Source organism: Mixophyes fleayi, chromosome 2, assembly GCF_038048845.1.
Source record: "Mixophyes fleayi isolate aMixFle1 chromosome 2, aMixFle1.hap1, whole genome shotgun sequence".
NCBI classification, from domain to species: Eukaryota; Metazoa; Chordata; class Amphibia; order Anura; family Limnodynastidae; genus Mixophyes; species Mixophyes fleayi.
Genome location: NC_134403.1, coordinates 114,829,613 through 114,901,701, shown reverse-complemented (window position 1 = coordinate 114,901,701; position 72,089 = coordinate 114,829,613). Strand labels below are relative to the sequence as shown.

At 38.4% G+C, this 72,089-nt stretch overlaps 1 protein-coding gene across 2 annotated transcripts; it reads left to right on the top strand.

Annotated features, from left to right (window-relative positions):
- The first annotated feature begins 36,414 nt into the window (after positions 1 to 36,414).
- Positions 36,415 to 62,147, top strand: EDNRB (endothelin receptor type B). 2 transcript variants are annotated; one of them, XM_075199873.1, is made up of 8 exons: positions 36,415 to 36,618; positions 37,158 to 37,673; positions 54,494 to 54,606; positions 54,876 to 55,080; positions 55,381 to 55,500; positions 57,382 to 57,515; positions 57,865 to 57,973; positions 59,483 to 62,147. In XM_075199873.1, the coding sequence occupies exons 2-8, from the start codon at positions 37,218 to 37,220 to the stop codon at positions 59,633 to 59,635; spliced, it is 1,290 nt and encodes a 429-aa protein (XP_075055974.1). In that variant the 5' UTR covers positions 36,415 to 36,618; positions 37,158 to 37,217; the 3' UTR covers positions 59,636 to 62,147. The 2 variants fall into 2 exon arrangements, with proteins under 2 accessions (XP_075055974.1, XP_075055973.1); XM_075199872.1 differs by having other exon boundaries at positions 55,381 to 55,530.
- The last annotated feature ends 9,942 nt before the right edge of the window (positions 62,148 to 72,089 follow it).

The following is a 72,089-nucleotide window of genomic DNA, read 5'->3' as shown; positions in this document are numbered from 1 at the left end:
CATTGGAGCTTACAGTCTAAATTCCCTAACACACACACACACACACACACACAGAGACAGAGATACTAGGGTCAATTTTGATAGCAGCCAATTAGACTACTAGTATGTATTTGAGTGTGGGTGGAAACCGGAGCACCCGGAGGAAACTCACGCAAACACAGGGAGAGCATACAAACTCCACACAGATAAGACCATGGTTGGGTATCGAACTCAAGACAACCATGCTGCCCATTCATATTAGTACCTGACAATATTCAAAGCAAATCAACATCTGACTACTCTGACTCACAACATCTGATTGTTGTGTGACAACAATTGTAATACTTAAATTGAAATTTACCACCCCTGAGCACAGTAGGAGGTAGAAATGACATAATAGCCATGGGCATAACAAAGGGACAGTTATCAACCGTAATATTATTTATTACACTATGTGTGTCTTTTCCTGCATTCAAATATCAATATGTCCATGAATATGATGCAGCAAAGTAAGGAAGGGGTGCAATCTTATTGCACTCAGGACTGCTAAAACAGAGAAGCCCCTTTCTGCATCTAGACAACCTAGTCAAAGCTCCAGAGATTTGATTAGCCCTCCTTGCTTGTTAGTGAACTACATTAGCCCTGATACAGTAACCTCGTTTTCCACCTTTTTACAGGACATTAGGAGCCTTTTGTAGCATAAATTGCATCCAGTAGTTAACACTGTATTCAGGCTACACATATCTTAAGATACATGCGACTTGGATTAGTAAGCAAAATATGTACATTTTCTTTACATGCATATTCTACTTTAAAAGTGTACAATACACTTTAAAATGTTTTGGGTTTTTTTACATGCGGCCCAAAAAACATAACCAGCCCTAGTACTGCTATCTTAGGCTGTTGCTGGCAAATTTGTGGGAGGCAAAAAGCATTGGGTTCCCCCAAATTTACCAGTACCAAACATAGGCTATGGTGACACAATAGAAGAGATTCTTGCAGCGTGGAATTCCCCTGCCATAGTGCCAAACCATGGGGCCAGTCAGCATGGGGCTTGATTCCTTAGGGTCCCCTAAAATAATGCAGCCAATACTCTAGGCTGTAAAGCACTTGGGCTATACCCACAGCCCTGGAGTGGATGTGGGTTAATATGTAAAAATAAACAGATTGAATTAACCATTTTGTCCATGGTGCACTACAGGTCCCAGCATACTCAGGCTTCTATTAAGTGTTTGGGCATACTGGTGCTTTTAGTGCTATAAGTGCCATCATACCCATGGTGGCCAGGACATGCTGGCACTTGGTGAACAACAAGCATGACCTGGCACCCAGGGCTTGCTGTGACCTGTAATGCACTAGGGAAAACTGTAAATAATACAAAGACACTGTTTAAAAAAACAACAATATTTATTTGAAATAAAAACACCCCAACACTGCTCTCTTTTCAGCTTTCTTTTAAGGTCATTATATCAGATGTACTACAACATGCATTCATTTTTAGTTCATCATTTTAGTTTAGTTCGTTAAATCAACCATCCTAGAGAACTTCTAGATAATTTTTGATTAGATAATTATGGAGTAAGAGAGCTTTTTTTAGTAACATATTTTAGGCTGGCATAGCCTTGTTGTATCATATCACGCATACAGCATATTGGACTTCACGCACTGTAATTTCTATTTCTATCTTTTGTTACCTGTCGTCTACAATTAGTTCCACTATCATACATTTCAATTTTTTTATTGCATTGGTTGAAGTGTCTTGAAAATGTTTGTTCCTATATAAATTGCGCCTGGTAGGTGCATCCTAGTGAACATATAGAAATAATCCCATCCGATAAAAAGAACATTTGTTTGTAAATGTGGGTGTAAAAGGAGGCACTTTTATGAGTCTAGCTCACAGTCAGCAAGGAACATCCCTGATCTACTGTCCCTTTAATCAGAAGATGGAGAAACATGTATACATGCAGGTGATGCTATCTTGCTCCAAAAAACCTTCTGCTTCTCTGTAAAATGGGTGAACTTAGACAAGAATAGGCTCGTTATATCACAACTCAGCATTGGAAAAAAATTGTGTAGGTTAAGTTTCCATGAAACTTAACCCGATCACAACTCTTGCAAGAAGTTCTTTTTATGCTATTCACAATATCATAATAGTTAATTTCAGTTTGACAGAGGTAATCACCTTTATTTGCAGTACACGCAAGATGAATCAACAAACTGTTATATGTCTACCCTAGAAAATACAGATTGTCTTTCAACTTGCTATTAACGCTGTCCACATTAAATAATATCTAATAAAGTCAGGGGTTCCCAAACCCAGTCCTCAGGGTTCCCTACCAGTGCAGGTTTTCCATATCTCCTTGCTGGAGCACAGGTGTATTCATTACTGACTGACACATTGTAACAGATCCACAGGTGGTCCTAATTATGTCACATGTGATCCAAGTCTAAGTTATTTATTTTTGATCTCATATATCAGTACCATGGACAGAGAACAGGTCATGTAAAACAACTTACACTTACTATACATCACTTGTAGATGCTCACATAAAGTTATGTATTTATAGATTCATATTTTTCAATTTGATGAATTAGAGGTGATTTGGAGGTCTTAAAATAATCATGAGGCTGAAATGCAGAACTTGCTAGTTGTACTAATTTCACGGGTTTCAGACTCTGCTTATTACTGTGCCTGCAGCTACTTTTATCTTAAGCATGGGGGATGTAATTGTGGAGAAAACATGAGCAGGTTTGCCATCCCTGAAATTTTGCACCCTAGCTCCAGGCCGCCTTTCACATACATAACGTGAAAAATGAAGTCACATACCCAAAGACATCCGGGAAAAACTTCATTGGTTTGATGATTACAACTAAAATAAACAATTCAAGTGTATGATTAGACAAAAAACAGAATTAATAGGTCAATGCTCAAATTATTTATATTCATGATGTTAGATTATCTCTATCAGTATTGAAAAAGTATTTGCATTATTTTATTTAATTGCATTATCATTTTTATATTATAAGAATGAATGTAGTACAAACAAATGATCTGGTATGATAGTGTATAGTCCATTGACACTGCAAGCACAGTAATCTGATTTGAACATTGTTACTTGTAATTTATTTTACATTTGGACATTAATATACTTTTAACCCCATATCAAATTGGACACAAATTGCTGTTCTGTGGGGGAGATATTTGTATGAAATAAAATATAATATGCAAACCAGTCTTCAAAATAGATATATTTATGTTTAAAGGTAAAACTGATTGGTATATAGTAAGAAGCATAGCAGGATTATAACATTGACCCAATGACATGAGTTCAGTCTACTGTATATTACATAATAAACCTCTTAGAAATATATTTAGCAACACAATTACACAACAATCAACAAAAGTTCTCCAAATTAAGTTAATCTTTCAAAGTACTGTGAATCTTCTGTTTCAGAACATATTTAGGTGTAACTGTGTTACGTGTGTTTATAAGTATTTATTTTCAACTTATATATCTTTAATTATTGTGGGGTATACGTCTGCACTTCAGGCAGATCAGTCAAGGATATCACACCAGTCAATTGTTTTGGTATGACTACCCGCAGCTAGTTTTATTTTCCACTCATAATAAACAGAAATAAAATTCTTGCCTGTCTGGCACTAACTAAACATTCAGGAACACTCTTCTCAAGTGAGGGACCTTGTGTCCCAGACACATACAAAAATACAAGTCTTACTGGTTGCAGTGTCTCTCAGGAGGCGTCCAACCTCCTCCCCAGACTGTGAGAGACAGAGGAAACTGCCTAGCATCTTTTTGTCAGAACCTTGCAGGTGTAACTCCTGATTAGTCTGCTGTGCAACTGGGAGATCAGAAGACCTGGTTCGGGTCTTATGTATGCAGCCCACCCTTCTCTCTGCCTACATAACCCCATGGACCCTTATCAGTTATTCCTACAGCTGAGAAACACACTTTAGGAAGCTTTTCCCAAACACATAAACAATCTGCTTGGGGTTTTAATGTACACAAGGCAGAATGCCTGGGACATATACCTCTGTTATTCAGAACTTTCTCTGTGCTTCTGTCCAATTATATATTTATTTTTTTGGGCATCGGTTCTTTATAAAGAAACTAGGGAGGATTTACAATTATGCGGAGTAAAATATACATCTGCTATCATGTTAGTGCTGCTGTTTCCCTTATATGTCTGTGTGCATGCCCACAACACGCCAACAAGCATATATTTGCATGACAGAAAGAGATGGTATGGCAGATCTATTGACAGCCCACGTTCTAAGGACTACCAAAGAATACTGTTTGGATTCAGCACCCTTTTTACACCACCATTACTTTAGTACTTAATGTTTTGCTTCTTATTTAAAACACATCTATATTAAATAACTCAGGGGGGATTCATGTTTTATATATATGATATGTAATCTTTTATTTATTTAGTAGTACACAACAGTACAGGCCCATACACAAGCTCAAGCTTGAGGTTACATGTGCCCATTCTAAACTAGACTTAATTGAAAAATAGAGAGAAACAGTTACACAACCATTTTTAGTACTGTAAAAGCACTGATTCTTTTTCCAGAGCAGTGTGATTTGTAAATGTTTTCAGAGTAGAATGTATACATAATGATTGTTGTATACGCAATGTTGTATTTGCAGAGTATGTACACAGAATATCAATACATTGATTTCATAATTCTGCACTTATGTCTAGAATCTAGTAACAATGGGGCTGATGTTAAGTTCGATGGATATGTATAAAAAAAAACTAAAAAAATTGCGTGTAAATATAGCGTATGCTTAGTTGGGTCTCAAGATTTGTCCAGCTCCACCAGTGGCATATGTGCCAGGTTTAGGTCAGGCGTACAACAGGTGCACTAATACCCAGCTCAACCCACGTGTGCATCGTGAATTAACATAAACAGAATGGAAGCATTGTGAGAAGAAGCCTTGCTATAAGCACAAGAAAGATTTTTTAACATTCGTTTATATAGCAAAATTCATATTCTCTTTTAGGTTTGACAGCAGGTATGTTGTTCCTTTTTGCATATCCCATTGTAACAGGTGTTGACAAGGCCTTTTTACCCAACAAAGTGACTTTTTTTTCCACAGGGAATGTGTCTCCTTATTAGACCTAATTTGAGAAAAAGTTTTTACATCTGCACAATTATTATTATTATTATTTTTATTATTATTATTATTATTATTATTATTATTATTATTATTATTATTATTATTATTATCATATACTTATAAGGCACCACATAATTCCACAATGTGTGGTAATAAAGTATAGTAGAAAGACAAAGAGGACCAACAGTCATATGCAGAAAGGACTCTTGAGGCATTAATGCAAGATTAGCATGACATTATGAATATTACTGTATATAGTAAACAAAAGTTATAAGGAACATTCAAAAGTCATATATAAAGGCACATAGGTGGATGAGGGGTTAGCAAATAAGGAGTATATAAGAATACAAATCCTCATCAAGCAAAGAAATACAAATATAGCAACAGTACTTCATTTACATTTTTGTGCTGTAAAGCTAGACAGCATAGCATTACAGGACATCTACTTTGGTTCTGGGGAAGCAAGTATGAAACCCCAGCATGCTAATTGGTAAACTTACAACAATGTACCTATAATTTATAATTTGTGCTGGCAATTACATAAGTCTTGCAGTAAGCACAAGTCATTCTTCTAATTTTTTAACATGATACTAAATTTTATTAATTTTAATCATTTTAATTAATTTTAATTTTAACAAAATTATTTTTTTAATATTTTGCAATGCTTGAGCAGTACATCCTTGAATTTGATCACTCTACTCCACTGTTTGCGTGATACCAGCAAACACCCGTTCAGTCAACCAGGATAAGATAGTCCTCCTCTATGATGCTTATAAGAAAGAAATCTAAGCTTCCCATGCCTCAAGTAATGCACCCACTTCTCTGCCTCAATACAGACCGCAAACAGAAACAGGGACAAAGGAATAGAGGATGCTATATCTCTTCTCTGAGCCATTTTTACAGACCACATTGTTGAACTATGACTTGCATGATAGGAGTCACCTTTAAGCTCTCCCGGTCATTGTTATTTAATTGACTGATATAATGTATTCTTTGTACAGCGCTGCGTACTTGGCGGTGCTATATAAATAAATGCTGATGATGATTATGATAGTGTGAACACATTCCTGCACAAGGTAACAATGCACCAGAATATTAGCTATACTGAAATATTGATCATATAGTATTTCTTAATTAAGCATAGCAAAGTACAGCAAGCCCTTATGAAGTAAGAACAAAAATAAATGGGTACATAAAATTGCACAACTAGAATAAAAATAGAAGGAATAAAAACACATGAGGAAAAGAGGTCTAAGTTCTGAAGATCTTGAACTGTAACCAGATATTGGAAGGCATGTACAAGAGGATGGGAATCCAGTGACATACAAAGGCATTATGGAATCTTTTTTAAAAATAAGTTCTGTGAATTCCTGAAGTACAGTGTGATGAATTCCTCCTGTTGTGTATTTATGCGGAAAGCCAGAAGCAGTTATTTTATACGGTTATAATATGTCTATCAACTCTTCTTTATCTATGCTTCTATTTCTAGAATATGAAAGAGAGGTTATTCTAGTATTTATGATCTTCCCAGAATTTATGTTATCTGTTTAGAACATAACTTCAACATCCTTCTTGCCCTTTGTGACATTATTAATGACAAAGACCTGATAGTGTGAGGTAATTGCCTCTGGGCTGCTAAGCTATTGCTACTGGGTACTGTGCAGCAATTGTTTCATTCCTGCCACCAGGTGGTGCTGCTTACTGAAGTGTTTTCATTTAACTTTATTGTGTGTAATATTATTCGGAAACTTTACATTTAATATGTTAATTCAAAATCTAACACTAATTCATTTTCATTAAATTTTTTTATAACATTGATTTTATAAAGACATGACAGTAAAACGCATACCCTGTTTCTTTTCAAAGTACTCTCCAAACACATAGCTGAAAACCCCCAGCCAGACAACAGCACTCTTATGACTGATCTTTGACCTTTTTGAACCAGAAATCTGTTGTCTTACTGTGCAACAAGTCAAATTAGTGCTTAATTACACTGACCACAAAGCCATTCAATTAAGCTTCTATGACATTACATTTTCTGGAGACAGACATGCCAAACAACTTCAAGACTCTTTGTGGAATACCGCACATTAAAGGAGACTATAGCACTGACCCTGTGAATGGTGGGAAGTTGAGTAAAGTTCCCAACATTAAACGATATTTTAGATATGTATAGTTGCCAACATTTCCAAACATTTTCCAGTGACACTTCTCTGGTGACTGTGTAGGTAGGCAAACTACTCACAGTGCAGTCCACGCGGACTCCATACATAACATGTTCACTGAAGTTAGCTATGTCGTACTTTTGCATTTGAAATGCTCTTATTTAAAAATGAATTTTATGCAGCTAGAGATTACATTCAGAACAACAGAAATGGCACTATGCAGTGACTTTATATAAATCTTCAATACCTGGGACTGTTCCCAGAATTTAGGGATAATTAGCAACTATATGGTCTGTGCAATAGATGACATAAACAAGACATGATAAACTATCCCTAGAATTAAATTAAATCACCAGAATGATAAGTGTAAGTGTTACATTTATTAAGATTAACCATTCTGTTCTTACAATAAAGCTAAATCTTTCAAAATACAAGACGCAAGAAACTTAAAAAAGTGATAATTGTATCCTGCAACAAAACAAAGTGAGTGCATTCACTTTCTTTTCACACTGTACATAAGAGAGTTATGAAGCATGTGGCAATAGTAATATATTTTTTGTATGAACCCTTTAAAGTTAGGTTCACCTGTACCACACATGAAACTGGCCTGATGATGACACAGGTGTCCACAAAATGCCAAGCATGGAAATTAATACTTCAAAAGCTGATCAACAAATGACTGCTGTCAGCCTGCCAAACACAACTCATAGTTCTTAACCGTCATGAATCCAGTGGACAGAACCAACAAATTAACACTTCCTAAAACCCTGAATGTAGAAATCTGACCCTAAACATCACAGCCTCTAAAACTATATTTCATCGATCAGTATAAAGCTTACTAATGACTGGTATAAAAGTCTAGAATGTAATTACTTCTCAGTATGGGCTAATCCTGTGTTTCTTAAACGTGGTCCTCAGGACCCCTAACAGTGCATATTTTCCATATCTCCTTGCTTTAGCACAGGTGTATTCAGTAGACTGATACATTGTAACAGATTCACAGGTGGTATAATTATTTCCCATGAACTGTTATTGGTCCTCAGGACTGGGCTTGAGAAACACTGGACTAATCTACCACAATGGCTAAACTTGAGCTGATTAGGACAACTTAACATAAATATAAAAAGAATGTAACTAGTTCACACAATCCCATTACACATTCCCGAATATTTGCTGAAAGTATTCCAAAAAATATTGGTGTCCTCTTGTTACTGTCAGCACATTTCACCACAGATCGCTCCTCTTTGCTGGTTATCGTAGGAGTAATGATATTAAACAAATGGCAGTCATGCAATAAATGTCAAAGAGCAGCAACAAGCAGCACATTTAATGAAAACCAAACAAAGCTAAAATCTTACTAGGCTGTGAAGTGTAAACTAGACAGCGTTGTGGAAAAAAATATATTTAATAATGATAAAGCCTAGTGCTGAGAGCCCTACTCCTGGCTCTGAGGAGTGTCTCATCATCCCAAACTTTTGCACACAGAGAGGGTTATTTTTCTAGAGGTTTTTTTTTATTGTTTGTTTGTACCTTATCTGTGTGGATTATGACAGATCAAAGAAAAAAAAGTGAAGAAAAGATTTTCTAGTGAGTATTTCTTTCTATTATCAATTCAACAATGCTAGTTCAAAACTAGAAAATTATGTATGGAACCAGTGCAGAAAATTCCTTTGAGTATTAAGACATCTTTGTAACTAGAGGATTTTAACTATATAGTTTTTACCCTGTTTGATAATAATTTATTTTGAGAGGCTTCTTTCATTCATATATAGGCTGTTGCGTTTTCTTTATTGAAAATAACTTTTCTTTCCAAAAATGTTTTAACACAAATACATAATTATAAAAACAACAAGCATAATATATTACAAGTTCAGTCATATCATCATGTTTTCAGCACCAACATTAATTGACTAGTACTGCCTGACAGCAGCTTTTATAGCTCTAATCTCCCAGCATGACACATATTTAATAAAGCATATACATTAAATGCTCGCAAATATTCACACATATACATTTTTCTGTAAATCCTATTGCTAAACAAATGCCCAATATCCATGCTGTGAGCCAACAAGAAGATGTCGTTTAACAGCAAAGCTAGTCACAAATAAAATAATCAAGCAATCTACATTCCCCTCCCTCTACCTCTGTAATGGTGAGGACTCCAGGACAGAGAAGCAGCCTGTAACAAGATTAGCTTCTTTACTATAACAAATTGACTTTATGTTTATACTATTTGAAAGCAAGATTACTATTTTGCATTCCTGCTAATGCATGACATACATTAAGAACAAGCCATGACCAGTGGCAGAACTATCATGGCTGCCGCTACAGTTCCAGGAGGTGAGGAGAGCTCCAACATAAGATTCTGATTTTACTAGCAATCTGACGGGGCTCTGTCAGCTGAGAGCTGGCAGGTGCATCTCAAAAGGCAGTGACGGCTAAAATACTGATATTATATTTGTTCTACTACAGAAAGAGACAAGTGAATTGAGTCCTATTAACAGAAGTGTCCAGTGACCACTTAGAGACTGGAGGTACAAAGAACTGCCTTAGTGCTTCATCAGAGGAAAACTAGGGACCATACCATCAGGGGCAGGTTGGGCTGGGGGACAGGGCCGGTCCCATGGTGGGCTACCTGTGGCTGGTTCACTGGGCCACCTGCATTTTTTTTTCCTTTAAAATGTTCCAAATAGGCTGCTGAGTGGAGTCTTTCCCTCTGGGCTAAAATTTGCCAGCCCTCCCCTGCCTACCATTTACCATATATACTTAAGAAAAAATGTTCAATCATTTAAAAAGAGCTGGTGATCCTTTACTTGCACACCATGGGTTTGCCAAATAGTCATCACTATATCCTTAGATTGCTGCTTGACAGGACATAAGCATCCAACACCTGGTGTATTCTCTCCCCCATTAATTACCTCTGATGGTGGGTTCAATATATAGTCCTGGTAAACCTGGTTCTTCAGCAAGTATTACTATATGTCACTAATTAACCCATAAGTATGATATATTTGCATTGAAGAATAGATGCAACCAGCTTCCATTCTCCTAACCTCTAAAAACAAACATATACAGATACTGCAATCAACTCACATGCAAACCACCCCTTTCAATAAATAAAACCTTTCTGATTTTCTTCTACAAACCAATCATTAGTGAGGAGTTATTGATGCTGTCTTTACTACATGTGACACTTTTGTGTGTTTAAAGATTTGTTTTACATTTGTTAATGTGCTTGTCCACAAAAGTGCAACATGGAGGCACAAAATGGGTCGTATTAAAATATAAGACGAGACCCAAAAATTACCAGCTCTAATTTGGTGGAAATTTCTGCATAGCTAGATGTATCCATGTGCCTGATCTTTGGGAGAACCCTAACTCCACCCGATTCCGCCACGTGGCCAGTGCCAACTTCTGTTCCTCTGCAAATGCTGCCAAATTGCTCCACAAATCTATGGTGAAAGACTAGACACACAGAAATTGAGGCTCAGATGGGGACTGAAGACGATTTTGCACTGCACATAAAATGTTATGCTTTGTAAATGACCACTTATATTTTAATAAATGAACACTATGGGTATATATATATATATATATATATATATATATATATATATATATATAGATATAGATATATAGATACCGTATTTCCCCATGTATAAGACGCACCTTTTTCCCAAAAATTTTGGGTCCAAAACCTGGGTGCGTCTTATACAGGGGTAGCGTTACAGGGGCAGTGGGGGGGGGGGGTGTGATCCAGGAGGAGGGGGACAGGCAGCGTGTCAGTGGGGATGCAGCAGGCAGAGTGTCAGCGGGGATCCAGCAGGCGGGGACAGGCAGCATGTCAGCGGGGATGCAGTAGCCAGCAGGCAGAGTGTCAGCGGGGATCCAGCAGGCGGAGACAGGCAGCGTGTCTGTGGGGATGCAGTAGCCAGCAGGCAGAGTGTCAGTGGGGATCCAGCAGGCGAGGACAGGCAGAGATTGTCAGCGGGGATCCAGGAGGAGGGGGACAGAGGCACAGTGGCAGCGATTGCAGGAAGAGTGTGCTGCCCGGCTGCTCTGATCACTATCAGAGCAGCCGGCCATTACATACTCCCTGCCTTTTTTTGACAGCTACCGTAATATTTTTTTTCCAAATTTCGGGGCCAAAAGTAAGGTGCGTCTTATACATGGAAGCGCCTTATACATGGGGAAATACGGTATATAGAGACTCCAGGTGCTTCATCTAAGGAAAACAACAGAGGTCCTTAAGCAGATTTACTGATGAATGATGAAAAAAGGGTCACTTTATTTTAGCTTTTGCACAGGGTCCAGCAATACATTCCACTGCAGAGTACTGCCATGTTGGTGCTATTGTGTCTATGTAGCATTTGATCATCTATTGCTGTACTCAGTTTTTATTGTTTAAAACGTGTCTTCATTTTGGCCTTTGCATACCACTGTTGCATTAAGCCACTGTCTTTTGTGAATTTTCTGTTAGTCTATAATATTCCTCTCCTCCTCACATCAGTGAGTTGTTCTCACCGCTGATAGCCAGATATTTTATGGTTCTTGGACTGTGTCTTAGAAAAACTTGTTTATTCTCATCTTTTAAATCCTTCATGGTAGCTCTCTCGAGTTGCTCATTCTGATACTTGATTGGTTTCTCACAATACCACACAGTAGCACTGAGTACCTAACTGCTTCCATTTAATAATATAGAAAGAACTTGCACTACAGTCACATGGAATAGTGGTTTCATAAAAAATGTGGGATATGCCTAATAACGTCAGACTAGTTAATTAAAGAGGTACTAAGCCCAAAAATGTAAACACATATCTAAAAACAGATATGAAAGTGCAAATGTGCAGTATCCTATACCACACAATCATTTATTTTCATACTTACTGCGGTGAGTTAATGCACGTAAACGTTTTTGCACTTTGCTAACAGATAACATTCATTGCAATCATGTATGCTGACATCAGATAAAATACTCTAATAATTATGATGCTTTGCTTGGATTGTATATTTTTTAAAGAGTGATTTGCAAACAACCAAATGTGGGACTTTGTGCAATCAATTTATGTGTTACCTTCCCTACATCCTCAATTGTGGTACAACAAGCATTGCAGTCCTGGCAGGAGTGAGTTCGCCAGAGTTGCGGAGGTCAATGTCTCGACTCCCAAAATTCTACTACTTGATGGGAGGTGGATGTTAGTTAAAAATGATATGTTAGCTTACATTACTCACTAATATTTACAGATGTTCTCATAAACATTGCACAGTGCAGCAAGCGATTTCTGGATATTTCTTATTGAATAGAAATGCTTGGACATTCAAACTAAAAAAGCAATCCCATCAAAAAATTAGGTGTGTTTTTCACAAAAAATCTCTGTGGCAGAAGGGGCATGGGAGCAGGATCGTGGAGTAGGTCTGGACGAGGAGGAGTGGTCGCTCATTGCATAAAGGATTTCAGAGTCTTCCATTAGTACAACCATTCGAGAAAATACCTACAAGATTTATACTAGATGGTACATGGTCCCTGTGAGATTGCACTCTATCTACCCCCACGCCTCCGATCTATGTTGGTGTAATTGTGGATCAGTGGGAACTTTCCTCCACATATGGTGGGATTGCCCTCTAGTATCTAAATTTTGGGATAATCTCTTGCTCATTGTTAAGCAGGTTAATTCAATTAATGTGCCTAAGGACCTGTTATCTGTGCTCCTGTGTCAGCCTATCAAAGGGATCTCTAAGTCATTGGATAAACTTGTTCGACACATATATAATATAGCTTAACTTCAGATAGCTAGTGATTGGAAGAGACTGTTATAAACAGAACCTGGCACACTGCCTCCATGGAATATGTGACAAGTTTCCTCCATGATACAGTCCCCGCTTTTCATAAGTGTGGGGCCCTTGGTATTCTTATAATAATAGCAATATGCTGGGCTTTCTATAAGCCCTCTACATTCTTTTTCCCCTTTGATTGTATCTTTTGCCTCTTATTTTTTGAGCCTCTCTTTTATCTGCCTCCAAGGCTTCCCAATTACTCTACTCTCTTTTTACTCCCTCTTGCCTGCCTGTCTCTTCCTCATTTTTCCTGGATAAGAAAGGTCTCTGTGCAGGGACGCACACCCAAACTGGAGAGTCCCCCGTCCCCCCCTCCAATCCCTATGCCATCATTTCCGTAACAAAAAACTCAAAAAATCCAGCAGTCTTTTCTAATCTTTATATATCGCCAACCTTACATGGTCTCTCTACGGTGTTGGAATGATCCTCACTGTTACCTACACCCACTAGGCCTTTAACTCCTAGCTACTGTATGGAATATACCACATTGTGAAGGTTTCATTTATTCTTTTGTAGTTTATGTCTTTAATATTTAACTGTACTCAATGACCTGTATTGTTATTACCTGCTGTTACAGATAAAAAGTTAAAAACAGAAACGAAAAAAATCTCTGTGGCAGGTTAAAACAATCATTTGGTAATTACCATATTTTCTTGGTTTGTTTCTTCAGGCTGTTAGTAATGATTTATAATTCTGCAGTGTCAGGTGACTACTATTCATTTATATAGATCATAGGTAACATTTATTCTCGCCTTCCAAATATGGAATTTTAAAAAGCCTTATTATTATATAATGTATTCCCATTACATGTAAGGATTATCTTTTTTATTTATTTCAGATCTAAGTATCCAGCATGCATTCCTTGATCACTGTTTACCACAATCCAATATAGCAATGTAATAGGTAAACAATATACACAAAATAAGTTGATTGCTAAAATGATAACAAATTAGCAAAGCATACCAAACAGAAAATACAAACATTTAAATATTGCAAATACAAAACCTTTAAAAATTGCTGATAAACTTGTTTTTGTTATAAGGATTATTCTGATAACTAGATACAATTCCACTAGTTTTACAAAGACTTAGAACATTACTGCAATCTCATAATATTTATCATGTTTAAAACAGCTAGAATGTATAAACTTTTATTTATTTTTATTAATGACTACTAAAGAGAGGTCTATTTTCTTGTAAAAAAAAGTGACTTTAAGAAAGAATGTTTCAGTATTGCAGATGCCCTTTAACTACACTAGCAATTGAAGATGTTTAAAATAAATATTTATGCTTTAAAATGTTATATTAAAATAGTCAAAGTTTAACACGGCTGTAAGAATGCATATAAAGATTTATATATAGACTTTACTCATGTTTATACATTTAGGTTTGCTTCATTAATCGTTTTTAGTTTACGATACATGTCAACTATCTTAAGTAGTACTCTAAAATATTTGTTTCTTGACAGTTGTATTTGTCTCTAATACCATAATGTAAATATGGATGTGCATTATGAGACCACAGGGTTCCTTTTATATGTATATATGTACTTGTACTGTACATAACTGTATATAACTAAGGGGCAGATTTATCAAACCTTCTATAAAGATTCTAGCTATTATTTTATGGAATGTGCTAAAACCTTCACTTTTCCTTTTTCGAAAGTTCAATAAATCTAATCTTAGTTTTGGAATTAAGCTTTTTAATTTTTATTTTTACTTACATACCTTTATAAAATATAATATGGATTTCATAGGATTTTTTTTTTTTTAAATACATATTATTATCAATACATTTTGTAAGGGATAGGGTGCAGAAAGGAAAAAGGAGAGGAGGAGGGGTGAACTGTGATATACATAAGCGTATTCAAGGGGTCACTATGCTTGGTAAACAGATAACCGCACATGAAATGAATACCATCAGAATTAGCTGGGAGAGTAGAGAGGACTTGTTAGTATGGCGTTGGGAAATAGAAGAAGGGGTCGTGTCTCCCTTATAGAAATATTATGTCAGTGAGAGTAGAAGTAAAACCTCAAGATATGTGGACAATGCTGGGGAACTTGTTAGGGCAATCATATAAACCTCTCATGTGTTCCAGTGGTGTACCTGCCAGACTATATTATTGACTGCTGTGACTGTAGGAAGGACAGTTACCTGCCATAAGGCTGTTGGCCATGTTTAATACATGTCCTATGAGTCTTTCAGTGTGCATAAGAGTGCACATTGGAGAAGGGTAGAAAATGGGCAGAAGGGAACCTGGATTCACAGAGTGGATAAGATTATGAACCTCTTGCCAGTATCTCGCTATCTTGGGGCACTTCCACCAAATAAAGGACAGGGTGCCATCATTCCCTCCAGCAGTGACTGGATGAATATTGCACAAGCGTGAACCTGTTATACCTATATAGGAGCTTGTAGGTGTTCTCTTTGATCCAGACACAAATGGAGTCCCTGGTTACTCTCTCTCTCTCTCTCTCTCTCATTTGAGTCCAAGATCTCCGTTATGTCCTCCTCCCAATTAATTTCATGGGTGCATTTCGGTGGTTAACAATGTGATAACAGTAGATGATAAAACATTGAGATGAGACCTTTTAAGGCAGACCTGCTAATACAAAAGCTTCTATAGGGGAGAGTTGGATTGGGTTTTGTGTCATAATCAACAAGTTATAGCACGCACATGTGTACCCTGTGCCTCAACCATGACCAAAAAACCTGGATATGCTTTGCTGCAGGTTCCTAAGAAACAGAGAAGGGGCCTGGATTGGATCAGTTTGTAATATAGGAGCCTTAGAATGACATTCATCTTAGATGCTGCTATGGCGCCTATCCAGGAAATATATAGATTACTCCAGTCTGTTAGGTTTCTCTTTATCCGCTTGAGGAGTTATGTTTCAAGGCAACATTTCCGTTATGTCCTCATAGATCATTTTTTTGCAATCATCTAATGCAGTGGATCCCAAACTTTCTCAGTTTGAGGTACCCATAGGGTCTTCATAATTTTTTCAAGGCACCTCTAAGCCAAAACAATTACCTGGTAGTCCACTGCCTTGCTTACCACTAGCCCTGGCCGTGGCACCATGTGAGATCACGCGACACCCCAGGGAGCTGCGGCGCACAGTCTGGGAAACACTGGTCATAAAGAACCATCATTTACCACCTCATCAGTGTCGTTCAAAGAGAAATGGAGCACAATATTACAACAGTGTTCCTTTTCTTTGATTACACTTATTTTAGAGAAAAGGAGATCTTCTTTAAGAGAATTGGAAACAGAAATTTCTAGTCTACAATCTCTTATCTTCCCATTTGAAGATCTGGAAGATGTTCAATATAGTCTCACCAAAATCAAAGATAAAATTAATAAAGACACAAATTTATTGTCTCGGAAAAAACAGAAGAAAGTTCTAAAAGATAGGATATATATCTCACAGCAGACTATCTCTTCACCTAACATCACAAGAAAACGATCGCATTTATCACACACTGAGCCATATCCTCAGACATCAAAAGTGTCTTTTCAAGATAATTTGAAGGACAACTATCATTTTAAAGAAAAATCCTACCCTTCATCCTATTATAATTGGAAAACAGTAGGTAGGCGGGAGTCCAATAAACATAAATCTCTACCGAATAATTATTTTAAACAAAGGAGACCATTTAAATTTGGAGAATTAAATGATACTTATTCCCCACTGGTAACATCTAATCGATACTCACCACTTAGAGATGTTAGACAGTCTCCCCCTTTTCAGGGGAGGAGACATCACAACAGAAAAAATTATCACCATCAAAATTGGAAGAGGTACAGAAACGATCCCAGATACTAACTCATCCTAAAAAAAGAGGGAAACGAGGGGGGAGTATTACAGCTAAAAAAGATAGAGTAAAGAAAAAACAAGCTAAAAAAAAGATAAGCTTGGAGGATGATAGCTCTACCAAAACCGATATGAACATACCTAATGTCAACAATAACATAGTGAACTTAAGTTCTAGGATTCTCGATAAACAAGAAATTCAACTTTTATCAAAAGGACTAAAATTCTGCCCATCATCAACTTCAGACCCTTTTGATGTATTTCTTGACGTTCAAAAATACACCAGAAAATTAACATTAAAAAGATTTTTTAATATGAAAATAGATGAACCACCATCAGAAAAGACAGTTTCATCTGAGGGGCAGACGACCTTTAAAAATAAGTCTACTTTTTTTCGGTGCACGCTAAGGGGTCATTTATAGACACATTCAATAAATTAGTTATAGATGATACTATGAAATTGTTGAAAAACAAAAAGAAACAAAGGTTTACCTATACACAAACCCTAACTTCGAAGGAGAGGTTAGCCCTAAAATCATTGCAGAAGGACTCTAATTTGATCATAAAACCTGCAGATAAGGGGGGGGGCTCTGGTACTTATGGATGAAGGCCAATACTGTAGAGAAATTGAAAGATTGTTACTTGATGGTAACACATATACTAAATAACATATACATTATTGTTAAAAAACATTTCGACTCTCTGATTACTAAATACTCATCTTTACTCTAACGAAAGATGAAATTAATTTTTTGAAGGTGAGCGAACCAACTACACCCTTCATTTATACCCTCCCAAAAATACACAAAAATTTGCAAAATCCCCCAGGCAGACCGATTATATCGGGAGTTACCAGTCTTTCATCCAACTTATCTGCGTTCATAGATTTTTATCTCCAACCATTGGTGAAAGGAAATTTTTCATACCTTAAAAATACTCGTGATGTTTTAAACTTACTAGAAACAACAAAATGGAAAGAAGGAATGTATTTAATTACGGCAGATGTAACATCTTTATATACCATAATTAACCATCAAAAAGGTTTAGAAGCAGTGAAATTCTTTTTAGACTTAACCACCATGGATAACAAATTAAAACAATTGCTGTTAGAGGGGATTCATTACATACTCACTAATAACTATTTTTATTATAAGGGAGATTATTATATCCAGAGAACAGGAACTGCAATGGGCACCCGATTCGCCCCCAGGCTTTCCCAATTTGTTTATGGCGTACTGGGAACGCCACTTCATATTGGATAGGCTGGGGGCGGGTCTGGTGTCCTGGCACAGATATATAGACGACGTGCTGTTCCTTTGGAGGGGAGACAAATTCTCACTGGATATCTTTTGTGGTAGTCTTAATATCAACGAGTGGAATATTAAATACACATATAACATTAGTCAGACTAAAGTCCACTTTTTGGACTTGGAAATTTATATTCAAGAGGGATTAATACAGACGAAATGTTATCGTAAACCGACAGACGTTAATTCTTTTATTCTACGCAGTAGTCAACATCATGCAAATTGGCTGGGAGGAATCCCTTACAGTCAATTTCTGAGATTAAGAAGGAATTGCTCAGAAGATAGCATTTTTAACATACAATTAAAAGATATGTACAAAGAATTTGAAGAACAAGGGTATGGACGTCCAGTCTTGGATAACGCAAGGGAAAGATTGAATACAATAAGTAGATTGGATTTATTACAGAATAAAAAGAAAGATAATAAGAAAAAGTAGATTACAATTTTTCATTCCTTTCGAGATACAGCCAATCGTCTAAGAAATTAGAAAAAATTATAAATACACATTGGCATGTATTAACCAAAGATCCATATTTGTCCTCCATTATTTCTGAAAAACCTACTTTTATTTATAAAAGATCTCTTAACCTAAAGGATAAATTAGTTAGAGGCCCTATGGCTCTACCAATGAAGCAAATACTGTCCAAAGGTTTTTATAGATGCGGCACATGCTTAACATGTACGAATGTACCATGTGTGAATAGTAAACTCATAGAGTTTACTGCAAATAATCAAGTATATAAAATCGATCACTTCATTACGTGTGATACAAAAAATGTCTTATACTTACTAGAATGTAAGTGTGGGCTGCTCTATGTAGGGAAAACATCACGCAGTTTGAAGAAACGGTTATACGAACATTGTAGAAATATTGAAGCAGGCTTTGAATTACATTCTGTATCTAAACACTTTAAACTTTGTCATAACTCATCTGTACTAGGTATGAAAAGCGTTATGGGCATAGATCTCATTGAAAAAAATTGGAAGATTAGGGATATTGATAAACTCTTATCCCAAAAAGAAATGTCGTGGATTTTTAAACTAAACTGTCTAATACCAGAAGGATTAAACAAGGACTTTGAGATTAAATGTTTTTTATGAACATGTTTGTAAAATACATATTTATCACTATCTTTGTAACCTTTATTATTTATTATTTTGTTTCTTTTTTCTTTGCTACGAGTCTGACTTGAGGATGAATGAACGTCAACCAAATAAGAAGTCTATATGGACTCCAAAACCGTCTGATAATTATTACAACATAGATCAGCCTAAGAAGTTTGATTAGCTACTATAAGTCTCAAAGGTTATGCTCGAATAAATGTGGGTTAGTAAAACAGATAGAGGTAAGTTGTCTGCATAGAGTAGAAGTTTTTGGTTGTGGTTCCCCATTCTCGCTCTTGTGATATCTATTTTATTCTGATGGCCAATGACAAAGGCTCCAAGCAAAATCTAAAAATCAACAGGAAAAGGGGCATCCTTGATATGTACCATTGTATATGGCTAGTGAAATAGATAACTTACCAATAATATGAATTTTTGCTCCTAAGTAATTGTCAAGTGTAATGAAAGAACCCAGGACCCAAACTAACATTCTGTAATACAGCTCTCATAAAGTCCCAGTCTGCCTGGCTAAAAGCCTTCTCCATGTTAATCGAAAGGACCAAAGTGGAACATGTGCAACTTCTTCCTTGATGTATGTAGTGTTCTCTTTTCTGTCTTGGAACAAAGCATTCTTGATATTTATGGATAAATTGTGGTAAAGATAGTTTTGATAGTGAATGGTTTCTCCAGTTGCTCCATGACCAAACCTACTTCTATAAGTGTGTTGTGCTGGGCTTCTAGGACATTTACTGTCACAGAGTTTAATTTCTTGGTTCTTTAGTTTTTTATTGCTGTTCCTATGCCTATCAAAAGGTCTCTAACAGTGCATTTAGAAGACTCTGGTGTATCAAGCTTTTTCTTGAAAAAAGTGGACAGGACAGAGTTGATGGTTCTAGGTTTACAGTATCTGTAAGCAATGAGACACTCTCAAGATGAGCACTACTAGTGCTTGGTCTGTTAACATTATATTTCCAATACATACCCATTGAATGTGACATTAAAAAATAAATGTAGCTTAGAGTATATGTTCTGTAGATGAAGTATGTAGAGTCTTTAACATCTGCGGAAAGGCCCTCCAGCAATATACTAACTGATTATCTGGAATTTGCATCAAAGTTGAGCGATAACTTTTTTTGTTATGGTAGATCTGCCTGTGAAATACCATATTAATATCACCTTCCAAAGCAAGTATAGAAAAGAAGCATACCTGTTCATATTTTAGAAATGTCAGGATCTGCCCGCAGCCCTCTGCATTGCATGCTGCTTTGCTTGTATTAAAGTAATTTCATAGTTTTCCAATAAGCATTGTCTATGCGATTTGTGTGGTTCCAAAGCACAAGCAATTTATTTAGCAAAAGCAAAAGTTTAGCAGTTCAATAATTAAGTACAGTACAGCCGATACATGATACATTATTCGACTTTGGCATTTGGTAGCTCCTGCCTTCTGGACTTTATTGTTGTGTGCATTGTATATATTTTGGCAGTACCTCTATTCACCAGAGGTGCTGCTATTGTGCTTTTCCTTTGTTAGTACTAGGGGTTATCCTGTCTCACTAATCATCTCCAGCACCTGGATGTTCCTTACTTATACCTGCCTCTTTCTCTCTCCTGTGCTGGTCTGTTTGTTTTGCTGCCTTCCCCTTTGGTTTGTCTCCTGGTTCTTCTGTGTCTTTGGACTTCATATCTGTACTCCGGATCCCTCTTCATCTCACCATTCCTCCTGTATCCGCAGTATTCCTTGCAAACCAATATCCAGTCATCTCTGATATTCCTGTGCAGTGTCAGCATTATTTGGTTCGTACCATTTATCTGCATTTTGATCAATAAACACCTATATTCTTAATTTCATCCTAGGCTCCGTAGCTGTTAATTACTTTGAAGCGCGAAAGTATGACCAGCCAAAAAGAAAGTTTTGGAGCCGTGTGAAGATCCTGTTTCAGATTTTCTCCTGGGACTCTTTTGCAATTGTCTGCCTCACTAACTATTTAACTACCATTGCTACAGACTCTACAAGCAGAATTTTATTATGATCTCAGCTGGCTCAGTTTTCTGCCTTACTTATGGACCCACTAAGCAAACTGTTAGATTTTGTTTCACACAATTCAAATACTGCTGATTTGCCTCAAACAACTTTCTCTGTAGCTGAGTCTGTGCAAACTGCACATGTTAATAGTGCTATTACTAGTTTGTAGTTTACCCAGAACTACAGAGTAACAAACTCCAGGTTCACAGGTGGTCCACGCCCCCACCTAACTGAAGAGGAGCGGCGGCGCATAAAAACGAACAAATTATGTCCCTACTGCCAGTGATGTGCACTTCTTACAAGACTGTCCTCTCCGTAGACCATGACAGCCTACAGAACCATCTTCTATTTTTTCCCCTCTGCATTCTGGATTTCCTTGCGCTTCACTTCCCATTGCCAAATTTCAGCCTGTTTTCCTCCCTGGGATGAGGCCCAATCTGCCAACCCCAGCTACCTGTATCGAGATGCCAGTTCCTGCCGGCTGCCCTGAGGTGCCAGTTCCTGCTGCCTGCCCTGAGGTGCCAGTTCCTGCCGCATTCCCTGAGGTGCCAGTTCCTGCCGCATTCCCGGAATTGCCAGTTCTTGCCACCTTCCGTGAGGTGCCAGTTCCTGCCACCTGCCCTGAGGTGCCAGTTTCTGCCGTCAGTCCTGAGGTGCCAGTTTCTGCCACCAGTCCTGAGGTGCTAGGTTCTGTCACCAGCTCCTAGCTCCCAGTCTCTGCCTTCTGCTCCGAGGTCCCAGCCTCTGCGTCCTGCTCCGAGTTCCCAACCTCTGCGTCCTGCTCCGAGTTCCCAGCCTCTGCGTCCTCCTCTGAGGTCCCAGTCTCTGCCTCCTGTTCTGAGGTATCATCCTCTGCCTCCTATTCCGAGGTGTCATCCTCTGCCTCCTGTTCTGAGGTGCCATCCTCTGTTTCCAGTCCTGAGTCTCCTGCCACTGTGTCCTGTCCCGAGTCTTTTGCCTCCAGTTCCGAGTAGCCAGCCGCTGCCTCCCGTTCCGAGACGCCAGCTGCTGCCTCCAGTTCCAAAGCGCCAGTCGTTGCCTCTGTGCCTGAGTTACAGCCTGATCCAGAGAGGGTGCTGCCCCTACAGCCTCTTCCAGAGATGTTGCCTGTCAGTACGGTTCAGCCCGAGTTGTCAGTCAGTACGGTCCAGCCCGAGTTGCCAGTCAATTCGGTTCAGCCCGAGTTGCCACTTAATGCTGTCCGCTCTGAGGCTTCTCACAGTGCTGTCCACTCTGAGGCTTCACACAGTGCTATCCGCTCTGAGGCTTCTCAAAGTGCTGTAGAGTCCAACTTAGTGCTCTTCTTAAGTTTGGTGCTTCATGTGTTTCCTCTGTACCTAGTCACGTTAGTGACCCAAAAAGACAGGTACTGTATTTGATTTCTCACTTTAAAGGGGAAGCCTTGGAATGGGCAAACCACTATATGGAGACTAATCATCCCATCCTATCGGACTTGCAACTCTTTGTCGAGGCAGTAATTGTCAGGTTTACACCATCTCCTGCAGTGCCATCTTGTGGGTCACCTGCGCATTCGGCAATACCAACCAGCACATCAGTCCTAGAACTACCTTTGTGACCACCCAGTTGGCTCAGACCCCTACTCCAAGGAAATTCCATAAAAGGAGAGGACGTAAGAAAAGAGGAGGGTCACCAGTGTTTCAACTTCGCTCTGGCATGACTTCTTTCGCCTTCCCACCCATGGCGAGGACTTTTATGCCAGGCCCCCCATTGTGGACTATGATTCTGATGAATTTAACCATTTTTGGTAACCGGGTGCCTGGAATCTGCCCCAAGGGGGTACTGTCAGAATCTGCCCACAGCCCTCTGCATTGCATACTGCTTTGCTTGTCAGCTCCTGCCTTCTGGACTTTGGACTTTATTGTTGTGTGCATTGTATATATTCTGGCAGTACCTCTATTCACCAGAGGTGCTGTCCCTAGTACTAACAAAGCAGCTTCTTTGTTAGTACTAGGGGTGTTAACCTGTCTCACTAATCATCTTCAATACCTGGGTGTTCCCTACTCATAACTGCCTCTTTCTCTCTCCTGTGCTGATAATTGTTATTTTGCTGCCTTCCCCTTTGGTTTGTCTCCCAGTTCTCCTGTGTCTTTGGATTTCATATCTCTACTCCGGATCCCTCTTCATCTCACCATTCCTCCTGTTTCGGCAGTACTCCTTGCAAACCAGTTTCCAGTCATCTCTGATATTCCTGTGCAGTTTCAGCATTATTTGGTTCATACCATTCATCTGCATTTTGATCAATAAACCCCTATATTCTTTATCTCATCCTGGGCTCCATAGTTGTTACTTACTTTGAAGCATGCGTGACAAGAAATGCTAATAATTTAGTTGATGTTGGGCATATAAACATTTACTAAATTATTAAGGTTGACTGCCAGAAATCCTTTGATAATATCATATGTCCCTTGTTTGTCAGCAAAAATACCTGTCAGTTGAAATGGTAGATGACTCACTACTTTTATCAAAGTGCTTCTGGATTTACTCATATTGTAACCATTACCAAGATTTATGGAGAGTATGGAGAGAATTTTACCGTCTGGTTTTCTTTAAAAAGTCTCCTGTATAAGAGCCACATCCACGTGTTCTTGGTCGGTAAATAGTACATATTGGTGTTGTTTATCATGGAAACATTAAGGGTCATACATTTAAAAACACTTTTCAGGACTAAAATATATAATTATTAATTTCAGTTAAAGAAAACAACCGAAGGCTACAGAGAACATACATTTCATCAAATAGACCATTCTGAGAAAAGAAATACTAAAAAATATAGAAAGAGTATTAGCAGAGGTGAATGAATTTGGATAAGCCAGAGGGAAACACAAAGAGGGAAGAGGGGAAAAGACACAGATTCACTTACCCATAACTTGGAAATTAATCAGTGAAAAACCATCATCACTCCTACTTCTAAACCATAGGAGTGGGTGAACATGATCTGTAACATTTGCCATGGCCAGAGAAAAAACAGTTACCTCAGATGGGCAGGCACCCAACTGTGTCAAGCATAAAACTGAACTAGAAGTAGTTATATAATACCAATAGAAGGACAAGCCACCCCTGTATTATCATGTACCTATAGATATACAATAAACAGTTAGTGATTATAAATATAGATAAACTGCTTATGTGCAAGGCTCACCATACAAAGAGCAATTTAATGTATCATGAAAACATATATGAATACAAACAACTTTAGCACAACAGTGCAACTATAAAGTCAATGTTGCTCAATGTATAAACTAAAAATAAGGGTTAAACATCTGACAAATCAATAGCAGCAGCAAATTTCATCAACGATAATGTAGATAATAGACTTTGGGGGCATTATTTCATGTAATTGATTTTCAGAAATACAGCCACTGTAGATTGTGTAAAATCAGAACAAAGCAAACACTGACTACGTAATGTATAATAAAATGAAGGTTAAGGACCTCATGTAGAGCTGGTTGCAATTTCTGTCTGCAGTATTGAAAGTCATATTTTACGCTACGCAAATGGTCTTGTGTCCTACTCTACATCAGGTCCTAAGTCGGCAATTTAAAATTTTAATTTGAGGAAGAAGTGCAACTAAAGAGAAAATATATCAAAGTGCAAAAGGCTCTATTACCGATGGAAATGGGTGTGTTCGCCGAGAATTGGACATGTTTTCCCAATAGAAGAAATTGAAGAAATGGGTTAAAGCAGTTTTAAAGCCATTAATGTTTTAAAATATGATTTTTAAGTTTTAAAATAAATATAATCTAATGTAAAACTTATTTATTTATTTATTTCCCCCCCACATTAATAGAACTGGATGCCCATATCTAGGCTTTCAGTTTTACTGCACGTGTGCGAGTTGGCTGGCTTACCTATGCAGAGCGCTTATCTGCAATTAGCTTCAGTGCTGTGCCATCGTGTTTTCATCTTAATCAGCTCCTCTCCCACAGTGTCTCTCCCAATCTCCCTTTCTGTGTATCTTTCACTGTGCCCTTGAAGTTGTTTCCACTCACTTCTAGTAAGTGTGGTGCTGGACAAAGGACTATTATTCTGCTCACCCTCTTCCATAACCTCCTCGTCATCTCCAGAATCCTGCTGAGGCAGTGTGGGTGAAGATGACAACAGTGCCATCTTGGATCTTTCTTGTGATGCGAGAAAAAGGAAAATAGTGGATCAGTTCGATTACCAATAACTTTTCCTTGTAACTGTGATATTTGCTAGTCATAAACAAGCATTTTTCTTTTCTCATGATGACTTTAAACATTATTATATTAAAGAAACAAGTGGCTGTGACAGGAGTTCTGTTAATTTGCATCCATGCAAATTGGTAGCAAGCCAGCCCCCATGTGTACTTATATTAGAACGCATTTTTTGTTGCATAATCTGTACTATTGATTAAGGTTACATTAAACACAATTGCAGAAAATAAAATCACCATATGACATTCTTAATCATGCAGTACAAAGAGAAGTATGAAATGGCAGCTCAGAGTAGAATATATTTTGTTCTAATTGGAATTCTTAGAACGCTGTGACCTTAATTGATTGAGGACACTGACACAGAGGTCGTTGTGTAATCTGCTGTAATGTTATTTTCATAGTTGGCTGCTTCTCTTTTTTTAATTACTTTGAACAGAAACATACAGATATTTTCAAACCCCAGGATGCAATCATGCAACACATCCGTGTTTATTCATAGGTGCTCAAAATATTTTTACTCATACTTCTTTGTCCTTTTAACTGCACTGTTTACTTTACAACTGAGCTCTGAAAACAAATCTTGATCGTTAGTTATGTTTTACAGTTTAATAATAATACAAAATTACAGCCAGGCACAGTTTTGTTTATAAAACACTTCCTTTATACCATATGTAATAAGTACAAGACATAATATGTGTGCCAACAAACCCATGATTTCAGAGAAAATTTTGCTAGTCTTAGTTAAGACTCAGATTTAATTATTCAAGAGATGGTTGTATAAGCATTGTATGTCCTGAAAACAAGTATTTGTGCATTAGATCCTCTCTCACAGTGTCTCTGTTTCCCTCTCTGTGTGTCTTTCAGTATGTTCCTGAATCAGAAGTTGTTTCCACTCACTTCTAGTAAGTGTGGTGCTGGAGGAAGACTCTTTTTGTGGAGACCTTGATTATTCTGATCACCCCCTTTCATACCTCCTCGTCCAGAATCTGAGGCAGTAGCAGCTTCAGTCTCTCAAATACCTCCATCCATTATTTGTATAATGATTTAAGTGGCAGATAAATACCAAGTAGCAGAAAAAGAGATATAACTAAAGAATTTAAAAATACATGGGACAAATATAGGGCTATTGTAACAAGCAGGACTTGATTAAAGGTTCTGGTTGCCCTAGACTAATACACCCGTAGTGACCCCCCCCCCCCCCACCCCCTCACTCCCCCTCAAATCATTAAAGGAAAATTCAGGAGTATTAGCCAGCAAAAAATTAGGTAGATTCTCTTAACTGTTCTTGCTGTTCTTTATTGCTTGTTCTTGTAGTTTTGCTGTTGTCTAGCTGTCTTCTGGGAAGTTGAGGTTCTGTTTTGAAAATGTGCAAACATTACACCACCTCAATGATTAGGCACTTTAGAGTACTGTCACGGGCACTAGGAGTCTTTACCCAGGGATCACCAGGTGATAGGCTTACCAGAGCAATATAGGTGGTATTATGGTACTCTGGTAGCAGGGTGATCACGGAACAGAAAATAGCAGATGATGAGATGCTCAGGAAAGTCTATGACTAGCAGCACTGGTAATATGGAGGTAATAATACACGAGGAACTGTATGGACAAAGGACACGTGAAGGTAGTCAGTGGTCTGCGGTAGCAAGTTGTACCACTGCTATGTGAAAGGATACTGGAACAAGTGACACAGGGAACAGGGATCAGTGGTCTGCCACTAGCAAGTTGTACCACTGAATATATGTGAGGAGGAGCACGGGGAGAGACTGCAACACAGGAGATACACGGGCACCTTAAACTTGATCCACAATAATATGCACAATATATAAATGACTGAACAGCACTGTAATAATAGAAAGTCTCTTGAGGTAATCCGGCACAAGATAACACAGTCAATGATGGCAGTAGACTCAGCGGATAGCAAACTCCAGAGAAGAACCAACACAGTCCAGCAAGATATGCAATACACCAGCACAGTCAATGAGAAGTATGCATACCGTGGTTCAGAAGCAGGCTGTCAGACAGGAGTGCAGAGATACCTGAACGGCAGGAGGCCGGCAGGAAGCGAAGTCCCTGGATGGGTGAAGCGGTAGTCAAGTAGGTGCAGCGCACAGGTAGGTAGACCAGCAGGGAAACGAATACACAGGAATCAGTAGAGTGTGGAACTGGACTCCTGGAGGACCCTGAAGAATAGCGATGGTCTAGCTGGAAGGTAAGTAGTGAGACACAAATCCAATGCTGACAGGCGGGTAGAGACCAGCGGGAACACAGGAAAGCATGGAGAGTGGATCAGCAGTTGAAGGACGAGTAGAGATGAGGAGAAGCGGCAGCAGGACTCTGCGGACACACGGAGGTAGCCAATAGCAACCAGCAGGTGCAGTAACGATGGCACACGGGAGAGCAGAGTTGAGCTGGTACTGATGATCACGGAGAGTAGCGGATAGCAATAGTAGTGGCAGTCTCGAGGAAACACGGGAGAGTTGAGATGAGCTGAAGACTGAAGCGCACAGAGGCAGCGGATAGGAATCAGCCAACAGTCACGATGAAACACAGACGAGTTGCAGGTTGTAGACTGTAGTGCACGGAGGCAGCGGATAGGAATCAGCTAACAGTCATGATGGAACACAGACGAGTTGCAGGTTGAAGACTGTAGTGCACGGAGGCAGCGGATAGGAATCAGCTAACAGTCACGATGATGCACAGGTGAGTAGATGTAGATTGAAGACTGTAGTGCACGGAGGCAGCGGATAGGAATCAGCTAACAGTCACAATGATATATGATAGAGTTGAAGTGGCTTGGAGACTGTAGTGCACGGAGGCAGCAGATAGGAATCAGCTAACAGTCACGATGATACACAGGAAGGTAGAAGTGGTATGGGAACCACAGTAGTAGAAGTGGTTTGGAAACCACAGTAGGTAGAAGTGGTTTGGAAACCACAGGAATCAGCATCGCTGAATACACGAGGAAACACAGGAACACCTTCAGAGGCTCATGGGGAATGAGACTCCAAGATCAGGCAACGTGGTATTGACCACAGGTGCTTAATATAGGGAGTGTTGCCTGATCTGCCAATTAAGTTAAAGGAACATACACTGAAGGGTTAGAAAGGGCTGCGCATGCGCAGACCCTCAGGATGGCGGACGGCCACGGTTCCTAAATGTCTGGGAAGAAGCACTCACAGTCCGGTGAGTGACAAGTACATTCTCATGAACGCCACACAATACAGAGATCATGCCCCCCCAAAAACCATTTCCTTAACCGCCAGTGGCCAATTCATGACTCCCTTTGCAATTTCATCACCCACTTCCCAAGTATTTTCTTCACCTACCCCCCAGCTATTTATTATTATTATTATTATTAATATTATTATGATCTTTTATTTATATGGCGCCACAAGATTTCTGCAGCACCGTATACAATACAAACTGTATACTATACAGGGAAAACAGTACAGAACAATAAACGAGTAATACCATGACTTCAGAGGCTCCAGGCATAGCAATTATAGTGAAGTTAAAGCAAAAAAGTAGGTAGAGAGACAGGAGGTAAGAGGGTCCTGCTCATAAGAGCTTACATACTGAAGGGAGGGCAAACAGACAGAAGGCACAAAGGGAGTCAAAGGAGAGGAACAAGTGCAGGAGAAGCGAGGTGATGAGAGTGAGCATGGAGAGAGGAGCGAGGAGATGAGAGCGAGCATGGAGAGAGAGGCGATGAGATTAGAGCGAGAATGGAGAGAGGAGCGAGGAGATGAGAGCGAGCATGGAGACAGGAGCGAGGAGATGAGAGCGAGAATGGAGAGAGGAGCGAGGAGATGAGAGCGAGAATGGGGAGAGGAGCGAGGAGATGAGAGCGAGCTTGGAGAGAGGAGCGAGGAGATAAGGAGATATGTCTTTTATCCCCCAGTAGCCAATTCATCACCCTCTTCTCCCCAGTCATTAGATCACTGTGCCCCTTATCACACTGCCCCCTCAATACACTTTGTCCATTATCACAGTGTCCACCTCCATCACACTCTGTCCCTCAGTACACTGTCCCCCTTGTAACACACTCTGCCTCTTGCAGTACACACTGCTCCCCTTGCATCAGACTCTGCAATACTTGCAGTGCATACTGTCCCCCACAGCACACTCTGTCCCCCTTATTACACGACACCCCTGCATAAAAACAAAACTTTACTGAACTGGTTTCCATCGGCAGTCAGGTCCTCTCACTGCAGTTTCTCACTGACACCGTCTGGACATGATGATGACATCACGCCCGACAGTCAGGGAGGAGGGAGGAGGAGAGGAGAGGGGGAGGAGGAAGTGGCAACGGCAGCATCAGCACAAAGGGCAACTCGGGGCGCATAATCAATAATAAACAAAAAAAAAGTATCTAGACACCATGAACAAACTAGATGGACCAATCAGTTTGCATGTTTTATTGTATATTTAAACCTGCAGTGAAAATATACAGATCATCATCATCTATAGGGCTTGCAAACCATATTCTTTAACAGGTTAATATGAATTATTTAAGTATGCTATATTTGAAAAGTGGCAGAAATAATTGTTATCCTGATAGTTTCAGATTTTCCACCCATGTTTGGATAATATGAAACAGACATTTTCATAGTGATTATCTATTTGGAGATCATTAGCTAAAATATATCTGGCTATTGCTGGGAGAAATTTAAATTTATGTTCTACCAATTTTTTATTTTTAGTTTCCAGGCTTCATGCAGGGTCAAAGGAAGTTCAGATGGATCAGGCTTGTTGCATTCTTCTTTGTGATACAGCAATAAAGCAATGTGATTGGGTTTAATATCGTGCTCTCTTTCAACTGCAGAGTAGTGTACTCTATATGCCTGGTATGTTGTGGTATGCTTGTTATGTTCAGCTGATCCTTTATCACTGTTTGACCAACAGATTTCAGTATGTTGCTTCACCCCAAATTCATATTCATATTTAATAAACAGCCATTCTTCTCCCCATTCTCAGTCCCACATTCAGTTAATAGCCCCCAAACCTTCCCAGCATTAAATCAAAGGTCCCATCAGCTCATCTTAAATTGATAGGGCCCAGTATTAAATTAAATAACCCACTATCACAAAAATAAATTAATAATAACCTTCATTAAATAACTTGCCCCCACTTACACATTAATTGCCCAACTTCAAAACCTCTCATGCAGCCTGCACACATGGGACAGTGTGCCTGTCATGTTGTGTGCGTCCCATGTGTTACATTGTCAGTGACCAACACACATAGTGTAGAAGAATAAAGAGTTCAGGTCGTCCTAGACTAATACGTTCGTCACGCACCCACGTCTTCTATGCTAGACCATGCTAGACTAATACGTAGCAGGTCAAAATAAACCCATCCTTAGTTTAAAACCCGGCTTCTTTTACCCCCTACCACCGTCAATGTTTATGTTCCAGTGTTTTCAAAACTCAGCTCAACTTGGCTTTTTAAAAGGGTCACAGCAATCTGTTTATGCCTCTCCCAGGCCCAATTTTACACACCACTATTTGAAACTTTTGCACCCCCAAAAAGCCTTGTACACTAGGCTGCAGTCTAGTCAGCCTATTGGATAATCAGGGCCTGTAGGGGAGGGAGGAGGTGGACACACATATGGGAAGAAAGGGAGGAATGGATCATATGCACTGTGGCCGATCATATGAACTCTGGGACCAGTCACTAAGACCCATAGAGTAACTGGTCAAGAGAGGGGGGCCCAGGGCACTTGACTCCAGGCCCCCCCTTAATCTGGCCGTGTCTGATGACAGCCCCATTTTAGTCAGTGGTGAATTATTAAAGGGGGGTTTGACCAATGTTGTAGGACAGCCAAGACCCTCCACATTTAAACTCAGTGTTAGAAGCTTAACTTACAAAAAGATACACCTTTACTGTATGTGGCCTACGCTCACACGACACTAGCCTCCCCAAATCCGCCTCCCCAGTTGTAAAGAGTCACAAGTGTAAGATATGACCAAATCTGCATATGGGTGTATGCACACACATTTAAAACAGACGTACGGCCAACTCTACATGAGGCCAAAAGTGAGCCCATGGTGAGGGGCTTGTTGTATTTGCCAACAAACTTGGGACAAAAGTTATGTTGCTTATTGCAAAATACTCAGAGTATTAGTTTTACTGTGCATATTGAACCGCTTGTCATGAGAAGCTTTCTGTGTATTGTAATGTGAATTTAAACTTAAAAGTGGCCCATATGATATCTTCAAGAATTTGTGTCCTGTATGTAATCAGGCACAAAATACGTAATTGGACTGAGGGCCCCTGTTTGGAACGCATGAAGAGCGTTACAACAAAACAAAACAAGCCGGTCTAGTACATTTGAAATCACTGCACGAGGAAGAAGAAAAAGTCCCTGAAACACTCATCAGTCAAGTCTTCTTATATTAACACAACCGTTTTGGGTTTGTTGGGTCTCCTTACAGAAACGCAACACAATTCCTTTGTTCTTTTCTCATAATATTAATCTAAATTAATCCAAAACAATGAAAACAAATCTTCAAGGTTGAGAAACAGCTAATTTGGGGTATTTACTATTAAAATATATTTCATATGTTATCTCAGTTGCATATTAATTGTAAGACATTTATTGTTTGCTAGAATCACTAATCTCTCATGTCACATCCTGTGTGACACCATGATATGCTATTTGGGATTCACTGGATTATAAGCACCAGACAAAACTCAGGTAGTATTTGTCTGACACTGATTTTAGCTATGCCTTAGATTCGCTAGGAGAGTTTAAAAATAAATAGAATACCTTTATAATAAATAGTGTATATATAACTATAATTAGTAGTAGAAGACATTACAGGGGTTAATTAATCTGTGTGCATATGTATTGAGTCCCTAGATATTTTATGAGACTAAATTGGCAGCTGGCTTTCTGAGGTTTTTGTTTTGATTTTCGAAACAAAACATATATGCACTATTTGGCACCGGCATGCAAATTAAGTAAATGTAGAACACCAAAAATATTATTGCCATATTAGAAGCAGCAGTAGAAAATATCAGATTTAGGTCATAAAAAATGCATTAAGAAATGCTATGTTCCATATGTATTTTCAAACTGTTCCTACTAAAAAAAGTCAGTAAAACCTTTTGGGAAATAACAAATATTCATGCTTTAAGCTCAATGTTTTTTTCCTCTTGATAATGCACTGAATATTTATGTTAAAATGAACGTAATAACTGTCATCGCTTTGCTTTTAAAGTGTCCACCAGCAGTGTATATTGAATTAAGATGCTATTATTTGAGCTCACCAGCAGCTGAGACTTTGGATATATTATGACTTCATGTTGGTAGAGCTATCGTTAAACTACACCAAAGTGTTGCTCTGGTGACTTAAGAAATAGGAGGCAACTAGCAGGAACACCCGGAGGAGTCTTTTTGGCACGGTTTCTCGTACTTTCATTTTTATCACTTCTTGAATTATCAGAGCTGCTTATTTCCTGTACGCATTCTAAGGAAGTCAATCTTAGAAACTGTTTGCTCTAGCTATTTACTGTATTTATCCGAAGAGAGTGGTTTCCTCTGATGGTTGATCTATTTAAGGGGAGGTAGTTTCCCAAAATATACTTTTACTTTTAAGCTTCACTTTTGACATACCTCCCAACTGTCTGGATTTAGGAGTGACAGTCCCGATAAGAGAGCTGTCACGCCATCCCGATCGAGACAGCTTTGTCCTGATTGGGCTGAAATAGTGGATTGTATGTATAAATCCATTCACTGCTGCTCTGCATACGCACAGCAATTCCATGGTCTTTCAAGGAAGGGATGGTTACTAAGAGGCGACCTAGTGTTTGAGGAGCACTAAGTACACACCAAATGGTGTGGGTAGACCGCCAATGACAAAACCACAAGCCTCTTGTGATGTGGCCACACCCCATTTGTCCCGTTTCCAATAGCAGCAATGTTGGGAAGTATGCATTTGAGTTGAATGTTTATAATATATTCACTTCTGCAAACAAACATAACAAAACTAGCTTTATTTGCTTTTGCAAATTGATCACCGTTTCATAAGCAAATGTCTTCATAAGAAAGTCAGTAGAATGAGAGTCATGAATGATATAGGTTTCCATCTATAAACTGAACTCTGCCAAGGAGAAAAACTGATGTACTTTGCACTATGCCATCATCAGCATCTATTTATTTATATAGCGCCACTAATTCCGCAGTGCTGTACAGAGAACTCATTCACATCAGTACCTGCCCCATTGGAGCTTACAATCTAAATCCGCTAACTTACACACACAAAGACCAAGAGCAATTTAATAGCAGCCACTTAACCTACCAGTATGTTTTTGGGAGGAAATCGGAGCACCCGGAGGAATCCCACACAAATACGGGGAGAACATACAAACTCCACACAGATAAGTCCATAGTCAGGAATTGAAATCATGACCCCAGTGCTGTTAGGCAGAAGTGCTAATCACTAAGCCACCGTGCTGCACACAGATGTGTATAACTGACTGATGTGTGTAAGTGACTGATGTGTATAACTGACTGATGTGTGTAAGTGACTGATGTGTATAACTGACTGATGTGTATAACTGGCTAATGTGCGTAAGTGACTGATGTGTGTAACTGACTGATGTGTGTAACCAACTGATGTGTGTAAGTGACTGATGTGTGTAACTGGCTGATGCGTGTAACTTACTGATGTGTGTAACTGCCTGATATATGCCATAAATAATCCCCACTATATCATATGAAAGTCATTAAATATCTTTGTAGAAACTTCATAACTCACTTACTTGTAATTTCACTGAATCATGCAATCAAATATTTTGCCTTGGTTCAAACTGTCAAACCAGTGAGCTTTGTGTTGGTAGCTAAGATTTGTTGATGTTATTTCCATTTTAAAGCTATATACAGAAAGAAGCACTCAGTGCATATAACAATGCAAGCACATCACCAGTGACAGGAGCCATACGGATTTGATTCTTGGCACTGTGATCAGAACACAACAACGTACTGAACACTATATGCTGAAGCATTGTCACAGTCACCAGGCAACAAAATAAAATCACGATAAATGGATTTAATAGTTATCAGTTTCTCAGTTTACTATTTTATTCCTTTTACATTCAATCTATTCATGTCTATAGGGAAGGTCACTTTAGGGCCTTCATTCAAAAGAAGAAATCAATGATGACCTCACTATATGTGATATCACTGGGCACCCTGCATTGAAATACACAGCACTCTAACGATGTATGTAATGTAGCTATTGACCTTTTGCTCATTAAAATTCATAACCCATTGAAAGTGGTATAGGTATGACCACGCAGCCATTATCTTTAAATAACACTTATAAATGTCAGGTTGACACCAGAAAACTTGATGTATGAATACAAAAAGGATTCAAAGTGGGCATAGAGCTATGAAATTCAGATGGAGCAAGATTTTGTTAGAAGAACAGAAAGGGTTAGTTGGCAGGAACTCTGTCGCTCAGGGGTACTAGATTGAGCCAAATGCCCAATCAAATTGGGCTCCATCTGTAAGCCAACAAATAAAATTATTAAAAACATATGTATGTTATTTAACATATGCCTAATTTGTAATGTAAAAAACAATTCTAAAATGATAGAACAATGTTTTTACATATGAACAGTTTGATATCTGCAGCATTTGAGGCAAGTGCACAGGGTCCTTTCAAGGAAAACTAGTCTTGTGAATTGCTAAATAAATGTAAGTCCTTCCGCAATGGAAATCTCTCATACACTTAATCATTCGTAAGTATGATTTTTTTAATTACTCCTGTGTGTTTAGTAAGTCAATCTACAAGTCTGACATTACTTACATATAAAGGACATTGAAGCACATAAGCAACACATACCAGGAGAGCTAACTTAAGGAACTAGGCAAAAAGTAGCAACTATACATAAGCCACACATAAGTACCTTACTTGAGGAATAACATTACTTTATTCTAGTATATTTGTTAAAAAAGACAAAATAAAAATAGTAATGCGAACTCACAAACTTAGCTTATCTGGATGCTAAAAAAATACACAAGCAGATGTCAATCTGTGCCCCGGGGCTGCATTCTGCTTCATATCCTCACTAACATTCCTTTCTGTGTCTTCACAGGACACAACGCTGCATTACAATAGGCTTATTCAGTTTTATTCACAAGTAAGTCCATGCATCTCAGTTGTGCTACAAGATATAGTCACCTACATACACACCGATTGTAACAATTTTAAAAAATACATTATAAAGTCTGTGTTAATAATCACATTAAAAAAAAACACTTATTTGAATAAAGAAATTGTTAGAAATCATCAGAGCTGCTCATAACCTTCCGAGATCAACTAGCGAACATTACAATGCACTGGGGCAATGTGTAAGCCAGTAATCTGTCTAAATTGTATAATAGTTATGACATCACTAATTCTGATATAACTATTTTCTGAGTCTTTGTTGGAACATGAACATGATCACTTGCACATGTTGATAAAGACACGTTTTTATCAGCTAAAACAGCACTGTAATAATATATAATGCTAGCAATAGAATACACCGAGATTTCAGTGCATACCCCAATACAATTTAAAATATATATACTTTTAAATAGAACAGTATCAAAATAGTATGCGGTGTGTGCAGATTTATTCAGCCAGGAGATAAAGCATATATCTCCTATCATTTATCCTATCAAAGCAAAAAGGTCTGTGCATTGAGATTTTAGGAGCCAGGTTTGACTGCAGTGATTCTCCAATCACTGATCTATCCCAATGATGCTGTCCAGACTACAAGGGACAAGAGTGGGGCAGAGAGAGGTTGCTGTAGGAGGAAGCAGGCGGAGTCTGTCATTGACTGATGTGCTAGTATTTGAGTAGTGGTTTTCAGACACAGACACATACCAGGAGAAAGGTCTGAATTGTTCATTACACTGATGTCCACAGAGACATATCAGAAGATTTTCTGCCTCATATAACTCCCCAGGACAACTCACAAGCTGGAGACCTGTGTCAGTTTATAATTTCACACCATCTCTACTTTACTACATCAGTAGTAGGACATATAATTAGGTAAATTTCATTTTTGGGTATAGTTTATTATTATTAATTATTATTAATATTTGTGTTTTGTAATTTTGTGTTATTATTATTCTTGCATGTTTGTTTTAATACACACTGCTTTGCATTAATATTGATGGTTTGCATAAACTTTTTATCTAAATTGATGTCCCATGTGATAAACTGCAGATTAGTATTGATATATTCAGTGTATATTAAGTAAAACACCTGCAAATAACTCTTATATATGAATAGCTGTGACAAGATAGCAAAATAAATTAATAACTTATATACTGTATGCAAATATATTATATACTTAATATAAAAAAATATAACAGTGTTTGCCTCAGAACAATAATAAATGTTCTATAGATATTATAGGAATATTTTTTGGTAATATCTGTCATATGATTGCAAATTTTAGAATGATCTTGTCCAAATGGGCAAGATTTCTGTCTGATTTTAGAAGGTCAGTGACTTAAGTTATTAAGCAAAAATATGATTATAGCCAATAGCTTAAACATTTCCCAATATTTTGTTTTTTTGTATAGGTATATGAGCTAATTGGCAATTTCTGTAAATATTACACACATTTTACAATCAGAAACATCATGGGGATTTTGCAGCAATTTTTAAGCCTGGCGGTAATGTTACTCGCTACAGCTGTAGTCTTTGGAGAGGAGAATGACCCATCCCTTCGACCATTCTCTAATGAAAGACTATCATTTTTGAGAAGTGTGTCCACAACAGTTATGTCAACTGATGTCAAGACTTCAAATGCCAACATATCAAACCACAGTACGTTTCAAAATATAGTTTTCCGACCTGGAAAAAGCAAAACGTCTCCTCGGTGTGAAAGACAGATTGAGATCAAAGATACTTTCAAATATATTAACACATTAGTATTCTGCCTGATATTCATAGTTGGGATCATTGGTAACTCCACATTGTTAAGGATAATCTTTAAGAACGAATGTATGAGAAACGGTACCAACTTGCTGATTGCCAGCCTGGCGCTGGGAGATCTGCTTCATATCATCATTGACATCCCAGTCATCACATATAAGGTAAGAGCGGGATATAGTTATCACAATGACTTTGGGCTATGTTTTCCAGGTAAATTGTTGAAATTCAACCTTAAATATTTTTGATTTTTCGTATTACTGCTAAAAAAAAAAACAACAAATAATTTAGCAAATATGAGTATTATTATAGCATAATACAACTAGTCCAATGTTATGCAGACAAATCAACGATTGACATAATGATAAATTAGGGTATTGAACTAAAAGTAGCTATTTGGAATATAGGCCTGGAGTTCTTTTACAAAAGATAGATTTATCTCAAGGGCTAATCACCCGGCTTTCCCAGAGGCTTCAGTTTAATTGTGACATGTAACAAATTCTAATTTTGGGTGTATTCACTGATAATGCCTAAGATAGAATCAACTTTACATATGCTGATTGTATTAATGTGAATGTTATCATTTTGCATCACTTTGTATTAATGCAAACATACATGTGTCCAATACAACTGCAAGCTGGACTGAGATCCTATACTACTTTACAATGAATACGTAACTATTTATGCTGAGATATAAAAATAATTGCAATTGTATTTGAAAGCAACCTGATTTAAACTGAGGTTCCAACAGTAGCAAAGGAATTAATAATCATATGTTCTGTTATGATGCTATAAACTTGCCTATACAATATGCAAAAAGTATTGTAGTGCTTTTATAAACTGGATTAAAATATACGCTTTCAGGACTAGTCTGTGGTTTTAGCCTGTCTGTTGAGATAGGTGCTCCTTAGAGAAAACTATTCATTCATTCGTAAAGCAATTATAATTTATTGAAAAAGTGTTTGGTCATTTGTTATCATTTAAGAGGAAGGAGAAGGCAGTGCGTACTGTAAATATACTCAGCCGACCCAGAGGTTAAAGTAGAGAGGAAACAATTTGTAATCTTAAAGAAGTCATCTAGAGTGCTGAATCAAATATTACGTAACAGGATTACCATGGTAATCCAACTATGCATGAAAATAGTGGTGTACATTGTTTACACACTGATGTAATGTAGTTTACTTGCACTATAGCAAAAATAATCTACAAGGACAAAACAGTGAGGAAGAGGTTATTTCTAGAGCCATTTGTTCAAATGGTTCTAGCCCCATTTTGTAAATGCAATATATATATATATACATATATATATATATATATATATATATATATATATATATATATATATATATATATATTGGCATACTGTATTACCCCTGTGAGTTTGCTGTTTTATAAAATAATTTCAGATTTGTAGATAAGACAGTGTAGCACCAAGCTTTATGTGATTTAAATAATATAGTCTATAGTAACGACACTTCAGTAGACCGTTCATATATTATAAGCACATTACATTAGACAACTACTCTTTTCTAAAATTACTATAAAATAATTGAATAGTAAAAATATCTTAATTGCCCATTTATTAAGAGGCTGTTTTTCTAAAGCTTTTTCAAAAAATTTACATACAAAGGAAGTAGTTAAATAAAAAGAGAATGTCTTACAATGGAATATTTTATGCACATGGTATAAAGTTAACAAAAACTCAGTTAATTCAACTCACCTTATATCCGTTATGTGCATGTAACTGGTCCGCTCAAGCATATGTTTTCAAACTTTCAACAGACACTCTGCGGAACACAGAGTAGTGCATAGTGAGGTCAACACCTCATAATGGTACGTGAATAACTATAATATATGACAGGCATTAATAATGGAAATGAATGTCTTCGAAACTTTGAAAACTTCTGCCGTATTATATCTACCATCTGTTATAGATTTATAAATCGCCAGGTAATCAGTTTCAGTGTCACACTATATTGGACTATAAAGGCTGATCTAATATTTTAGTACTTAAAAAAATAAGCTACTCACATAAATTTCACAATATTGAAATCTAAACATGTTGCCATTGATACGTTTGTTTAATCTGCATGAATTCCAAAGACTAATATAACAATTTTATTTTCTTGTCTGTAATAATATAATCAAGTGGAATATGTCAGTGACTGAATCATCTAAGAACAATATAGTTTTCAAATGGTTTAATATATTTTATTAGCTATATTTGTTAGACTTCAGATATATGTACTTATTAATTCAATGTTATAATATTATATTAATATAGGTTATTTTCTTTTTCTTCAATATTTTATTTGTTAATGATAACTAAAGCGATTTTTTACGAAATATGGTTTAAGACACAAATGAGGACACAGTTGATTAAATCATTTGCTAAATGTAGTGGCAGTCTAAAAAGATTGGGAAATTTAAACTAACTTCTTCCTATTCCTAGAATTTCAATATGCATTGACTTAAATTATACACAATGAAACAGGCTCATATAATTAATCTTATTTATCTATGAAGTGTGAAACCTAGCCACATATCGCTAAAGTTTAATGTATTAACTTCTATTTACAAAATGATATTACGCTATTATTCAATCCCGCCAAAAGTAATTTATAATACAGCCATATCCCTACACATATTGAGGTTGCAAAATATAAATATTGAAAAACAAACTAATAAACACATTTTCTTATTTAAAAAGGATGTATCAAAATAGCATAGAAATATAAACAAAATGTGTTTATATGTTGTTTAAAGGATATGCATAATATTTTAGTAATGCATATCCCAAAGTTCCTGCATTGTTCTTTTTTATTATCTTTTAGTAAGTGCAGTGTCACAATTGCTCAATTCAGTGCCAGATTTTCCCAGCCCAAAACACTGCTTTCAGAAAGCCCATATAGTTACACCTAGTGGTCAAAGTGGAAACTTAGCAGTGGTGGTATGGAAATTTAGAAGTGGCGGTATGGAAATTTAGAAGTAAAAATGTAAAAAAATGTAATGTGAATGTAAATGAATGGAATTCAATAGTTTTACAGTCCAAGCAGTAGGAGAAGTGACGGCATGGCATACCACCATATACCAGTCCACTTCGACCACTTGTTACACCTTATCTACAATGGGAGACGCTGTTTTCCTGACACACACAAGAGCTTCATCGCCATTCATGCTTTGGACAGTGAAAGTGGTCTGAAGAGCACATTAAATGTATTATACATTTAATGTACTGTATTATATTATAGAGGCTCTTGATGCATAACTCTTGTGTTAAGTTCAACAAAACTAGTGTGACACTATCTTCAGATCAACATCTTGCGTCATGAGCACACATAGTTTTTTACTTTATCTGTTATATAGTTTTTATTTTATTTTGAAAAATAACATGTTTCCTTTAACTACATAGAAATATATTAGCTCCTATCTCATTGATAAGCATAGCTGAGAATACCCTTGTTTTTTTACGAGAAATGTTAACAGCCAACGTATCTTTACACTACATTTCTCTAAAATACTATGGGCCTGATTCATTAAGTAAAGTAAAGCAACAAAAAGGAGTAACTTTGCATCTTGACAAAACCATGTTGCATTGGAAGGGGGAGGTAAATTTAAAATGTGGCTGACGGTACTGACATGAACTCCCAGAACAGATGGTAGAGGTCTACGCCTTTAGCAGCCACCTTTTCCATAGAGCTTGTTATGCTCACAGGTACTCAGATGCCCCCAGGTCTTAAAGTCATCATAGTGGGAGCTTATGTACAGAAATCATAGCGCAGGAGATGGGAGGAGTAACCGGAATACAGGGACTGCAACCCCCCACCCTTGCAGAGACTTGGGGTATGGGTCCAAAGCAATCATAATAACCAGGGAAAGGCCAAAGGTCAGGGCATGTTTCAAGCAAGGAGAATCCAATAAACAGGCAGAGGTCAATGGCAATCAGCAAAGAGCAGGCCCTTTCTGTCTTATATACCCACACTGACCAATGAGAAGCAAAAACTCTATCTAGCCTAATTACCTCCTCAGGAGGCTACTAATTAATGTGCATAGAATGCGCAAGCATCCGGCTGTCAGTTATGAGACACAGCACTGATTAGGGAAGCATACCAGCCATTGCCCTGATGATGACGGGAAGGGGGAAGTGAGGTACCGGTTGTCATAGCAACGGCCAGGATGCAGCCGTACACAAAGCAAAGACCTGCAGCAGACTCATGACAGGGTAGTGCTTGTCCTAAATTAACTTTACATTTCAGTGTTAAAATAAAGCTATCAAGTATTTGTGTGCTACATGAAAAAACAGCCAGTATTTAACTTATGTGCAAAATAATAAACTAATTTGCACCCCTTGCATCTAGTACGGTTTGTCCAGGAGAAAATGTACTTTTTTTTGCCTTACTTTCCTTAATGATTCAAGCTGTATATGTGATAAGTATATAGCAACAGACACAACTATTTTGTACAGTTTTACAGCACTGATCAGGGTTATGCATAACGCATGGTGGAGGTGGATGTATATAGTTTTTCAACTCTTGTAGTAGTAGTACTATGTAGTTTATGTAGTTCAGTGCCTCTACTGGAATATGACACAGTCCAATATACTTGCTCTATTTTACTATGGAAAAAATTAGGATATGGTATAATTACCCAGGTCTTTGTTGTATAAAGATATAGGCATTTGGGGCATATTGGCATCTAAAATTACCTTACTGGCAGTCAGTTATTGGGGGCTCACTATTAGTTTGTAGGAAATGATATAATACAAGTTAACCCGTGCATGATACTCATGCATTCTAGTCAAATCAAGCTACTTAAGGTGTTAAAAAGGTTCTTGTCATGCATTTGGGCCATAGCCCAGGCATCCTCAGGGAAAGAGCGTTACTTCCCGACGCAAGCACCCTTTTTTAACGTGGTTTTGTCCACATGTCACCACCTCATCATTTTTCTCCATCACCTCATCCTTCATCTTTATCGCCACATCTATCCAAATGTCTATCCAGACACAGGGATCTCTCTCAGCGGTCCTGAGTATCACACTCCTCTTGCTCTGTCACCCCCGGCAACTACCAACCACTCCCAACTGTCACCCCCGGCAACCACCAACCACTCCCCACTGTCACCCCCGGCAACCACCAACCACTCCCAACTGTCACTTCTCCTTCAAGAAATATATATATATTTTTTAAAAATCTTTATAAACACTTTTAACAATTACCAAATTAAATTAACAAATTAAAAACATCTTAGTATACCAAATTTCAGCCCTTTCTGAGTTTTTTTTCCACACACACTAAGAATTTAGTAGGTCAGTGTATAACTCCGCCCAGCAGGTGGCGCTGCAGCTTGTTTTTTTTTTTCACACACACACACACACAGACTAACACACGCCACTAGGCTTTATATTATAGATCCTTCACTTAGGCAATTAGCCTAGATAATACTTTCCCATTACAATATAGGCCATGGATATCATTAACTTCGGAAAGAGACTCAGATGTTACCAAATCCTATTTGTATGTTGATACAATATATGTAATGGACATTGTAATGCAATGTCCTATTTGTCCCAAGTTAACCAAAGTATCAACCTGGAAAGATTTAAATTGACCTTTGTATATTTCCCTGCAAGTAATACTTAACAACAAACATGGGGTGGATTATTTAACTGAGCAAACTTTATGTATGGTGGATGTTTGAAACTGCCAACGTTTAAATTGCATTTCAAACAACTCATAGTATATTACTGTCTTTAGTCTTAATGACTAATGATCTCCATTGTAGATTGAGTAAAGTAATTATTCCCCAGTTGCTTATTAATTAAATAGCACCCCAATTATCCAATATATAATTAATATATGGTGGTCTCCAATTGTCTAACATATTTGTTACATATTGAGTCACAAGGGCAAGATAAATCACCCCAGGTCAGGCTCTCACCACTCCTCATGGTGTAACTTCTATTCACAAGTGATCAAGCCAGGTACACTCTGTCATTTAGCAGTTACTCATCATGGATATTAGTGGTGGAGCAGAAGCTTACTGAAATACAAACACCCATAATGTAATCATTATCCAATAAAAAGCAAAGGCTCATTTCCTGGTGAAGTGCCTGTCTGATTCTTGATGGTAATTAGCACCAGTGTTGGGGATGATATCACGGTGTTCCTAATTAAGGAAGGGAAAGCGTATCAAAGGTGGTATAGTACACTTCAGTGTTCTGACTGACGTACACTTCTTCATAACTTAGTAGTGCTTTTGTTTCTTTGAGCCAGGCGAGTGATGATGCTAAAGACCCTGGGGCTGCCCACAAAATCCTTTCCTCTGAATTAATCCAAGTGTATCGTTATAGAGCCTTAAGCCAAATCTGGACCAGCCAACAGTGTGCAAATAATACATTTTAAACACACAAACATCACCCACTTTGTCCTCAATCATTTTTTTTTTTACCAGGCTGGTGTCTCTCCCACTTGTACATGTGTGGTGGGGGGCTTTGTGTCCTCATGCAGAATAGGTGTCTCCATAGTATGTGCTTCTATGCATTCCCACATTGGCTCATATCTGCACATCTTTGTTTCATGCATATTATTCCTGTATCTGAGTTCTGCACCATTATATCCCCTGGCAAGGATGAAGAAGGGGGGAGAAGACATAGGGGGGAATCCAATTAGCCACGAAGTGCCACTGGACATCACCTCGCACATTGCTGGCCAATACGGTAATAGATCTCTGCTCCTTTTCTTCTCATATCTCTATGGGATGCGTGGGAAAAGGTGGAGATTTGAGAAACATTGAGATGACGTGTCTCCACGGCTGTTCTCGAGACACATTGTGGCACCTCGCGGCTAAAACATTTGTATAAATATGCCGTTCTGAGGACTTTTGTGTGCCCCAGTGTTTTATATAGTCTGTATCTTTTCTCCCTTATTTCTTAGATTTGCTTTTATTTCCCTTAAGGGTCCCTATACATGTTATCTCTTCACCCATGCTTCAATAAATACTCCCTTATATTTTATCTGTTCCCACTTGTACCCAGGGGTATACTTTACTGCTCAGCTCCCACACACTGTTTTCTCTGCACACAGGACAACCACTTCACCATTTTCTATGAACTTATGAGTGATGCTCACTTTCACTGACACTCACTCTCACTGCCAGCACCTTACATAAAATCATATGAAACTGAAATGAAAAGACAATATGTATGGTACACTAAGTAAAGCTTCTTATTCCAATGTATTTATACTATATGGTATAAACTACATAGCCATAGGTTTTATAATAGGTGCTATCCTCTAAAACCTGAGTTACATACTGTTGATCTATTGGCTGGATTGTTTTTTACTCGCATTAAACAGTTAAACAGCTGCTCTCACAAAAATGATCAATGATCTACTTACTGCAAAGTTTAAGGGGTATATTTACTAAACTGCAGGTTTGAAAAAGTGGAGATGTTGCTTATAGCAACCAATCAGATTCTATTTAGTATATTCTACAAAATTAATATAATCTGATTTGTTGCTATAGGCAACATCTCCACGTTTTCAAACCCGCAGTTTAGTAAATATACCCATTTCTCCATAGTCATTTCTCCATACTTATACCACTTTCATACTGCCGCCCTGGCAATATCCCGGGTTGTTAACCCGGGATATTGCCGGGGCACAGGGCAGTATAGATAACAAGATTCCCGGGTCGGGTGGGTTCATACAGCACCTGCCCGACCCGGGTTTTAGAAAAAAAAAGTGTAAAAAAATGTTTTAATTAAAAAAAAATACATAACAATTGTTTACTTAACTTATTTTCAGCCAGCGGTGTCTCCGGTGCATTGCCGGCTGTCAGGGGGACCTCTGGGTACTAAAATGACGTAATTTCTAGTCCATTAGAAATGACGTCATTTTAGTACCCAGAGGTCCCCCTGACAGCCGGCAACGCACCGGAGACACCGCTGGCTGAAAATAAGTTAAGTAAACAATGGTTATGTATTTTTTATTAATTAAAACCTTTTTTTTTCACTTCCCCATTTTTTTTTTTTACAGTATGAATGGTGAGACCCGAGAATTACGCGGGTTGCACCATTCATACTGCAGGCGAGTGGGGTCCAACCCGGGAATTACCCCTCGCAAAATCCCTGGTCTAAGTCCCGGGATTTTAGACCCGGGATTTTGTGGTTGGACTATTCATACTGCACCAAGACCTGGGTTTTTCAGCGTGCCTCTGCAAAAACCCGGGTTTTTGGTGCAGTATGAATGGGGTATTATTCTCCTGGATCTCTCTGCTGCTTTTGACACTGTTGATCCCCCTTTTTTCCTACACACCCTTCACGTCATTGGCCTTCGTGACACAGTTCTGTTTTTGTTCACTTCCTACCTATCAAAGCTCTCCTTTAGTGTTTATACCTCTGGCGCATCCTCCCCTCCACTCCCACTAACTGTTGGGGTCCCACAAGGCTCTGTTCTTGGCCCTTTACTTTTTTCATTGTACACCTCTTCTCTTGGGGCACTAATTTGCTCATATGCCTCCAGTACACCCAAATCTATTTCTCTTCCTCTGACCTTTCCCCTTCTGTACTATCTTGTGTAAACAAATGACTTTCCGCTATCTCCACATGGGTGTCCCAATGCTACCTAAAGCTCAACATGCCCAAAACAGAACTTATTATCTTCCCTCCTACCAGAATCACCATCTCCCCTTAAATCTCCCTCACTGTCAATAACACCACAATTTCCTCAGTCTCCCAAGCCTGCTGCCTTGTTTTCACACTTGACTCTACCCTCTGCTTTTTTCCGCAAATCCAGACTCTCTCCCAGTCCCGTCGATTCCACCTAATAAACATTGCCAGAATACGCCATTTTCTTACTCAACATGCTGCCAAAACTCCCATTCTCTCATCATCTCCCTTTTTGACTACTGCAACCTCGACACTCATATATCCACAATTCAATCGATCCTAAATGCTGCTGGAAGACTCACTCACCACTTCACATCTGGTACAACACTTTGCAAATCCCTAAACTGGCTCCCTGTGTTCTTCAGAATCAAATTCAAATTACTAACTTTTACCTACAAAGCTAATAATACCACCCCTACATACGTCTCAAATCTCATATCAAAATACTCTCCTTCCAACCCTCTTAGATCTAACTCTGACCTGCTCTTTGTCTCATCTCTGGTAACAACCTCTCATTCCCGCCTAATTTTCCCGTGTGCTCCCCACTTACAGAATTTCCTACCAAGCCCAATCAGGCTTTCCCACAGCCTTCAAATCTTTAGACATTCTCTAAAAAACATCTCTTTTTTAAAGCTTACCTTATCCCTGATAATGCTATCCACACTAATACACCCTCACAGCTGTCCCAATATCCACTCTAAGCCACACTCGCTCCTCTTGTTTCAGCTCTGCCCTCTTCCACTTAATATGTAAGCTCTCTAATGAGCAGAGTCCTTCATACCCTTTGCTTTCATGTCTGCATTTATTTTGTCTGCTTTGTATGTACCTCTTTTATGCGTGTCCTGTTTCTCCTACTCTACGCTGCTGCGGAGCACTGTGGCGCCTTACAAATCTACAATAATAATAATAAACCAGTTTATTTTATATAGTGCAGTATTAGTAAAGATGAAGCTATTTATTTGTACAATACCTATATTCAAGTAGGAATGGGGCAACATCTAGACTGCGTGCTTAATTTAAAATACTTTGCATTTTATTTGACAATTAAGAATACATGAGTATAATTGATTATAAGTCTCTATTTAATAGCTCATTACAGGGGCAGAATCAAATCTGTAAATTCTTTCAAATATTTTATGAGTAACACAAACCTTTGTAAAAAACATGTAATAACCAAATACCCTGTATTTATAATTGATTTCACAATGCATATCTTAATTATACCAATGTTACCATTACAAAGAGATATAAACATAGAGATATGTAATTGATGATCTTATACTTATACTTATACTTATACACATGTAAATCGCATGTCCTGGTATGTTTTGCCTAATTCATTCTATAAGGGATGCATTGTCTTGTCAAGCGATATTATTTTGAAAACCAACTGAGCCATGTTAACAATTGACAGTCAATGATCATTTAGAAGTGTACTGCCACCCACGGTCTACTAAGCCAAATTATTTGGCCTTGTTGAGAAAGTAACTTATCTTTATTTTATGGTCAACACTAAATCTCCAGCATATTTCATCTATAACCCGTGCTGAAGTTTCTTTATATCAGAAAAGATAGCTATTTTATTTAGTACAACAGACACATACACAATGCACAGGGAGCATATAGCAGTATCGAAACTAAATAAAAGTTGTTTTCACATTATATTTCGTTCTTCTCCTGTAGTATATGGATCAACATTATATTCTTTCGTGATGGTATCGATCCCTAAAGTAGAACTACGCACCATTTATAAATATACAAATATGATATTTGTAGAATAAATAAATAATATACATTAGCTCAAATTGCTGCTGTTAGTTTACTGTCTAGCATAACTACTTAGTTAATCAGTTGCAGGCACACAATTTTGACTAAACAACAAGATACAAGCGCATAGGACACCTGATGCAATGAAACTTTAACTGTAAGATTAAATAGTATATGACATATGCAAATAAAATAAAATAAAAATCCTATGCACACAGGATAATATGAAACTGACATGAATGTTTTTAGCTCCTTTATGAAACAATGTAGTGTAGGCATATGGCATCAAAAACTACACTACATTTTTTTCATAATGAAGCTTAAACATTCATGTGAGTTTCATATTATAATTAAAGATGAGCGGGCTCGGATTTCGCTAATCCGAACCCACCCGAACAGTGCGGATCCGACGGGATCCGAGCACTGTTCGGGTACTTCCAGCCGCCAAAGGAATCCAAAACGAGGCTATGACATCCAAGTCTTGCGTTGGATCTCACGAGACTCGGATGTCATAAATGCCCCACTCGCGGCCGCCATCTTCATTCTCCCTGCGATCACTGAAGAGGGAGGTTGTTGAGATCCTGTGCTCTGTCCTGCTGATTAGTTTAGTCAAGTGGTGCTTTGTCCAGTGCTCTGTCCTGCTGAGTCCAGTAGTACTTTGTCCAGTGCTCTGTCCTGCTGATTCCAGTGGTGCTTTGGCCAGTGTCTGTCCTGCTGAGTCCAGTGGTGCTTTTGTCCTGTGTTTTTTTCTGCTAAGTCCATAGTAATTTTATAATTATAAAAAAATCTTAAAAAATTTAAAAAAAAAAAAAAAATTATTTAAAAAAAATATAAAAAAATTATTTAAAAAGTATAAAAAATATTCTAGAGCAATATATTCTTGCAGTCCCAAAAAATAGGTACTGCAATCTATATTACTACGTTCACTGTTTCTGCAGTCCCAAAAAATAGGTACTGCAATCTATATTACTACGTTCACTGTTTCTGCAGTCCCAAAAAATAGGTACTGCAATCTATATTACTACGTTCACTGTTTCTGCAGTCCCAAAAAATAGGAACTGCAATCTATATTACTACATTCACTGTTTCTGCAGTCCCAAAAAATAGGAACTGCAATCTATATTACAACGTTCACTGTTTCTGCAGTCCCAAAAAATAGGTACTGCAATCTATATTACTACGTTCACTGTTTCTGCAGTCCCAAAAAATAGGAACTGCAATCTATATTACTACATTCACTGTTTCTGCAGTCCCAAAAAATAGGAACTGCAATCTATATTACAACGTTCACTGTTTCTGCAGTCCCAAAAAATAGGTACTGCAATCTATATTACAACGTTCACTGTTTCTGCAGTCCCAAAAAATAGGTACTGCAATCTATATTACAACGTTCACTGTTTCTGCAGTCCCAAAAATTAGGAACTGCAATCTATATTACTACGTTCACTGTTTCTGCAGTCCCAAAAAATAGGAACTGCAATCTATATTACAACGTTCACTGTTTCTGCAGTCCCAAAAAATAGGTACTGCAATCTATATTACAACGTTCACTGTTTCTGCAGTCCCAAAAATTAGGAACTGCAATCTATATTACTACGTTCACTGTTTCTGCAGTCCCAAAAAATAGGAACTGCAATCTATATTACAACGTTCACTGTTTCTGCAGTCCCAAAAAATAGGAACTGCAATCTATATTACAACGTTCACTGTTTCTGCAGTCCCAAAAAATAGGAACTGCAATCTATATTACAACGTTCACTGTTTCTGCAGTCCCAAAAATTAGGAACTGCAATCTATATTACTACGTTCACTGTTTCTGCACTATTTTTCTGGAACTAAAATTTTGTATTAAAACCTGTGTTGCTTCTTCTATCTTACATAACAGCAGTACTATAAAAATGTAACAATTACATACTCTATTAAATAAGCAGGGCCGATACGTGCCGTATTTTTCAGTAAAATCTCACTGCACATGCTCAGAAACGGACTATAGGCCAGTGAACACAAGTGCATCCAACTCATCTTCAAACACTGGGCCACTGGGTCGGGGCTATCCCTCGGTAGGCCCCGGCTCTGATTGCTCCCCTCTTCTTTGGTGGGGGGAGCGGAACACTTTAAAAAAAAAGAAAAGAAAAAAAAAGAATACTCACGTGGCTGCGGCGCTCACCAACTCCTCTCTGCTCCGTTCGCACTGAATGTCGGGCGTGACGTCATCACCCCCGATGTCCAGTGAGGAGCGCCGCAGAGATGAGTCGGGAAGAAGACAGAAGACAGAAGAGAAGAAAGCAGCCGATAGAAAAAGTAAGTGAAGGAATGGAAGCAAGGGGGGAGCACGGCAGAGTGAAAGGGGAGCATTGCAGAGTGAATGGGGAGCAAGGCAGAGTGAAAGGGGGGCAGAGTGAAGAGTGACCACGACAGAGTGAAGGGGGAGCATGGCAGAGAGTGCAAAGGTGGAGCATGGCACAGAGTGCAAAGGGGGAGCATGGCAGAGTGTGAAAAGGGGGGCCAAAGCAGCATGGTAGAGTGTGAAAAGGGAAGCCAAATCAGCATGGCGGAGTGTAAAGGGGACCAAAGCAGCATGGCAGAATGTGAAGGGGGCCAAAGCAGCATGGCAGAGTGTGAAAAGGGGGAGCACAGACAGCATGACAGAGTGTGGAAAGGGGGGCCAAAGCAGCATGGTAGAGTGTGAAAAGGGAAGCCAAATCAGCATGGCGGAGTGTAAAGGGGGCCAAAGCAGCATGGCAGAATGTGAAGGGGGCCAAAGCAGCATGGCACAGGGTGATGAAGGGGGGCCAGGAGAAGGGGGGAAAAAGCAGCATGGAGGGCGCAGTGTGATCATAAGGAGGCACAGCATGGTGATGAAGGGGCACAGTAATGTGTGTGTGATTAAACAGCGGCAATGTGGCAATGTACTGTGTGTGTGGTAGGTGGTGGCTAAATAATGGGTGCTATTTTGTTTGTAGGATAATGGTGGGGCAATTTAATTTTATAGTGGGGACTCTTAATTTAAGATGGGGTGGTTTGGGGGCTATTAATTGAATGTGGGGCTGAGTTTGAGGAGTTGTTTATTAAATGTGAATATGAATTATTTAATGGTAGTGATGGTTGCGGGAAATAGGTATATTTATGCGATCGAATATGTAATTCATTTATTGCAGGGGCTGTCTGGAGGGAGGGAAATAGGTTTATTAAATGGGAATACTATTAATATAATGTTGGGGCTGAAGGAAGGCCTAAGTATTAATTGTGGGTCCTATGGATTTAACAGGGTTGGTTGGAATTTTCTACATGTACCTATTATTTTTTCCAAATTGGGCCTCCAACATTCCAGGATCCAGACAAGCCGCAACTAAAGAAACCAGCACCCACAGCTGGTAAAAGTGACAAGAACAGGTAGGACAGTCTCAAATGTTCTGAGTCGAGTGCAGGCTTGGCTAACCTGTGGCACTCCAGGTGTTGTGAAACTACAAGACCCAGCATACCCTTCCAGCAATAAGCTGATATATATTGGCAAAGCATTCTGGGGCTTGTAGTTTCACAACCCCTGGAGTGCCACAGGTTAGCCAAGCCTGGTCTAGTGGGACAATCCCTATTTTTGGTGACTGTTCTGCCCAATCTGAGGGGCAGGTCAAGACTGTATACTCTTTATATACACACTGCATTCTTTATATACTATACTATAGTGCTAGCTGTCCTTCGTAGGCTGACCCTTTCCCCTCTAGTGTCTGGTCTCGCCTCTATGATGGCTGGCCACACCCCCTCTGGTGGGCCCTTAGTGTTGCAGTCCCCCGGTGGACCCTTCATGCACCAGTCCAACACTGGCTATGACATTAATATTTTTTTATCTATGCATTCTGATGGGACTTTATATATAAATATGTGCGTATCCTGAAGTGTGTTGTGTCTGTCTGCATACAGCAAGTGCCGTATAGGCAGAGTGTACTTAGACCTGTATTCAGCTGTAAATGTTTCTTCAGATTCGCTTGTACTTTAATACGGACATACCTGCGTGCTATTTCTGTGTAATTTTAAAAATGTAAATTGAGTTCACTTTGCATTCCTTGGTGAATCAGGCCTGCAACGTTTAAACAATTGGAAAATCAGTCTTTGCTCTTAATGTACAGGAAAGTAAAAAACATACACACACTTTATACTTTTAAATTTTTGTTGTCTCATCCATCTTAACAAAAATATTTCCTCCATCCCCATTAACATTGTTATCACACAGCATAAGTGGGGTGTTTCTATATTTAGATGTTTAAAACATAGATATTTTATTCAATTTGTAGAGTGTAGATATTTTTTCATTTGAAAATGTTTTACTTTCTTTTCAGATACATATTGCAATTGCTTTGTAATGAATACATTATTTGAATTTGGAATTTAGAATGAGTTTGTATTAGATAAAATACTTAAAAAATGGGCATGGGGAATGACTGCTCCTCTGTTATTTTATTATAAAAGCAATGATGAAAGCAAAAATCCAGCAATTAGATCCTGCATAGCATGTTAGGAGCACTGACGCTTAGTATTCCTTGCCAAGCTAATTACTGTGTACAGTTTTTCCAAGCTATTTTTCTTTTTAACGGTATACTAAAAATATTCTAAAACCCATTTTGTGTGCATTGATTATAGATGTATCATTCTATGATTGACATTGAACACAGTCAGCCTTGAACATTGAAATCTAGGAAGTGATGTTATATAGACATAATATTCTGAATATTCTTTTCCACTCACACCCCAATAGGCATAAATTACACTTGGTACTACAATCCATTCACCTATCTGCGGCTGAAACATAGCCGGGTTTAAAGTGACAGACAGCTGAAATCTGGAACATAGCTGTCTCTTTCCCGGGTGGTAGATATGCCGCTTGGGTGTACGGGGAGCCCAGATTGGGTAGGCCTTGGAGGGGTATTGCTGCATGCCATTCTTCATGTATCACCATCTTTACAGCTGTATTGTAAGAGGGCCAAAGCAAAAGATGAATTACTTTTTCTGTGGAATTGTGGAAATGTTCCTATTGCACTATAGTAACTAGATACTTACCCTTAGGAGTCTTTCTATTCTTGCTTTGGAATTTTCCCAATCTTCCTTGCAAAACTCTTCTAGCACAGAAATGATCTTGCATGTACTTCATGTTTGTGACCCCCTCACATATTTTCAATAGTATTTAAGTCTGTGACAGATCAAAATCTTAATCTTTTATTCCTATTTGTATTAAGTTATTGATTTTAAGATAAATAATTCAGTTCACTAAATAAAGAGTAGCCTACAACATCTTGAGATTTCAAAAGGGTCTGAGTATTTATTCAAGCTAGAATTGTGTCAGTCCGGCATAATATAAAGCCTAATGAGCCAATCAAGTTTTGAAGCCTTTTAAAAAAGAATTGATTTTTGAATAAACTGGAAAAGTGTATGTCATATTCCTTCTTTTTGCAATCTGTTAAATTCAGCAGATAATTAAAATTTGCAAAAATAGATCATCTTGGAAATTGAATCCTGCAGGGGTTTTATTAACTTATTTTCACTTAGAGATTAATTAAATCATACAATTTGATCAGAGGTGCTCAGACATTTGCATACAACTGTGTGATGGCCAAATGTATGAACAAAATTCGAACTTTAAAAATTATTTAAAACAGAGGCAGCGAAAGCCTTTGGCATTGCACATTGAAAGAGGTAACAAACTGCGGAAATAGAAAACATGCCTCTTGAAACATTTTCAATCATTCCCTTGGCCATAGTCACGCAGATAACAATCTCTTTAAAAATGCCATTCTGGATAATATCTCCATAAGTTTTTTTGACATACTGTAATACTTTACCATTTGCATGTTGGTCTGCAAGTGTTGGACTTATGGAATTCAAATACCTTAGAACAAACTTTGGTTTCACAAAATTAGCCACAGTTACCCAACTGGAAGCACAAGGACCAGATGCAGGTTCCCAAAGCTTTTTTGTAGGCACAGCCTCCTAACAAACTGAGACCACAATATGTGACATCCTTATTGCAATAGGTTTGGCCTGCAAGCATGTATAAGAAAATGTTATGACAGCATACACCTCCATTGTGTTCCCTAATTATAGTAAGACAGATAAGTATTACAATCAGAAGGGGCAACTGGAGAAGCACAGGCAAAAGGGATTGTTATGAATACAGGTGTAGGCGATGCAAGTGGCACACAAAGATGTCAGGCAAACATGGAGGCATTGATCCAAAAACCATATAGAAACATTAAAATGTACCATTTTTAATATGTTCTTTTTTACTCTGTGGTATGTGACATATTATTTAAAAAAAATGAATAATATATGGATAATAATACTTACTAGCCATATCTAGACATTCCTGTATTATACAATTCCATAACCTATGTCAGCTAATACTGTAATATAACATTATTTAGATTAAAGAAAGGCTTACATTGAAGGTTAAAGTGCTGAACACTATTAGTACAAAGTTACACAACCCTGATACAGATTCAATGACTAAGAATTATAGCTTGAAATGTAACATTTATTCTGTCTTTCTTCAATTTAAAGCTTCTAACCCAGACATGGCCTTTCGGAGTTGAAATCTGCAAACTAGTTCCATTCCTGCAAAAGACTTCAGTGGGGATCACTGTCCTGAGCCTGTGTGCACTTAGTATTGATAGGTAATATTTCTTTCCATTGTACCACATTACCATTCTAGTCAAAGCAGATTAAATTTGCTGATCCGCCAAAGACTGTTTATATGTGGTTTTTCACAATTGAATAAGGAGAATCAGTTCAAAGAGTTGTTATCATGATACTTTATAAGGCTCATTTTAACTGTATCTTTGAAAAGTGACAAGTAAAACAAATGCCCTGGCATGAACAGTGAGGATGATGATTTATAATAAAACAGTGTATATTGTAAAGGAAACATGTATTATTTGTTCAGGTACAGAGCTGTCACATCCTGGACTGGCATCGGTGGGAATGGAATTTCCAAATGGAGTATTTTGGAAATTGCTTTTATCTGGGTTGTATCAGCCGTGCTAGCAGTCCCTGAGGCCATAGGCTTTGATATTTTTAACCATATCTACAACGGACAGAACCTGCAAACTTGTATGCTTCTGCCAATACAAACAACGTCCTTCATGTGGGTAAGCTGCATTTTACCATATCGAGATTTCACTTATCTATCTAGAATGTTAATATATCCCACAATGTGCTAAATACCTAAGGGAAGATTTATACTATAGTGAACTGAATACAGAAGATGACCTTATATATCAGCACACTGTTTGGGCTCAATAATCTTATCCAACTAATATAATTGGAAGTGGAAGTATATATATATATATATATATATATATATATATATATATATATATATATATTGTGGGAACAATTGTGGTTTACTTATGCATTACAATTTACCAAATTATGCTTTCTTATTTTAGTTTTACAAGACCTATAAGGACCTGTGGCTTTTCATCTTCTATTTCTGCCTCCCTTTGCTTGTAACTGCAATTTTTTATACTTTGATGACGTGTCAGTTGTTCCGGAAGAAAAGTGGAATGGTGAGCACTTTAAATGACCAGTCAAAACAGGTACCAGGATATTAATCAAATAATAGAAGATATTGTTTGCATCCACCATCTCTTAACTATAATGGTTTTTTAAACAAATGTATTTTTTTTATCAGATTAAATATTTAATAGGAAATATATAAATATGAATCTACAAGTATAAGGAGATTTTCTAGTAATTATTATTTGTGATTGTTTAAAGTCCCAGGTTTTAGAATATAAACATAGTATATGTGTTTACTTAGAAAGTAATTTTAATATGTGCCTATCCCTAAACCAATCTGGTTGCATGCCATTATCCTTATGTATACAGGTAGAAATCTAAATAAAAGAATCACCATGCTCAGATAGAACAACTTGACATAGATTGTACATTCTACTAGAGTTATGTGACACCCTTCATCCCTAGGAAATTCCAACACTTTATGTTTTGTTAATGGTGAGAAATGCTATTTAATTCACCTCTACAAGTCAACCCACTAGTTGATGTCTTTCCCTCAGACTTCTATGCTATTATCACCTTAGCAACTGTTTCTTATCAAACATCAGCAAAGAGCTCAGTTTCAGTACTTTAATTCCTAGTAAATATGCACCCAACAGTTATCCGTCTATAAAATACGCCAAGGTCTCCCAGTCTTTCATCAACCTATGTAGCCATAACACTGGGAAATTGGCCATGGCAGATTTTTTTTTATTTAATTTAAGGTTGAACAAATGTATATATTTTGGGCAGCACGGTCCCAAAGTGGTTAGCACTTCTGCCTCACAGCACTGGGGTCATGAGTTCAATTTCCGACCATGACCTTAAATGTGTGGAGTTTGTATGTTTTCCCCGTGATTGTGTGAGTTTCCTCCGGGTGCTCCGGTTTCCTCCCACACTCCAAAAATAAAACATACTAGTAGGTTAATTGGCTGTTATCAAATTGACCCTAGTCTCTCTCTCTCTCTCTGTCTGAGTGTGTGTGTGTGTTAGGAAATTTAGACTGTAAGCTCCGATGGGCCGGGACTGAAGTGAATGAGTTCTCTGTACAGTGCTGCGGAATTAGTTCTGCTGTATAAATAAATGGTGATGATGATGATGTATATAAATTAAAACAAGAGACACAGATCATATGAAAACATAACAAAGCATTCCAAACAAATCCAACAATCCATAGTCATAATGTGTCTAAGAAGGAGTGAAGGTCATAGTGAAATTGTCAATCAGGGTTTTTTATGTGTTTTGAAGAAAGGAAAGTGTGGATGGACCATCTGGCAGGGGGTGGGGGTGAAGAGCAGGATTGGTGAGGGGTGGATGGAAGGAAGGTGAGCCCAGGGGGGGTAGGAACATTGAAAAGCAAAATATTTATTTAAGTTGAGACAAATAACTAAGTTTCCCAAGGGGAGTATCTCTGATTTAATGAAGTGTTTCATTTATTTTGGTATTTAGTTACTTTTAGTAACTGACAGTAATGCATTTAATATTTTGTACATATATTAACATCACTTGTAACTTGAAGTCAAGGAAAAGTGTTTCTTGATCTAGCAGAGCAGAGATATTCCTGCTCCCTTGCCCTCAACATTCCAAATGGATAAATCCAATTAGCAAAATAGGATAAAAAAAATTGCACAATTCAAAGTGTGGGAGTTTGTCAATTTCAAAGAGTTCCCAAGAGTTAAGATCTGCACCATTCTGTTTACTTTAAGGGGTGTATTGGTAACAATAATCTGTAAGAAATAGCAATATAGCATACACTTACATAGCCTTTTTCTAAACATTGTTCTATATCATGTGCTAACTACAAAATGTGCAAAATTTAGTAAGCCGCACGAACAAGAAAAGCTGACTGTGAATAAACTGTTTTGTATCTTGTATTTATTATTTTCTTTTAGAGGCGTGATGTTACGAAAACAGTGTTTTGCCTAGTGCTTGTGTTTGCTATTTGCTGGCTCCCTCTGCACCTCAGTCGGTTGATTAAGTTCACATTTTATGACCCAGAAGATAACAAAAGATGTGAGCTTCTGAGGTAAAATGCTTCCTACTTGCTTCTCTATTTTTTAAAATCAGAAAAGACCATGGTATTGCTATTTTTATGAACATGATTTGGAAAATGCATTTTCAGCTGCTTTAAATGTGCAATTATTTAAGACACAAGGCCTATATGAACCATGTTTCCATGATAGAGATATTGCTTTCATCTGCACTTTAGCATGTATGAAATGTATGTCTCCTTTGTATTAGTTATGTTAAAGTTTAGCTTAGCTTTTGAAATAACTTATTTTAAAATAATATTCGTCGGTTAGTGTGCATGAAATATCTTTAGAAAACAAAATATTGGCAATATTTTATACATATATATTTTTTCCCATTTGCAGCTTTCTTCTCATATTGGACTACATTGGTTTAAATATGGCTGACTTAAATTCCTGTATTAATCCGATTGCACTTTACCTAGTTAGCACGAAGTTTAAAAAGTGCTTCAAGGTAAGATACGCAACTAGCACCGTTAAATGATCTCTGGCTATAAACACATAAGATTCAGACTGTTATGTGTGGCAAGTCCATGATCACCTGGGTTTTCCTGTAAGAAAGATATATATATATATATATACATATATAGTGACCGGGTAGGAGGACCCGGTACCATCTCCTCGGGTTGATGGTGTTTATAGCAGCCGAGAGATTACACATAATTCCAACTGTTTTGTGCTACTGACCTCTGCCAGAAAACTAGATACACCCTTGCCGTCTGGCTCTACCTAAACACTGGCCACTCCTGACTAACAAACTAAGACAAAACAAAAAGAAGTTTCAGTACAGTTACTTACGGGCAGATATCAAACTTTCTCTCGCAGAGACGCTGCAGCCCTTGTCCCCAGGCAGTGAGAGACTGGCTGAGCTGCTTTGCAGCCTTTCACAAACACTCAGCAGAATCACTGGAAACTTACCCGGTTTTAAAACAAGTAGGTTAGGAACCTAGATGAAATATACCTGCCTTCAAACATTAATCTAGCTACGGCAGCCTCTAAACTCTGTGAACAACTATCAGTCTCTCACTCAGCAATCCATGGCAGATTGCCCTTTTTGCCACATATCCCTCCACTAAGCATCGTCAACTTAGGTGACATGGATTCTGCAGGAAGCGCATATTTTCGAGAGAGAGCATCCGCATTTTTGCGCATGTCTATGCTCAATGGTTAGGTGGAACAGCTGCAATGCCAAGAACCATCATGTCACTCATTGACTTCTTTGTTTGTTTGCAACTATTTTAATGGTTACCCTCCCTCACTTGGGGAGGGTAAACTCCCTCCCCAAGTGATAAAACAAGAGGGCCCACATGGCAAGGCATTCTTGTTCTACAGTTGCATACTTTCTCTTCCGGGGTAGAAGTTTGTGAATGAGATATATGATGGGTTTCTCCACCCCATCCTTCTTTCATGGAAGTACTGTGCACCCCTACTCCAGGAGCCTTGGTCAGCAGACAAACTGCTCTTATACTGTGTGTGTGTGTGTGTGTGTGTGTGTGTGTGTGTGTGTGTGTGTGTTTTAAACTATTCAGCACCATCTAAGCTAATATGAGAGCATGTTAACACTTGTGTCAAAGGCAAAGTTCATAAAACCACATGACTCTATTAGTAGATACCACATTTTCCGCTCCACTTGTTAGATAGTGAGAAATATTACAACTGTCTGTAGTCTGTCTGATCAGAATTCTCACAGCAGCTAAATGAATGTGCTGATCTTGTGAGACTTGTATAATTATGGTGATGAGAACAGGCCTGCAGGTCACATGAACCATAATGTGCCATAATGTGGGGAGAGAATGGAGGCAAGCAGAAGGCCACAGATAGATAATGAAAGTACTCCAACAGAAAGTGTAGTGATGTGAGGCTCCCATCAAGTTAATACGGAAATATTGTGGTGCCTCCATGCCTTTCTGTATGTGATAAGTTTAAAACAGCCAACTGACTGTTATTATGTTTTTATTTTCAGTCATGTTTATGTTGCTGGTGTCAACCCAAAGATCTGATGAATGAGGAAGACAAGCAATCCTGTATAAAGTGCAAAGGTCATGATCACGCCTATGAGACATTTACACCTGCAGTAAAGGCAATTCTCTGTGAAACAGAAGATATATCCATTTAATTTTTTTACATTGACATTTTAAATTGATCAAGAGAAAATGTAAGAGGTAATGACAGATCTGAGTTGGTCATCTGAAATATTAGGGCTTTTGTTACAATTACACAAGTAACCATTGCATAATGTATATGTGCTTACCATATGACAGCCTCATGTTCCATCTAAGTTTAATATATCTCAACTATAATAGAGACGTTTAGCACAATTTTAATGATGTAAATTTCTTTCAAATACCTAGGATTATACCTGGTTAAAAGACATCATCAGCTGTCAAAATCAAAAAGGGAACATTTAAAATGTCTCTGTGAACTACAAAGCTAGATGTTTTTATGTGAGTCTAAATTTTATGATTTAATTCAACATCTACTAATGGTGAATATTAGCTAAATAGTTCAAAGGTAGACAGAAAATAACATCCATTTCTAGATCTTATGTCTCTGGAACACATTATAGTGTTAATGGCATTGGTTAAAATATTGTACTGTAGGTTTCCTATCTGAAATATTTGTTTTTAATTTTTAGACAATTGCAAAAGCATGAATTGAAAAATTATGGGGGGAGTATTTTCTGTAGGAAGTATAAGAGTACAGCTGGATTAGTAAATATTTAAGGTTTGGGAACAATAGCATCAGAGGGGGGCTGGCAAAGTTTAGCCCGGGGGGCAAGACACGACTCAGCAGCCTATTAGGAACATTTTAAAGAAAAAAAATGCAGATGGTCCAGTGTCCAAGCCCAAGGTAGCTCTCTATGGGACCAGCCTGCCCCTGGCTAGCATCAAAGTTGTGCAGCATTTATATTTACCATGGTTAATATAGATTGTAAAATAATGCATGCTTTACATAGCCAAACTGAGGGGGGGGGGGGGGTTCCTAGTGCCTGGAAACTTCCCTCCAAGCCTGGAGCACTGTATATTTGAACTGGCTGGACCCTGCCCCCGCTTCACATGGCTCTGCTTGAAAAGGGACAGCTGAGTGCACCTAACAGTAGTGCACGCAGCATTGCCCATATATATCATAGTGATAGGAAGCATTGGAGAGCAGCCAAGCACTGTCTAATATTATAGCTATGCCCCAATGCATGCTGGTCACGCCCGCTGGTGGCGTGGTGTGGAAAGCCCTCTCTACAAATCCTGCGTTTGCCCCTGTGTTATCTGTACTCTACAGATAAAACTTTACACACAGGTCCATAGGGTTTTATGGTTGTAAGAAGCTATCCGACATCATAGAGCTGCAGTTCATATCTCTGAAGCTTTTCTCTTTGCTACATTTCACTGTACTGCAAGACAGACAGCTGTAGTTTCACTCAATATTGTTGGCTGTAGCCCTGGCAGCCTGTGGAGCCCCAGTGAGAGAATAAAGCAACAGACATAACTAGGTGAGACCTGGCTGCCATATAAGGCTATTATATAGATACACAGAGTACCTGGGCAGTGATTACAAATCAATAAAGCAGATATAAACCTTAACATTTTTTAACACGCTTACACATTGCCTCTCATCAACAAAAATAAAGAAGCACAAAATATTCATGGTTCATGTTCATTTAAAGATTTAGAGTTGAGTTTATACAATATATATGTAGTCTATATGTATTTATTTATGTGTATATGCGTTTTTTATTTTAAGTTTTTATGGTTATATTTAACTTCAACAGATGATGGTTTCACTACAGGTTTTATGATCCAAAATAAATTGCTGACATGCTTATTATTTTTAACGTGAAGCTTTGCTGACAGTAGAAGTTGTAGAATAGTAAACATTAAAAGGATTATGAATCGACAATATGTGACAATCCCACAATTGTAAAGCATATGTCAATACAAATGTATCCCTGTGCAGGGGTGTAACTACCCATTTCTGTGCCTCATGTATCACCCAAGCAACCAAACACATCTACACATGTGGAGACTCACCCCAACTGCGGGCACCGTACCAGCTGCCTACTCTACTATTACGGTAGTTATGTCTTTGCCCTTGTGTCCATGCTCCAGGATGAAGGCAATTACCTCTATGGCTACTAAGGATAAACCATATATGTTTATTTTAGTATTATATGTACATCTAAAGCAAATATATAGCAAATATATAGACTATACCAAAAGTACCTTGTGTTTGTATGACATGTCTTTCTCTAAGCCCCTAAATTTTGTCATTGGTGTAATTAAGATTGGAGATCTCTCAAAAACAAATATTTAACCCAAAATATTAAATGCTGCAGATTTACTTAGTTGATAATATGTAGTTCAAAAGCGAAGCATTAGACTTCAGTTGGCTAGTAAGTGTATTCTTGTTATAAGCATACTATGGATTTGTAGAGTTTATATTCAAAACGGGTAAAGCAAAACTATTTAACAAACAATGTTATTTTTCATAAAGTAACATTCATTGTATATTATTATTTTATTATATAAAAGAAAATTCATTTAGAAAGCAAATAAAGTCTGTCTTTATATAGAACTTTTATAATGCAATATATGCAAATTAAATAAAATGCCAATAAAGCTATTTTAGTTACATTTACTGTTTGTGTAAATTACTTTTCAATGCTTTTTATATGCTTCAATATAACACATAAGTGACATTTATGTTGTATATCCTGTAAAATATATTTTATCTTATATTTGGAGAGTTCTGATGTCAGCAGCGTCGGACTGGGGAATGAAGGGCCCACCAGGGAAGCCAATGACTGGGGCCCATCCAATGTCATATAGCGCTGCAAAGGGGGTGTTGGGGAGACTGGTGCACTCAAGACAGGGGGTTATCATTTTAGACAAATTTTACACAAATACACAAGCAAAACTGTTAGGTGCATGCAGCTCTGCCTTCACGAGCAGTACAGTGTGACACGGGACATACCTCCCAACTGTCCTTGTAGTCGGACCAAGTCCTGGCTAAGCAAGACAGTCACCCAAATTCAGGACTGCCCCACCAGATTCAGGACAGTCGGCAGACTGTCCTGCTCTCTCCTACCTGTCTTGTCACTTTCATCACCTGCGGCTGCTGGTTTCTTTAGATCGGCTGCTGGTTTGTTTAGATCAGCTGCTGCTTTCCTGGATCCTTGGAGGCCCTATTGGAAAAAAAATGGGTACATGACATTTAGAAAACTCCAACCATCCCCGGCATTAAATCAACAGCACCCACATTTAATAATTAGGCCTCTCTCCAGCCCCAACATCAAAGTAATAGTAATCACATAGAGTGTTTTACAATATTACCATTATAAATATTGCCCAACACAGGATTTAGGAAGAAGATGCTAAACAGCAAAGAACAAGATTATTGAAGCAAATTATTAAAATATTGAAGTAGCAAAAAATACTTGTCTGTTCATTTTATAGATTCATCTAAAATTAAAATTAATAATGTTATATTATTATTATTATTATTATTATTATTATTATTCAGGTAAGATAAATCCACAAGGAAAATTCCTCAGTGCCAAATTGCATTGTTTGGTTTGTTTTTCACTTCCAGTGGTCACTCCTCTTTTATAACATTATAGAAACATTGTCCAGCAACTCAATGCTTCACATTCCTCAAAGAACAGCAAGGTCTTCAAAATCACATAAAGAGCAGTGCAGGCAATCATCATAAAAGGTTTTCACAGACAAAACTGTTACACGGCTGTAATCCAGGCAATAGTGTGATTTGATTAAGAAGCTTATTTTTCAAAAGCTAAAGTTCCAATCTGGGAAAAATTCCTGAATCCATAGTGATTAGATCTATTGTAGAAGATGGAATAAAATGAAATGCTATTCACTGGCAGTAGGAGTATTGATGCTTTCCATCACATTACTGTTAATATGCCTATATGGTTCCATTTAATATAATATGATGATTACTTTAATGTATTTAAATGATCTAGCAGGAATTGAGCGGCAATAACATATTCAACCCCCAATTATACTTTTTTCAAGGGACTATAAAAGTGTAAAATAAGGGAAAAGTCAAAAACAGAAGGAACAGTTTCAAATACAATATGGAAAGCACAAACAATTAAGTTTGCAATTGATCACACTGGTTGATTTAACAGTGTATTCTAGCATGTAACATATCTACATAGTGTTCTTTCCTTAAAACAACAAATATTTGCAGTGAAATAAACATTTTGGTTGACAAGAAGAAAACAGTATCCACCTAAAGTCAAGAAAGGAATACTCAGCATGGTAATTCTACACATGGGCATCTGTAGTTTTCATCAAGTTGATTGGTCAAGTCAATCAAATTATCCAATTTCATTGTGTGGGGCTGTCACATGTTGAACCTTTTTGCGCTTACAGTGCGCAACTCTGAGTCACCTGGTCGGTCAGCCAGCTATTTTGTGTCTCTGGCACTTCGGTGTGGTAGTAGCTACTATTTTGAATTGCAGGCATGCACATGTGCATCTTTTATAAATTTCCCTAATACAGCATTGGCTGCTGGCTTCCCACTCCTATTCCTCCAGACTATTAACAAAACAATGATGCTAGATCTTCTTGTCTAGTATGCTTCCTCTGACAATTTGACTCATTTGATACAGCATATTCCTGGTATCTTCAACTCCATCATATTCCTGCTATCTTCATCTCCAGCGTATTCCTGCTTTCTTCAACTCCAGTGTGTTCCTGGTATCTTCAACTCCAGTGTGTTCCTGCTATCTTCAACTCCAGTATATTTCTGGTATCTCAAACTCCATTGTGTTCCTGATATCTTCAACTTCAGTGTAATCCTCTATTCCACCGGTATCCGTCCAGCATCTATTCCTGGTATCAATTCCATTATAAGTTCCTGGTATTTGTTTACATTTTCCTTGTAGAAATCCTGGTACCTATTTCCACATTCCTGGTATTTGTTCCACCATTGCTCTTGTTATCGGCATCAGTGTTACTGATATCTGTTACTGCCATTCTCGCCTGGTACCTACGCGGAGGGCGGTGATCTGCATGGTCTTAGCAGCAAAGTCTATACCCAGTGTCGGGCTGGCCTGCCGGGGAGCCAGAAAATACCCCCGTAGGCCCTGATGTCAGATAGCTCCGCCTACTTCAGTGTTTGGGCGGAGCAAATTACAGCTGGATCCTTCGCTCCCTCCCTGGCCTATTAGATAGCACATGGGACGCGCACCAAGTGACTGGTGACGTTCCATGTGAACAGAGAAGAGAGCGCGGTTAAAAGGTAAGTGTCAGGGCTGCGCAGGGGGGGGCGCAGTAGTATTTATGGTGTGTGTACTGGCTGTGGGGAGTGTGCTTAATGTTTATGGTGAGTGTGTGTTGGCTGCGGGGCGGCGCGCTAATGTTTATGGTGAGTGTGAGGGCAGCAGGAGGGCTCATGTCAAGTGTGAGGGCAGGAGGGGGGCTGATGTCTATGTAGTGTGTGAGGATGGGGGGCTGATGTCTATGGAGTGTGTGAGGGCGGGGGGGCTGATGTTGTCTATGGATTGTGTGAGGACAGGGGGGAGGCTGATGTCTATGGAGTGTTTGGCCAATTTAGTACATACTTGCCTACTTTTTAAATATATACTGTGGGAAATCGGAGTACAGATCAGGTGCGAGACGGTAGGAGGGGGTGTGACGACATCATTACGTCACTATAGCACCACCCCTACCATAAAATACAGAAATTCAAGGTATTGAATAGTGGGGGCGGGGCTTAATGGTGTGATTAAGCCCCACCCCCGCTATTCAATGCCGTAAATTTCAGCATTTTATAGGGTCCAAGAGGTTTGCCCACTCTTCCGGGAGTCCAGGAGAGTAGCCAAGTATGATTTAGTATCAGAACAAGGGCAGCTGTAGTTCTCAAATGTACTTAGTGAGTGATAACTACATTTGAGAGGCACCGCAACCTCAGTACTGATAATAAAATGGGTTAAACTGAGTTGCTATGCATACCCAGTGGCAGCAGCTCTTCCTTCCTAATTGGGCCTTTCCTGATCTGAAGAACAGGACAACTTGTAAGGAACACTAACATTTTTTTGTATCTCGCAGATGCATGAGATTCTCTCGACCTCAAGAATTTGAAGTCGAGAGAATCCTGGACTCGAAGAAAGTTCAGGGCCAAATTCATTTTCTTGTCCATTGGAAGATGCACGGCCCCGAAAAACGGTCGTGGGTACCGCAAAGAAATCTACACTCAGATAGTTTACTCACTGAGTTCTTTAGAAGATTTCCAGGAAAACCAGGTTGTCGGGGTCCCTTGACCTCTCCTCAAGGGGGGGTACTGTGATGAGCTCTCTGCCCTCGCGCCCCGGCCGTCGTCATGACGACCGGGACGTCACTTCCGGGTTGTCCCGGCCGTTGCCAAGGCAACGGTCAGGACGCTTTCATTGTTCAGCGCAGCACCCTGGCATTTAGGGCAGCTGGGTGCGCGCAAATAGAAAAGGGGCCAGCTGGATAATTACCCCCCTGGGACTGCCTCTCTCCCATTGGGCCATGCTGCTATTTAAGGCAGAAGGGGGCAAAGCCTTCCTGCCGGTTATAGTTCCTGCTTGCAGCATACTAAGCCTGCTGTGTCCCTCGCTCTCTGTTTAAATTCAATTCTGATAATTGTTGCCGACCCTTGCCTTGTTAACTGACTACGATTGATTGCCTGTGCCCCTTGACCTTCTGCCTGGACTCTTATGCTGCTGTTCTGCCTGTGACATCTGACCTCGGCTTGTCTATTGTCTGCTGACGGCCCTCAACCCTTGCCTGGACTTCATTCTGCCTTCCTGGGTTCCCCCCAGCTGGTACGCATCTCACGACCCTTTGTTAGTCTGCAGCCTGTCCCCACCACTAGGGGCAACAGTGAATACCAGACTCTCAGAGCAGACTCCGGGTTTTGCCGTACAGGTTTGAGGGATTCCTAACACTTTGTAAGTATGTTTCTTCTGTTTTTAATTTTTTAAGCACATTTATATGCAGTCATTTGTTCACCCACTTTGCAGCGATACATGGAATTAGGTTGGCTCCAGTCATTGGTTTCCCCGGTCGGCCCTTCATGCCCCAGTCCGACAATGTCTATACCTCCTTACAGATAGATTCCGTGCCTCCATTTTAGGTAGCATTAAACCAGGCAGATAATTTTGAATCTAGAAGTGTTTTTTCTGATCCTGGGTTATCTTACCCACTGAAAATCCAAATTGTGAAAAGTAGCTACATCTATGCCCCCCTTTTCTTGTGCCTCAGCCCACAAGTGCAGACAAGAGCAGGCAAAAGCAGAAAAGTCTGTCTGGCTCTGTGATTTGCCTGTTCAGTGAGACGCCAAATCACATAAATTTGGCCATGCGCACTGTCCTGTTATTTGACAGACCCTGCAAACATTTGTGAAGATGGGACATTTTTAGCATCCAACTCTCACTCTGGAAAAAACAGTGTTGAGGTGTAACGGTGACATCACATCCATAATGTACAGATTTCTAAAACTTTAAAGGGGGAACTAAAAGGTGAACTTGTTTTTAAAATGCATCTGTTTGTATTTCATCATTAACTAAAAAAAATTACATGGCTATATTTGGACATGCTAAAGCTGTCATGGTTCCATTTTCAACACTACTAATTGGTTGAAACACGAAAGACAAATATTTATTTCTATTGCAAACAGTCTTACAAACAGACCCAGTGATCAAGGAGAAAACTCCACGCTGACAAAAGCAAGAGGAAACAGTAAAGTAAATATGTGGAACACACCATTGTGCACACAGCACACGTCACAATAACATTATTTTAAATTTATCTGGACAAAAGCCATTTGAATCAGATTAATTGAATGTATGTATTAACCATTGCAAATATGTCAAAACACAAAAGTTAATGAAAATATTAGTATTATTTAAATTAAGTTACAATACATAAAAATGTTCTAAATGTAGAAGTTGAAAATTTCTTCAATTCAGACAAACTGAATCAATTAATTAATTTGAATGCAAATAAAGAAAATGCCCACTGAAAACTCAGATGAATCACAGTAGAGTTACAGAAAGGAGTCACTTGTTGCTTTCATCTTATATTCACCGCATAAGAGGTGGGTGGTGCAAAATAGTATAATGTACTGTTATTGCAATTAGGATATAATTGTATGTTTTCCAAATGTGTCTTACTCACCTAAAGGGTTTCATTTTAGAAATCCACCTTATCTAAATAAAATAAATTAAAAAAATAGGGAATAGGTGATGTACTAAATACTAGAGATGGTCACTGACCCCCGTGTTTTGGTTTTGTATTCAGTTTTGGATCTGGATTACCTTCATGTTTTGGTTTTGCAAAACCGCCCTTGCGTGTTTTGGTTTTGGTTTTGGTTTTGTTTGGTTTTGTTTTGCTATTTTTGAAAAAAATACCATTTTTTTGGTCTAAAATAACCTAATTTAGTGCTCCACCAGTTTCTTAGATAAGTAAGGTAATTCTAAAGCTAATAAATTATGAAAAAACAGTTTAATCCCTGGTAGGCCGTCCTTAATGCGAACACTTGTCTGCAAATTATACAGTCAAACCTGGTTGTCTACCTCCTCCATCTTTGATTATTGGCAATGTAGCCATCGACTTTGGGTGTATATTACAATCTACACTTGTAGTTGAATATTAAAAAAGCAGCCTGCACAGACTGTGGAGCTAGAAAGTAAAATTAAATGGACCACGGTACTTTGGTGGTTATCTAAGTCCCCCCCCCCTGCCCTCCACTTGTAGTTGAATATAAAAAAAAACAGCCTGCATAGACTGTAGAACTAGAAATTCGAATATACAAAGAAATGGACAAAGGCAGTTTGGTATCTGTCTGCATCAGACCCCCCGCCCCCATCCACGTGTAGTAGAATAGAAAAAAAAGCAGCCTGCATAGACTGTAGAACTAGATTTTTGAATATACAAAGAAATGGACAAAGGCAGTTTGGTATCTGTCTGCATCAGATCCCATCTCCATTAGGAATAAAATAGAAAACTATTCAGCCGTTATATAATCTAGAATATAAATAGAAATTAAGAAAGGCAATTTGGTATCTGTTTGCATCATAATCATCAACATCCTCATTAGCGCCCTCGTCACCTCCATAAATCTCCCTCTCATACTCTTCTATTTCCAAAGTGGCATCCTCAATTTGTGTATCACCGGCTACACTCGGGCTGTTCAGGTACACATCAGCAGAACTGCTGAAAGGGCCCTTCCTTATGGGTACACTAACAGAATGCTGACGATTAGACATACCACTGTTGGATGGACTCTCCACAGGGATCGGTGTCATTTTTGATTCAGAGCAAACTTTATCCTCCAATGCCTTACTGTTATCTTGCAGCTCGGCTTTGATGCGTAACAGTAGTTGTGCACCACTTGTAGGCTCGGTAACATTTTTGGATCTGCCACTAATAGCCAAAGGTGAAGGCCTCATTCTCTCTTTGCCACTGCGTGTGTAAAATGGCATGTTGGCAATTTTTTTTTTATCGGCACTTAACTTTTGCTCAGTAACACTTCTTTTTCGCTTCAACACAGTAAAAAAAATTTGATTTTGTTTTTTGGACTGATTTCGAAACACTCTGTAGTTTGACATCGCCTTGCCCAGATGACGTACTGGGAACACTAACATCAGGACTGGTGACAGAACCTGGTTGCTCATTCTGATCATATGTGGACTGCTTTGAATCCATTCTGAGCACAAAGCACTTGTAGTGGTAAAAATTATTTGGTAAGATACTGCTGACAGATATGACTTTTGACAGCCAGAAATATTTATGCACAATTATGGGGGACACCCCAAAAGCACTGAGGAGTGCTAAAAATTATTTGGTAGATACTGCTGACAGATATGACTTTTGACAGCCAGAAATATTTATGCACAATTAGGGGGGACACCCCAAAAGCACTGAGGAGTGCTAAAAATTATTTGGTAAGATGCTGCTGACAGATCTGACTTTGACAGCCAGGAATATTTATGCACAATTATGGGGGACACCCCAAAAGCACTGAGGAGTGCTAAAAAATTATTTGGTAGATACTGCTAACAGATATGACTTTTGACAGCCAGAAATATTTATGCACAATTTTGGGGGACACCCCAAAAGCACTGGGGAGTGCTAAAAATTATTTGGTAGATACTGCTGACAGATATGACTTTTGACAGCCAGAAATATTTATGCACAATTATGGGGGACACCCCAAAAGCACTGAGGAGTGCTAAAAATTATTTGGTAAGATGCTGCTGACAGATCTGACTTTTGACAGCCAGAAATATTTATGCACAATTAGGTGGGACACCCCCAAAGCACTGAGGAGTGCTAAAAATTATTTGGTAAGATGCTGCTGACAGATCTGACTTTTGACAGCCAGAAATAATCATGCACAATTAGGGGGGACACCCCAAAAGCACTGGGTAGTGCCAAATATTAAAACAAAATTATAAACCTCTATCCTCCTCTCTTCTCTAGCAATTTTTGTTAGAGCAATTGCAAGAAGAATATTGTATTCTCTGTCCCTGCTCTAATCAGCCTGTGACTACACCCTGCTCTCTCCCTCTGTCAAATGGCGATGGATTGCTGTGGAGGCGTGTATTTATAATCTTCAAGTATCGTGAGAACCGAGCCCCGAGATCCGACGACGTCACAATGACGTTCGGCCTCGATTTCAATTCGGAGCGGGCGGGAGAGTACCCAGCTCCTCAGCTCGGTACTTGGATAGCCAAAGTTCGGGTGGGTTCGGTTCTCGGGGAACCGGACCCGCCCATCTCTACTAAATACCAACATACATTATAAACACCTCTTGTTTAGTTGTACAAAATGTTGTGAAATCATACCTTTATCAATATTGAGACAGCAAAATTTGCATTTTATTAATATAATTTTTGTTTATTGAATACCAAACCAGGAGGGATTGAAGACTTATTTTATAAACTTCAAAAATAGCTAAAATATTAATAAAATTAATGAAGTTTAAAAAAAGGTCAAACTAGAATAATAGCTCCAAAAAAATGGTAACAAACAATTTCCCTAGCTCTTGTTCATATTAGACACAAAGGGCCTAATGCAGAGAGTGAATGCATTTGTAGCCAAAATACAGATTTAAGATGCATAATTGCGTGAATATGCTGAGTTGCATGAATCTCAAGGGGGTACATATGCATAGTACCACTCTGCATTAGTACCAAGCAAATGGGCATACAACAAACTCAGCATCTGCACCAAAGAGAGGATAAAGATTTCTCTGGTGGCGTCATCGTTAGCTGTCTGTCAGAATGAACTCTACTCCATCTGTACCTCATACATGGGAATTTACATTAAATGCTACTGTTACTTACTTTTTTATGCATTTATTTATTAACATTTACTTATACTGCAGCACATTAAATTGGGATCAAACACAGTAATAAAATGAGGAAGAGTATTAACAAACAGAGAAAAATGAAAGAGGGCTCTGTTGTAAACTTATAATCTATTGGAAAATATGGGTTAGATACATGAGGTTAAGTGATTGTATATAGTGCGAGGCTGATTGCAATGGGGAAAAGTGCTTGCAGGGGGTATATGCTCCAGAACTCATAGCAATGTTAGTTTGGGGAACAGTAAGTTGTTTGACCATAGAAAGAAAATGCATTTACATTTTGAGTGAATGACATACAGAGGTGAGAATCCTAAGAATAATAGAGGGAGGTTCTTGTCTAAACTGGTGTGTTTTCAGGGAACGTTACAGAGGTCAAAAGAAAGTCTAGCTATAGTTGAAAGGTCCAGAGGGAATCCAGGTCCAGTCTGGAGGTTAAGTGGGAGTCCAGGTCCAGTGCTGAGTGTTTGTAATAGTTTCAGTTGTTTTCAGAATATCCTGTTCCATTCTAGTTTTTTCAGGTACCGTCTATTACTACTACTTTTTCAGTATAACGTAATGAGGACAGCAATCGACTAGCCAACCAGCCTTTGATCCATGTTTCAAGAGCCCACCAGGTTTCTAGAACTGGTCAGTATCCACTGCAAGTGTGAGTAACCCACTACACAGTACACAGCACCATACACGGTGGCAGCCACCAGTACTGAAGCTGTCTGAGCTAAAGGCCTGACCTTGACCTGCCTTTCACTGCTGGGACTACTTAAATTCTAATGTTTTGCAAAGCTTTTGCACACATGTGTGTTTATTTTTGTTTGATGGGTGTAAGAATTTCCAATATGAAGGCCACACAGAGAATTTGAATGAAACAAAGCTGGTTATTTTAAAAACAGGTCACAGGTAAAAATGAGATTTAGTAAATGTTAAAGTAATTATAGGATTTCTGGATTGCAAGGTTAACCTGGGAAACTGGAGACTCTGCTTTACCAAGTTTGATAGGTGACTGTAGGTATAGTATTTCTGGAGGCATCAGATGATCCTCAGGAGAATCAGGCAAAAGGAGGGTCAAGCAAACCAGAGGCCAGATGCCGGAAGATCCACAATTATAGCAGGGAGTAAACAGGAGCAAGGTCTGGATTACAAGAGGACGTGCAAAACATAGCAAAAAGCAGGAGTCAAATACCAGGTAGGAAGACAGGATCCTTCACAGGAGT

Coding starts and splice junctions, on each gene's coding strand:
- EDNRB (XM_075199872.1), top strand. CDS start 37,218: ATGGGGATTTTGCAGCAATTTTTAAGCCTGGCGGTAATGTTACTCGCT. Junction 37,674..54,493: donor TCCCAGTCATCACATATAAG/GTAAGAGCGGGA, acceptor TTCAATTTAAAG/CTTCTAACCCAGACATGGCC. Junction 57,974..59,482: donor AGTTTAAAAAGTGCTTCAAG/GTAAGATACGCA, acceptor TTTTATTTTCAG/TCATGTTTATGTTGCTGGTG.